Source organism: Cavia porcellus, unplaced genomic scaffold (genome assembly GCF_034190915.1).
Source record: "Cavia porcellus strain 051 isolate PalLab524CR breed Dunkin Hartley unplaced genomic scaffold, mCavPor4.1 scaffold_38, whole genome shotgun sequence".
Taxonomy (NCBI): domain Eukaryota; kingdom Metazoa; phylum Chordata; class Mammalia; order Rodentia; family Caviidae; genus Cavia; species Cavia porcellus.
The window spans coordinates 3185005-3257093 of NW_026947521.1; the positions used below are offsets into that span (position 1 = coordinate 3185005).

Here is a 72089-nt window from a genome sequence, read left to right on the forward strand (position 1 = left end):
AGGCATGCACTCATGCCCCTCCGTGTGATCCCCTCGGAGAGGCATCTAGATCTGGGCAGATTCTAGTAATCCAGCGGCTTTCGTGCAGTATGGGGTAGGGCCTGGCTTAGGTCGAGTCGTGCTGGGGAGGCACGCTCTTACCTGTCATTGACTCACCTACCCTGCTGTGTGGTGTCAATAGGGAAGGAATGCGGAAGACCCGCCACACCTAGACCCGGTCGTAGGCCAGTCGAGCGAGCCATGCGTAAGCCTGGGGGTCATTGTGCCCATCACGGGCTGCTGCCAGGGCCGCATGGGCAACCAGGTGTACTTGACGCCGGGCCGCCGCAAGGCGCCCATTAATAAATGATGTGACCCATCGGAGCAAGCATGGTCCTATAAGCAGGAGCAAGAACAAGGAGCATAGAGGGCCTAACAAGGGTAGCACATAGGGGAGCAAGCCGTTCCAGGCCCCCAAAAAGGGATTGTCCTGCAGTTCTTTTAGGGCTCATCTTGTTGTTGGGTCTGCGGTTGGCCTCTGGTGGAACAGGCCTGATCTTCAGTCGAGGGACTTGTCGCGTCAACCTCTCTGGGACCCACAGTGGTTTTCGTCCCGGTTCCTGGGGAAAAACACAAACCGCGCCTCGGTTCCAGCTGATTACCGGATCCGGGCCCATCCATTGTCCCGTCAGGACATCTTTCCATCTAACCCATCCTTTATTTTTGGGGGATGGGGTACAATGTGCCATAGCTGGGGAGCAATTTTCACTGTTTAAGTTTAAAAAATTGTATGTGAATAATGCCATAGATAACCGCGCCTTTGGAGGCAGGCCTTGGCTTACTCCCCCTTTTTGTTTTTTATTTTATTTTATTTTATTTTTTTTTATTTATTATTTTTTTTTTATCGGTACCAGGGATCGAACTCGCGATTGCCTGCTTACAAGGCAGGCACTTATGCCGCTGAGCTAAATCCCCAGCCCCTGTTTCCTCGACCGGCGTTTTTCTCAGCCTGACCGGCGTTTTTCTCAGCCTGCTCGGCAGAGTAGCCGCCCATGAAAATACCGTCCGCCCCGCGGCGCGACGTCATAGGATGGCGGCCGCGACAGAGTGGAACGGGGCGTCACTTCCTGTGCCGGCTGAGAGAAGGGAGGGTCCCCTGTAGCGGCCTCTCGGCGGGGAACCGCTTCTGGAAAAGAACTCCAGGGCGGAGCGGATGGCTCTCTATCTCCTCCCCGCCAGAGAGCGCTCGGGGGTCCTTTCTCCTCTCTCTGCTTTTCTCGAGCGGCGCACGCACACAATTCGCGGCGCAACTCGGCATAGGGGTTTTGGGCCTCTTGGCTTCCTGCCCCACCTTCTGGTTCCTCCTCGCTATCTGAGTCGGAGGACTCCAGAGCTTGAGTGTCCTCTATCTTTCCCTGGATCTTCTCCCCCTGGACAGATCCCTCCCGAGAGCATTCCGACTTTGCCTGCTCAAAAGCCTTGCGTGCATCCATGATTTCCGTGTCTCTAACTGCCGACGGGAACCCCTTCCCCTCCCCTTCAAGGCACGCATGTATCATTTCCCACAGGGGGTGAATAGCCGGCGAAATATCGCCTCCCAATTCCGCCGAGGCGAGGTCCCCGCCTAACTTCTCCCATGACGGCAGGTTTAAATGCCCTGTGGGTAAAAACCAGGGAGCCACCCTATCTACCTCCGCTATGAATAGTTCCAGTGTTTTTTGACCTACCCTGAGGTCTCTAGCTTTTAAAAGCTTTCTAAGGGCCTTTACCAAGGGCCGCGCCTCCGTGCTCGGTAAATTACCCATCCTCAACCTCTGAGGGCTGTTACTCACCGCGTGTGACTTAGAGAACCCGTCACCTACGCGTGAGCCTGAGGGGAGTCTAAAAGCCCTGTAGGTGCGCGCCACCCAGAGCCCAGGTTTATCCCCCACTCACCTGTCCGGCAGCACCACGCTGGAGCGTTGCACACCACCGAGGGGAGTGATCAGGTCCCCGTACGGGCCACCAGATGACCGGAGCCGCGGGAGACAGGAGACCAAACTCGAGCAGGATCAGCTCTCAAACTTTATTGCGTACAGCGAACCGGACCTAACAAGGTCCACCACCCTCAACGTTGGTTCCTCTTCCGCCCGTTGGGGGCAGGAACAGCCTCTTATAAGGGGAAGCAGTATCCAATCACAGAGAAGCACGTCTAACAAGCTGATAGGCTAGCGTCACGGGTAACTGGGCAGACATGACAATTTGGCGGGCTTGTTCAGGCCGGGAAGAACCCGGAAGCAGGAAATGGGCACCATCATAGGCGGCTTCCCACATCTCCCCCTTTTTTATTTATTAAAATAGGATGGTCTGTGGGTCCCTCCAAGGTGTCTATGACCTTGTTGCTGTTAGACACCTAGGAGTGGGCCTACCTTGTAGGCCGAGGCATGAGAGAATGTAGAGGTCTATACCCTGCTGTGCATCACCCTGTTTTGTGCATATCCTTGCGCCAGGACCATGCTCAAGGTGAGTGGTTCATTTTTTCGCAGGGCCAGGCTTTTGTGAACCGAACCTGGATGCATATAGACATTCATTCCTGCCTTCCCCCCAACCTTTGGGGCGGATGGCACTGCAGTACCCTTGGTCTCGCATCTCAATGCCAATAATTTGACTCCGGGAGGGATCCCTGGCCTTATAGGCCATGTATATCTGAGTGGAGCCTGTCTTAGGTTGACCGGGAGGGCTTTTCCCGTCTTACCCGTCATTGGCTTGCCCACTCAGCTCTTATAGCTGATGTTCTGCAATGTGAAGGAGATATGCGGCGGCCTGCTGGCCTGATGGGCCACCTGCTGCCATTTGCATGGCTGCCATGGCTGTGATCTTAACCTGCTGCTGAGTTTGTATGAGGCGATCTAACAAGCATTTAATAACCACAAGCCCCACTAGGATGGCCACGGCAATCAGGATCCAAGTAGTCAGGTTGGGCCAGGAGAACCAGGAGGTGACGCGTTCCCACAAACTGGCTATAACACTGCCTAAAGTTGATAAATCGAACCTGACTGGACCTAGTTGGATACCGTCCATATTGTCAAGTTCCTGACTGACTATGAGGGACAAATTGTGAAACTTAGGTAGGTAGGTGTCTTGCAGCCAAGCTGTCATATTTTTAACAGTGTTGGTCAAATTTGTGCGAACAGGGGTGATTAATAGGAACCTACAGAATAGAAAAAGCTCCAAACCAGACATTTTAGTTTGTAGATGGTCTCGGGCGCTGAGCGTCGGTCCCAGAAGGGTCGAGTTGACTTGTGTCCGCGGGCTTATCCTCCTGTGCTTTATCAGGAACTGGTGGGGAGTGGGGGCCACCAGATGTCGGTGTCGCTCCCGGCCGGCAGGAAAAACACACGACAGATTCTGACGGTGTGCAACCTTGTCTTTATTTGTCTCCGCGTGGGCCCCGCGAGGCCTCTGCTCTGCCACCAGTCCTTTCTTACCGGTGGACTTTCTCTATCTCTCTATCTCCTCCCGCAGGGAGGGTCACATACATATATATATGGACTCATCATCCAATAGGGCAACAGCAAGCAATGCAAGCTGATTGGTCATCGTCATTGGTTGCTAGGTAGACCAATCTATTGCGCGGGCTGTTTAAGTCGCCAGGGCAATCAGGGGGCAGGAAGCAGGCGCCAACTTGGCTCACTCGATGGGAGGGGTAATCTAGCTCGGGCTTTGCTCTTTTCTACAGGCCTCACGTCCGCCAAGTAAGGCGACCGGGCTCGGCTGCGGCTCCCAACATTACTCTGCATCCAAATGGGTTTTTGTCCTTTCCTTACAAAATTAGCTTTATGCTAATGTATTGTTTGGCCATCTACAATTGTATGTACCAATTAATCCTGGGCACTTTTATGTCATGAGATACTCTTCCATTGTGTTCTCTACATCAGATTGATTTAAATGATCTCCCACAGGTAGGTATTGAGTTGTTTCCATTTTTGACATGGTTACTAAAATGATGAAAAGGACTTGCTTTGAACTATTAATATTCATGATGTGAATGAAGAAGTTAAGTCCAGAGCGAGCAAGGAATAGAGCAAGGGATGTTGGAGGGGCAGAGCGAGAGCCCAGGTCTTCCTGCAGGAGTCCCACAACTTGCCCATCACCCTCTGCCAAGAGCTGAACACAGAAGAAATGCATTCTGATGGAGCTCCATGTTAGGACGTACTGAGACTCTTCACCATGGCACATAAAGTGAGGCTTTTGGAAGAGGACTGGACAGCAGAAGTGTCAGAGCTCACTTGCTGTGAGGAAGTGGTAGCTGGTTGGAAGACGTCATACCTAGGGTGAGACCTGGAAGGGTTTTCATCTCCGGCCCTGGCACCTTCTATTGCTGTCTGCTTCCTGGCCACCGTGACCCGAGCAGCTCTCTTTCACCAGACCCTTGTGCCAGGTCTTCCTGCTTTGGAACAGTTGAATGTGCTAGGACTGAGACTTCACAACCTGCGCTACAGAAAGTCTTTAAATTGGCGGTGTTGAGTATTTCTTCCAGCAACTGGGAAAGTGACTAAGACAGCCAGCTTCAAGCAGCCCGGGTCCCTGGAAGATCCATTGTGCAAGACCAGGAAAAATCATCAGTAGTCACTGAGGAGGGCACACTGCTTTCCTGCTCACCTCTGTCCACCTGCTGCTGTTTCTCTCTGGTGGACTGGAAAGGAATATGCACAGCTTAGCTCTGTGGTAAGAGGAATGACAAAGACAAGGAGGTGAATCTTTTCTGTTTACTGGATTTTTGGGTCACTCTCTGGATTTGCATCATGACTCAGTTAGGTCCTGTTTTACCTTTCAGAGGAGGCACAAACTATTAGGGTTTTTTTTCCCAAGGATCCTACATTAAACATACATATCGTGGGCTCCATGCTATTGACTCCTGAGGCTATAACGTCTTTCCCATTTTTGAGTGAGTAAGATTGGCTGGGATGTTCTTAAGCTTGTTGAACTTTATCCACTGATCATATTTGATTCATTAATTCAAATAAGGTTCATTTTCCAACTATTATTGGGGAAAAACCCACAAAATAAAATTTTATCAGACAACTAGATTCACAGAGCTTACGTGTTAAAGGTGAGAGACTAGCACATAGAAAGATAGACAACCATGTCAGATTATGCCAAGGGTGACTGAAAAGTACATTATGTTTGAATAAAACAGACTTATTATAGGAAAAGACATCTTACTGTGAAAGACAGGTTATAGTGTTGGAAGTGAGAGGAAATATTTTGAGCATGTTGAGGGGTATAAGTGGAAATGTATCTTTTGCTGTAATAAAGCTTCCCATTTCAGCATTCACTGTGCTTTCTGATCATTTCTTATTTATCAAAATTTATGGCAGTTTCTGTCAAATAAGAGCACAATGCCATGTTCTCATCCATCTCACCCACTGGACCTGAGGTTCTTAGCCAAAGTCACAATGACCATTCAAGGGAAACATTTTGAATCCATTCAGGACATCAGGGCAGGCAGGAAGCACAGCTAAAGATTCTCAGCAAAGGAAACTCCAGAGCTGCTGCAGGATGTGACAAGCACGATGAGATGAGTATGTTCTAAACAAGTAGTACTATTTTGAGGTGATTCACAGCTGCATGTCTTTCACTGTAATAAAAAAAATTGAATGTAAACAGTCCTATAACTTTTAGTAACACCATATGACACAATTAATGGAAAATTAAAGCAGTTTAAGGAAGAAAAAAGGTGAGAATATTTTTGTTGAGACAGAATATGGAAGAGGAAATCTGTTAGAATATAGGCCTGGGAGGTAGGGATGAGAGAGCTCTCACACCAGGAGAAGAGCAAGAGAGACAGGAGGTGTGGATCACAGCATCTGTGGTGTGAAGGATGATCATAATCCTCCTGCCTCTGTGAACTATGTGTACAACAAATGGTGAATGGCAGGCTTGTCACGCACATCAGCCTGATCCCTGAAAACCATCAGTCTTCTGTTTTCATATTTGTAGAAGTAGATTGGTGGAGATGGAAAGGAATCTGAGGATGGGGGAGACACAAGGGCATGGAAAAGGAAGGAAAAAAAAATGATTAATATGTAATATGGATGCACACCCATTACCCAGTATGAAAAGTATTCAGTATCTATTGCAAACATGTATGAATAAAAAAGATTAAAAATGGAATTACCCTGAAGCAAATCTCTGCTAGACCCAAGGCTGGGAAGAATAGTGAACAAAGCACTTATCTTTGCCTCAGTCTATAGTACAACCAAGAGGTAAATAATCTGTCGAGGAGGGTGGATAGTTTGAGCGCAGTAAAATGGGTGTCTTCAGGGAAATGAGATCAGGCAGGACACAGGGTCAGCTGCCACGGCGGAAAGTGTGATGCCCCAGATCGTAAACTCTGAGAGGTGCTTAATGGTGCAGCTATGTGGGCACAGTGCTGATGGTGTGCCAAGCAGTGTCTCCAGTTCATCTGGCACTAGGAGCTGGTTTTATAAAAAGCAGTGTCCCACCAGGGCAGCCAAGATTCCTCACATGCATGGTTTGTAGGAGGGCTCACACCCCTGAGATCTAGCTCCCCAGAGCTGCTGCGGCTCTCTCTGGGTGACTGAAGCCAGGGCAGTGACTGCAGGCACCTGGGCACTCCTGAGGGGCTGCTAATTTCCTAACAGGTCACAGAGATGGAGAACCTGGCACTGCATACAAAGAGATGCCACAAGAAACTGTAAACTGCGGGCTTAGCATACTTTCATCCAAAAGTATGCTATCCCTAAGTGGAAAAAGAAGGTTGTCACAGGATTCATCATTGTAACATGAAAGAACAACTCGTAAGTCACAAAGCATTGGTGAAAAGTCAAACTGAGCCCGTCTATGACCACCCTTACAAACTCTTGCAAACAACTCATATACTCATTTCTTTAATTTATGACCCAAAATGTCTTTGATGAATTTATGTATGATGCTAGATTGACAGTGAGATATAAAGACCAAAGAGCCAATTTCAGAGAGAGGGAAACTGAGTCATAAAAAAGCAAAGGACATTCCATGCCACTAAGGTTTAGAGGTCTTGGTCTCCTGAGTCTGCTGGAATCTGATTTAGGGCGGCTCCCTGGCTTCTTAACAAGGTAACTTATTTTCCTCTCTTTAATGTTCTGGAAGTTTTACGTGATATTTCTGCACTTTCCTTGGATATCTTTAAAATTTTATTTCAAAAATTTACATAATAATAAACTGAAAAATAAAAAAGATGAATGCTGATTTTGTCTCATCTTTGAACCCCCTGAGTACAATTTCCATGAAAACTACGAGTAAATTTATTGTCTGAATATTATTAAAATTTTAACGTCATGTATCAATCATCACTTGTACTGAAAATGAACTCAAATAATGAGTAGCCTGTGAATACACTGTTTGTTTTATTCTAAATCTTCCATTTTCTCACCTGCTTCCCCCTACTTTGTGTGTGGAGCATCCTCAAGGAGGTCTTTCATAAGTAGTGTTCCTTAAATGGAACATTTTCTGTGTTGTTGATTGTCCAATAACGTCCTTTCTCTGCACAATTGTTTTATAATTTGATAAAGATGAAATTCTAGGTCAAAATCACATTTTTATGTGATTGAAATTATTACACATCCATTATTTAGTGCTAATAAGTCTGCATTGATGGTATTCATTTTTAAAGGATGTTCCACCAAGGATTAGGGATTTCTAAATATCATTTGTGTCCTTAAATAACAGGTGCATGTTGCAAAAACTTTTAGTACTCATCCTTTTGAATGGGTGTGTTGTTTCCTTCTGAAAATTAATGACCTTTGACTCTTTTGGGAATTTCTTTTTGACATAGTAATACCCTCGCAATTCCTTTTTATGCTCCCTGACTTCTCTCTCTCTGCCTTTCTCTCTCTGTTTCTGTCTCTCTCTCTCTCCCTGTCTCTCTCTCTTTCTTTCTTTTCTTCATCTCTGTCTGTCATCTTACTGTACAGTCTGGAATAGGTTGAAGTTTCAGGATCTGTGTTGCTTTCATAACTCTCCTTGTAATTTCTTTTAGTCCTGCTACACTATGTTTCAGGAGAATCTTATTTTTCTTCTTGATTGATAATACAGTCCCAAGATTTGAGACCTTTTTATTCAGCATTGGGTCCAATTATCTACACATTTATTTATTTTACATATACAATATTGATTTCTAAAGACTTCAATCGATTATTTTTCTTACCCACATCTTTTTATAATGAAAATCTCTCCTTATGCTTATAGGAATAATGCTTTATTAAAATCACATTACCATTTACTTTTTCTCTAAAATATCAGTTGCTCAGAGTTTCATATTTTTTGTTATTGAATTCATATATCTTCCTCTGCCTCTCCCCTCCCCAACTCACCCTCTTCCCTTCTCCCCTTCCCTCTTTTTCTTCTATTTTAGAGTGCTGACAATGGAACCAAGTGTCTCATGAGTGCTAGGCAAACACTATTGTTGAGTCACATCTTCAGCCTAGAATTTCACAACATTCTGTCCCTTAAGTGTTTAGAGATTGTTTTTGTTTGCTTGTTTGTTTACTCTCTTAAGTGTTTAGAGATTGTTTTTGTTTGCTCTACTCCCTGGTCACCATTTGATCTGGTTAGACTCCTAGCCTTTGTGGGCTTCTTGCTTTGATTACTTTATTAAACTTCTGGAGACTGTGGGTTTTAGTGCAGAAGATGCCTCTGCTGTAGTTTGGATCCCAAATATTCTGCAAATGTACAGATGCTAAAATCTCAGATTTCAGCCCACTGTGCAACTTGGAGGTAGTGAGTTTGTAAATGGTGGGCAGCTGGGAGCAAATTGGGCATCAGAAGTGGTAGCTTGAAGGGCTGCTGAGACCCTACCCTGTGCTATCTCTCTCCTGCCAGATGGCTGTGCATTTCCCAGCCACACACTCCCTCCATGACCATCATCTAGATCCAGGCCCCAGATGACAACACCAAGTGACCACAGGTTAAAGCCTCCCCTGGCATTTTTTACTTGTTTCTAGTCAATAAACATGTTATCGGTGAGGGGGATGTCACTCCTCTGATTGCATTATATAAACCCAGGAAGAGACAATCAGTAAGTCAGAAAGATTCCCAGCACACTGACCATATTGTGATAAGACTCGTGCCAGAGCCAGGTGGCGTGGGACTGTGGGGTCCTTTAGTACAGGATACGGCCTCATCAAGAAGCAACGAGAAATGAGGGGCCTGGGTCTTCCAGCTTCAAGGAGCAATGCCTATAACCACAAGGAACCCGGAAGCTTCAAAGAGGGCAGAGTCCAGCTGACACCTCTCATGAAACCTTACAAACCCCTGAGCAGGGTCCCAGGCTCAGGTGAGCCTGGACATCTGGCTCCAGCATGACTCAGATGGGATAAAACACACATAAACCCCACTATATTGGTGGCAGTCTGTTACTTTGTGTATAAAAATGAATATTTTTAAAATTTATACTCATTTTTACAGAAGTGGTAGCATTCTTCATATACCATTTTGCAAAAACACATGTTGGGAATCTGCCGTCCAGTAATTTATGAGACTTTCCTTATTCTGAAAATCACATAAGATTCCATTTTTATTTGTACTGATTTTTAACATTTGTGCAAATAGTTAATGTCTATTTTGCAATTGTAAATATAGTGTAACTTTTTAGGGGGATATGAAATTACTTTCTTTGTAGCTAAAGCAAGGTCATTCTGTCTTACCAATGTTGTTGGAATGCATTTTACTTTGCAATCTATTTAGTTTTTCTTTGTGTACAATGTCTGTTCTCTGTGTCTCTGTCTCTCCCCTCTTTCTGTATTTTTGTTTTAGAGGTCACCTTAATATTTATGCTTTATATTTATGCTTTGTGTATAAAAATGAATATTTTTGTTTTATATTTATGCTTTATATTTATTGCCTTTATTCTTCTTTTACCTTTCACAATCTGCTTTGTCAGTTTTAAATGGTATTCTTTTATTGTACTTTCAATTCATATATAATCAGTGTTGTGGTTTTTTCTGTCTCCTGTTCTCTTTTTCTTGCTCATTTTTCAAAATTGCAACCTTTCTACTCTTTCAATGCATGCTTCTATAGGTATGACCTTAACAATCTTATGTCTTCTATTAAACATGTACTATCTCGGCCAGGTATGGTGGTATACACCTGTGATCCCAGAACTCTGGGAGGCTGAGGCACAAGGATCACAAATTCAAGACCAGCCTGGGCAACTTAGTGTCTTAGTAAGACCCTGTCAAAAAAAAATCCAGTAAATTTTAAAAAGAGGAGGAAGGTATAGTTCTGCACAAAGGTACAGGATTCAATCTCCAGCACTGAAGGAAGAACTGTCACTCTGCTCTGCTCTGTCTCCTAGTTGTGAAGGTTTGCCACATGTAACTTAATTTGTGCTTAGATTTAATCCCACATGGCATGTGTTTAGATGGGAAAGGAAATGTGTAAAGGTTTTGATTCAGGTGTTCACCAGATATTCTTACCATCAAGCTTGCTTTCCTGACATTTTTCTTCTGTGTCATTTCCATATCTGAAGCTGGAGAAGGCCAAATGCCTGTCCTTAAGCTGCTGATCCAGCACCACTGCCATAGTTTTTGGTGGCTCACTTTGCACCCGGTTGCTGGATGAACTTCAATTTCCTGGTTTGTCTGTTCTGTCAAACAGGACATGCATCCTATGTTAGTTCCTTAATCCACCAGTCAGTGCCCCTGGGGTCCTGCAATTGCAGCCTCAATGGAATTTCAGAAGGGCTTTGGAAAAAATAATCTTGACATAGTTTGAAGAGCTGAAAGTCACGCCCCACCCCATATCTGTTGTGTGCACACCCAGCTCTTAGGGTTATGGAGCAACCTCATCTAGAGTAGGGATGGGCACATCAGGAGCTGGGTAAGAAGAGGCTGACTGTGCTACAGAGGATGGTGGAAAGGCTCAGTGCACAACATTGTGGCAGGGAGAATGATTATGTGTCAAGTTAAAGGCTCAATGGATTATGTAAGAGCTGGAGAAGAAAGTGAGAGAGAGGAGAGATGAGGACCAGGAGGACAGAGCTCTGCTTATGCTCAGAGTTTGCTCATGAGTGCTGCAACTGATCAGGAAATTCATTTTTAAAATAAATAACCAGAACAGTACATGAGGAGCTGGACATTACTGTAGAGATCTCCTTTGGTTCCCTGGTGCTCATAGCCATTTTTCATCTTGACATCTTCTAGAGATCTTTAACTTTTGTGCATTGAAAAGGGAATTCTCCCCACACAAGATTATTTTCTATCCCTGTGTCTTCGCATGATTCCTGGCTTTCCTTTCCCTTGCACAGTGACTTAGTCACTTTCTCCTCACTAAGACAATACTGCACACCCTCACCTTAAGGAAGGAGACATTTACTTTGGCTCAGTTTCAGTCCATCATTGGTGGACTCCAAGATAGGACAGCACTGATGGTAGGCATAGAGGAGGGCTGTGCATGACATAGTATCCAGGGAGCAGAGAGATTAGGGGAGGTATCAGAAGGGAGGAAAACTCTTCTGCATCCTGCACCCAGGTCACCCACATCCTCCCATCAGACCCCACCTCCAACAGTGAGTCATCTCTGGGCTCCCACTATCCAGTCCCCTACCCAGTGTTCCTCTTATGAAAGCAGGGGACTCTGAGGGACATTCACATATAAACATTAACGTGTGCTCATCCGTGTAAGTATTCTGTGCTGATATCATCTGCAGCCTTCACACTAGGACACTCAGGTCTTAAGTAGCCTTCTATCTACAGTTGTATTGGGATCTCTGAGGTAGTTCTTTAGCAATAAGAACAGAAGGATGCAAATGCATTCAGGGACCCAGGAGCTTTCTGAGGTAAGCTTTCTTGATTAAGAATATGGAGGAATTTCCTTATATATCATCCCTTATTTTTATAAGCTTTTTACAGATGAGACGAATGTGGAGAGGAAGGGTCAGTAGAAGACAGATAAACTGGCAGAGAGAAGAGTGGGATCATGGGGCAAATGAAGAGAATATTTCTTAATATATATACAGTGTTAATATGCAGTCATACTTAACATCCTCTTTATAAGTTGTCTTGGTTTTCATCACTGAGATAAAATACCTAACAGCCACAAGTTAAAAAAGGAGTGGTTTATTTTGGCTCATGGTTTTTAAAGGATTTAGACCATAGTCAACTAACTTCAGAGTAGAAGGATGGGGTGGAAGGGCCTGGAGGAGAATAGAGCTACTTACATCATTGCAATAAGGAAACAGGAAGAGGAAGGAGCTGGGGAGGGAAACGATTACTTTCAGGTCATGCCCCCAATGACCCATCTCTTCTGATCAGCCCATCAGCATATTTAACTGTGAACTCAAGATGGAAGAATCCACTGATGAACATAACAACCTAGGATCCAACCATTTTCTAAGAGCCCCACCTCTGAATATATGAAACTTATAGGGGAGATTCTAGATCTAAACCATCAGAGATGTTATGACACTCCTAAGCTGTTGGAAAGAACTTGCCTCCCATGGTAGAACATGAAAATTCCATAGGGGTACCTTCCAGCTTTTTAGTAGTTTTGCTTGTAATCCTGATATATGAGCCAAATTATGATAATTTCAGCCCATTAGGATTTTGCATGCCCTGCTAAGGATGCAAAAAATCAGACACCAGAGAAAACCATTTCAGTTAGGATGAGTACATTTGCCATCTACAGCTTTTCTAGGCTGGCAGTGGTAGTGATCCCAGTAGCAACTGCCTAGCGTCCAGTGACTGAGTTTAGAATGTGAGTATACACACATGCTCCCTCTGGGAGAGGGCAGGATTGCTAAGCACACCAGTTCTGTGTTGTGATTTTGGCTATGGTTCCTGACTATTTACCAAAATCTGGCCTCCCACTATTTCAGAGAGCTGTTTAATAACCATTTGCATAAATTTGCCCTATTTAGCTCTGTGACTAGGAACTCTAATTAACACACTAAATAAATCATAATGTGCCTTTGGGACTGTTTACTTCTTTCTGAAATTACTGTCTGGCCTGATATTTCAGTAAGTCAATTTAACATCATATATAAATTCATCAAATACTTTTTTGATAGAAATTAAAGAAACGAGAGTAGGAGTTCTTTGAAGTGGAAGTCATAGGCCATAGCGTCGGCCCATTCTGATTTTTCAGATAGTGTTTCACACTCATTTATTATTTTCTAATAGTAAATTGATTAATGATATGACAATGAACTTTTTCTTCCCTTTTGAAAAATCCCTGTCTTTGATAGAAGCTTGTTAATCTCAGAAAGGAAGCAATTAATTTTTTAGAAGTGTTAAAGTAAAATGCAAATGAGAAGTGATCTTTTCAAGGGGTGTGCAATTTGGCATTGTGGGCAAAATAACACTTTCTATGGGAATTGCAGTGTTCAAGCTGAAGAGATAATAAAGGCAGTTTGAAATGTTGTCTGGAAAGGGAAAGAGCTCCAGGGAGAAAGGCCTGAGACTCAGAACATATAAACTGAACATTCAACTATTTTCCAGGGAAGGGAAAATGAAAACTTTTTTGAGAACAAAATAAAGACTTCAGACTCTCTATTTCCTTCCGGAAGATATTGCAAAGCATTTGACATTCACAGACCTTTACGGGTAATGTGAAATATTTTTTTTCAGGTTACCAGCACATAAATATATTTCACACATTTACCAACGGAAATAGTTCAGCCTTCTTGAGCTGGGACACATTTACTTGACAATATGTTAAATTTGTTTTAAAACATGTAAATTGAAAAAGCAGATTTACTTGTGCAGGTTTCACCAATAAAAAACAAAACCTAAAAACATGGAATGAATTGAATATTTTTATAACAACAAGAAATTTAAGAGGTTAATTCTCTTCAAGTAGTTTCAGAGTGTTACATTCTACATCAAGATGTTCCTAAGCAGGGGAAAAACAATAGTGTACTTTTCCAATCACCTTAAAAATCACTCTGACACTCTTGTGATGAAGAGGCTTAATGTGAAAATGTCCAATACTCTCTAACTAGCCTGAAAACATCGGTAAGAATTGAGTGCTTTCCCCTATTTCTGCATTTGAAACTTTTGCTGCACAGATGAATTTTCTGGTACTGTGACTGACAGGTGCTTCCTCAGATGCATGGTTGGTCTGGATGGTGTTTGTCTCAGCGCCACAGAGGACACTTTTTTTACATCTTTTTAGTATTGGCTGTGCGCATCACAATTCTTCATCACTTATATGATGATATCCTTGGTGTGTACATTGATCAGTATTTGCCTTTAAAAGCTTGTGAGCCATCATCTACAAGAACTGGAAAATGAGCTAACCAAATTTTGATATCCAGAATGATGTTGTTGTTTCTTAATTTATCCATATTGTCTTTGACTGAAATTTATTATCTTTTGGGTACTGGACATTGCATTAGGTGAGAAGAAATGATGACGGTGAATAAACAGATTGGACTTTTGAACTGATAGCTAGTGAGACATACAATATTAAAAATCATACAAAAATTAACATAGGAATTGTAATAAATCTTGGGAAATTATATAAGGTAGGGAGAGACAACTGAACCCATATTCTGTGTTGCTGTTGCTTGCACAGAGGTACTTTGGTTCATGAAGTTAATTCTTTCCACTGTTCTCGTTCCAGAATTCGTTCCATGATTCTGTTTGCGTATGCTTGAAATTCATTTGGGACCAGAATCATGGAACAATTTCTGTGACTAAAATTGTGGAAAGAACTAAGTCTGTGAACTGAGGTGCCATTGCATTCCAGTCATCCAAATGACTGTCAAATATCCCTTTACTAAGAGATGGTTTAACCATTTTCATCTCTCAACAAACCCTACTATTAGCGCCCATAATATGGAGGCTAATTTGGTGCAAGTGATGAAGATGAGTTCTCTGAGGTGTAACTTCTGAGCTGAGAACAGAAGCATGAATTATCTGTGTTCAATAAATAGGAGAAAGAAGACTACTTCAGGTAGAGGCAAGGTTTTGTGTTAATGACACCAAGTTGTGGCACTACTTGCTGGTGTAGCTGGCTCTAATTTGCCACTGGAGATACATGGTTGGCTCATACTATACAGTGACTGTGCACCTGAGCAAAACTGTCAAAATACAGCCCTTCAGTATAAATTTAAAGAGGAGACCTGGAAGATAGCACAAGCAAATAGAGAGCAGTGTTAAGAAAACAACATTCACTATGTATTGGAGGCAACTTACTATGTAAAGGAAGGCACCTTATCCTGAGGATCAGGATGATTACATAAGATAACAAATGTGCTTATAGAGAACAGAAAAATATAACACAGAAACCAGTTTTTTCTGCCATAGAGAAAGATACAAATCTTTAAGTGGGCACAAAGTTCACCTTAGTTTGAGACACAAGCTTGACAAGTAGGTTTTCAAGACATGATTTTAGACAAGTTAGTGAGCAGGTATTCCTGTGGGATCCCTGGGCTTTGGAGGTGCGGTGTACACCCCATCTGAGTACTTAGTGCAAACAGCAGGCAGTGACAGGCTAGCTCTGATTCTCATTCACAGCCCATGAGGGCTGAGTCCGTGGGCATCAGGTCACCCACATGCAGTAGCTATGGGCAGACGCATCCTCTTTTGGCACTGATGATGCCTTGGGGAAGAGAATAGGAAAAACTACTAAAGTATCCTCAAAGAAATCCAGGTTAAGACAAGGAACTGTAGGCAAAGCAGTGTTTGGCTTTTTAAAACAATAATTTACAGTAGTCAAAATTGAAACTAAATTTAGTACAGCTATGGAAATTCAAGGAAGATGAAAATTTACATGAACATGTTGATGAAATGCTGAAATAAAACCTTTGGAAGAGGGTTGTAGGAAAATAAATATGTGCAGGCCATAGAATGGAAGACCCAGAACTCAGGGAAAATAGTAATTATTCCCTACTGATGTGGAATCCATGGCAATAAAACATTAGCAGGACACTAGATCCACAAAGAATCCTGTGCTTCACATAGGAGGCAACTAATAAACACTAAGAGAATGGAGGAACACATGAGAGACGTTTTAAATGTGAAGTGGCATCAGTAATCATATGCAACCAATGATTCTTGTTGTTCAAGAAATACCTTAAATGTGCAAGAATAGTATAACCACCAATGAAACAAATGATTCCATAAAGTAGAAGTGACAGAAAGAAAGCAAAATTTCCTCCATGTGACTCCACAGATGTAATCATTCAGTACTAAATCACAATAGTGCTTGACTTGTGTTCATATACATAATAAGTTACACAAATATGCATAAGTGCACATATAAGAAATTGGATGGTAAAATGTATTTAATACTATAAATTACAGATCAAATATAAGCAAACCAGGGATGCAGATAAAGAAAAGTTTATTCCAATATAGACATAATAGATATTCCAAAAGAAAGTTAAATTAGCAAAAATGTATAAACTGTAGAATATTGAATACTGAAATGATCATAATAAACATTAATATCAAAAATGCAAAAGTATTACAGATCAGTATATAGATAATAATAGTTATAAAACACTCCAATAACTATTCTGCAGATCTGAAATTGATTCGGAGCACAATGTATAACTTAAAAATTTAATGTCATGACAAGTAATAATAAAAATAATCATCCAACAAGAATTTTAAAATAGTGTGAAAAGGTCTACATACAGAAACACAATGTGAAAGTCAAAGCACTAATAAAAATAGAAACAAGTATTAAAAAGTGAAAATACACACAATTAAGAATTCAATGAGAAATTAACCATAGACATGAAGAATTTCATGCAAAATTTTCTATTTCAAATGCAAAATTTTCTTTAAAACAGAATAGCATGTTTGATTTTAGATTATAGTCTTTGAAATAACAAAGAAGCAAACATGCACATAAATAGTCCCACATATTATCACATGTGATTTATTTTAAGCACTCATGCTTTTAATGGTATTTAAGCCATTCTGGAAAACTTGATATAAATATGCAATTGTGTGTTTGTAATCAAGTTCATTGCAGAATTATTTTCAATAGGAAAATTGGAAACACTATAGTGGATGACCTTTGAAAAAGCATCAATGAAACAAAGTAAGATTTATCTACATCCTGGGTGCAGTGAGTGACAGGAAGTTGAGGCATCATTCCATGTGTGGCATAAAGCAAAGTTCCCCAGAGAAAGTGATACAGTGGTGCATGCATGAATTGGGTGTGGATAGATGGTAGAAGTTACCCCCATAGAGAAAGAATTAGGATAGGCATCTAAGTAACTGTAGCATGCGTAAGGTCGCATAGGCATAATCAACGTAAGGCTGATTAAAAGCCTTGTATATGGGTAGTTAGCCACATATGGGCAAAAGAATGGAAGGAGAAACTAGAAGATTTGGTTGGTAAAGGTAATATCTCATATCAACATTCATTTAGTCATGTATCACTTAACAAATAATTACTGTACAATTAGTAAAGCCTGGAGTGTGATATAGTTAAATTTACTTTTAAAATTACCTAGAGAAAGTATAGTTTCAGAACTTAACAACCATAGACCAAATATCATATATCCAATGCCAAGAATTATACTGTGTTGTAGGATGTTATATCAATTTATATAAACACTAAAATATGTATGTATGCATACATGTATTGCTAATTTTCATTTTCAATTCCTAGAAAAAACTAGTTAAATTATTAGCCAAGTGAGGCTCTTGGGAAATCATTCTTTGTTTCATTTTCTTGGTTATTTGATGTTTCTACTTGTCTTAGTTACTTTCTTGTTAATGAGATAAGATATTCAGTGCCCATAAATTAAAGGAGAGATTTATTTTAGCACACAGTTTGTGGAGGTTTCAGTCCACAGTTGGCTGCCTCCAAGGCAGGGTGGTATGGTGGAGGAGAAACAGTCAATGGCAGGGTAGGCAGAAAGCAAGGACCCAGACAGGTTACAGGCCTGTTAGTTGGTGCCACCCACACCAAGGATGGAGCTTCTCTCTTCAGTAATGCCTTTGCCCACAAATTTGCTAGATCAGTCAGTGAATTAAACCAGTATCACACCCATGATCCAGTATCACACACCAATGACCCAGTCACCCCCAAAAAGTCACCCCTCTGACCTCTTGAGGCTTTGGGGGGGATGTTGATAGAGAAAAAATAACACTACTTCAACCTTAGGAATGATTCTTATCCATGTCCCCTGTTAATGTTATGGAATTTATCTTTTTCATTGAAAATTTAAAAATTGTTGTAAATAATCTACTGTTTCTGTGAGTTTCTAAACAGTCTCATTTCTGAGTCAGCCTTCATTATTTTTTCTGTAATTACTCACAGAGTACTTTGTAAAAGTTGAAGTCACGAAGGTCACACTGAAATGAGCTTCCTCCATAGAGATGGTAGGAAACAGAGGCAGATTTTAAGGTAAGGTATGCAGGGGAAAGGGGTATATACATCTGCAAAATGAGTGTAACGTATTAAAAAAGTACATTTCTCAAAATGCTCCACTGTGATAACATTGGCAGCAGCTTTACAAACTCCTCTACAGTTTTTCCAAATTTCCCTTGGTTAACACCTCCTGAAGATTTACCATACTGCCTAGAATCAATCAACACATGTTTGTCTGCCAAAGAAAAATCCTCCACAATGCTCTACTCACTTGCATTTGCCAGTCCACATCTTCCTGTTACCCCCTGATGACTTGTTTTAAACTCAGGATCCAGGCAGCAGTAGGGAATAGAAATCAGAGCCACCCCAGAGACTTGCCAGGGAACCTCTTGTGAGAAAAGTTCTGTCTGTACTCATTGGTCACCCCTCATTCTCCAATAAAGAAAGTAGATTCTATTTGCTCGTTCATTAATCTGTAACAACTATTTAATAAAGCTTGGTTATTTATCTGGTAATGAAACACAGACATGAATAAATGCAGGTGTTGCTGTAGGTGTCTTAAATAATTAAGCTAGTTAAGCAGATAGTGGCAATAACATATGATTTGTGGAATGAGTGGCCAGGTGGGAGGATCCTGCAATCCCAGCAATTCAATGAATCCTGTCTCAGGATTTAAAAAAAAAATAAAATGATAATGAGGACTGGGGACATAGCCCAGGGTGAAGACCATATACAGTGTGGGAAGGAGAAGAGGAGAAGACTTTTTCTGGAGGATATCATGTAAATTTTATCATGAACTAGAGTGGGAATTATCTAGAGGAAATAGTGTATGCCACCGAATGATACAGGGAGGAAGAAGTGTTTTCTCACTGGCATATACAGGTATTAGATGAGTTCATTTAACTTTTTTTAACTTAAGCATCTGAGTTTCTTAAAATCAATTCCTACTTCTGGAGTAATTCAAGGTAATTTATACATGGTAACGTATAGTAGAAAAATGAGCATTTTGCCTTAGAAAGGTTTTCCTTTGGTTACATATTCAAAGAGCCATTCAAGTGATCATGTAATTTCCATCCTTAAGACAGTTTAGAAGTGACCTGTAGGCTCACAGAAAAGAAGATGAAAGTAAATATTTATTGACACAATTCATTTTCTCTTAAGATTTCAGTCGTGCTTTGGATCAAATAGAGCTAAAAGACTTCAAGGTTCCCAAGGCTAAATTATCGTGAAGCTCTCACATAAATTCCAATGCTATCTTTCATATTAGAATATATTAAAAGTGTCTTTGGTGACCCATAGGAAATGATTTTATTCTTACACATTCAATTTGAAATAAAATCTTCCTAGTACAACACAGACATTCATAATTCACTTAATGTTTGCTTTATGCATCTAAAAAGAAAATAAAAATTAATGCATGATAGTGAAAAGAGTATTTTCTTTTGAAGACCATTTATTTATTTATTTATTAAAAAATTTGTTGTGTGGCTATATTGTTGTAGTGCTAGATACTAAAAATGCAGGTGAATGAGACAGGTGTGATTCTTGTCTCTGTAGGATACATTCTTGTGAAGGAAATGAACAACAATAAATAAGCCATTAACAAATACAGGTTCTAATAAATGCTATGAAACAAGTAAATGGGATTATCTGATCGGGCATCACTTAGGGCTGCCATGTTAGGTAGGGAGTAAAGAAAATCTCCACACAACAAGTGATCTTTAATCGAAGGCTTGAATTTTGGCTGTGTGAGTCAGTTTACAGGTATGTAGATTGAAGATCATAACTACCATCTGATAGGGCTCTTGACAACATCAAATGATACCATCAATTACAGTGCCATGTACAGTGCTTTTGTTAAGTAAATAAATAATAAATGTTAGGATCAAAATAGTTGCTTATAGAATACACCCCACCCCCCTTGCCTCTTCTTTAGCAGAGGCTGAGCTTATGCAACTACCTCCGTACTCTGAAAAACAGTATGGAATTTCAAATTCTCCTTCTTCCTAGAATATTAAGATACTGAAATCCAATTAAGAAATGCCCCAGTGCTTCTTTAAAAATTGCAACTTAACTTGTAACAGCTCATTGGAGTGCAGGAAGAGGGGGTACATGGGGTGACAGGGCTGGGCACAGGAAGCCAGGGGCAGGCACCCTGTGGCTCTTCTTCTTCCTTTCCGTTTAGTCCACTGCATCTTACCCATGCTGACCAGAACTCTGGAGCTTACCTGCGGAAACAAATCTCCCAAAGGCAGGTGACAGCCACAGAGAGCACAGGAGCATATTTAACCCTGGGATTTCATGAAGTTTGGGCTTTCTTGAGTATGCTGAGGGTAAAAGTTGAATTAAATTTTTGAGAAAAACGATGACCAATAATATTTTTGGCCGTTATGCTCCTTTTGTGCAAGCCTCCATCCATGCTGTTGTATGCATGTGGCAAAAACTATAAAATCAGTTAAAATCCACATAACAGCTTACATATGATAAAGTATAGTCTAGTACATTATCCAAGAGGAATCTGGTAAGAATACATCAGAGTTTTATTGTTAGCCAGTATTTTCAAAATAAACAAAATGCTACTTTGAGGTATCAGGTGATTTTCTCAATAACACTCAGGTGTTATTGACTTGAGGGAGTTGAATTCCCATTTCTTTTTAAAATTTTATTGAGAGATAACATACGGGCTGTCATGTTATCCTCAGAAGAGAGGTGGAAACCAAGCTCGGTCCTGCTGATTGTCTGCTTCTGCAAAAGAGGTTGCAGCACGCGACAGGCAGCCTGCTAGATGGGTTATGGTTAATTCTCCATTCATCTCTCTTCTACATCAACTCTTTCCCTTTGTATCTTGGCTGCTAGGGAGTCCTGAATATATTTTAAATTTCTTCCTGACTGTGGTTATCACCTCGTTTCTTCATGCATTTTCTTTTTTCTTTTTTATTGATGTTTTAACTTTCCTGTGGGTATTTTGTCATTACATTGATATTTACACCTCCAACTGTTTCCAAAACTATATGCATACTTGCATCTTCGTGGGAAGCCTCCTTTAGTCTAGGAGGGAAGCTGGTAGGACATAAATCATAAGTCTACCCAGCTACTCAGAGCAATTGAGAGGCTTGCAATTCGAGAAAGACTTATTGGGCATTACAAAGCAAAGCCGAAGTTTTAAAGCACATTAACCTGCATAAAAACACAGATCTAAATGAGCTTGACTTTGTAGCCATAACTTTATTTAGAGCTCACTTATTTTACTCAGTTTTTTTATTTTCAGACCTAAATAAAATGACTCCTTTGTGGGGCCTCCGGTTACATCCAATAGGGCCACACTGAGACTGAGCTTCTGTTATACACAGAAAAAACATAAGAAAGTTCCACTTATAAAAATACTCAGATGATGCAAGAATAATTCACTTGACAAAGCCTAACTGAACTGTGTACAAATTGTCCATTGCTTTGGACTGATATATTTTTAGGTTTAGATGGGAAACATCTCACTGTGTTTTAAGATAACTATAGCTGTGCACATCAAGAATGACAGTAAAGATTTCTCTCTTCACACATAAATAGCAAAGATGCTGGGTTCCTTATAGTGAAGTGAAGGTTTAAAAGGATCCTTGAATTTTCCAACTCTAGAGGTATATGTATTTGCATGTGTGTGTGTGTGTTTGTGTGTGTGTGTGTGTGCACATGCACATGTATGCAGTTGTGTGTGTATCTGTGATAGTTTTCAAAACTGCACTTGTACTGACTCTTGCCAGTGGGATAATCACTAGATAAATCTGCTTCATGAAAAGATCTTACAGAGCAGGGATTCCCTAATATTCTGGTTCCCGGTAGAGGGGCTCTTTGTTTATTCATTTCCCTCTACTCTACTGCAGTACTACTGCAAATGAGGAGTTAAATGTCATCGTATGCTCATATTTCCTTAGTTTTTTATTAATTTAACACAAATTGTGGTTGAATGTTCATCTCTCGACAACATTCTTAAGGTTATACTATAATGTACCATCTACACTGTGACACTGTAACACTTCTGAAAGCAGTATTATTAACACTCAGTCCCTGTAAGTCTTGGCTACTTTTCTTTCATTGCTGAGATAAAATACCTGATCCCAAAAAGAAGGAAGGAAAGGTGTATTTAGCTTACAGTTTGTGGAGGTTTCAGTCCATAATTAGCTGGCTAGAAGGCAGAATGACATGGCATTGGGGCAACACTTCATGGCAGCAGCAAAGCAATGGAGGGGAAGGAAAGAGTAAGATACTTTTTCCCACCCGGCATATTGAACACAAGCCTCCCCAGAGCAGAGTGTAGCACTCATAAAATCTCTGTGCCCTCCTCTTGCACAGGATGAAGATATTTACAAAGTAAGTATCCTGGCTCCCTGCTGAGGCTCTCAGTTAAATGTCTAAACTTCTCAAGTTGACACAATATATCAATCATTACACTGTGTTTTGGGTAAGGTGGTTTAGTCACTCTCTTCAGGGTCACACTGACATAAAAGGGAAGAGACGAAGCCTGTTTACCTTGGATAAATGTCTCCACATTGTGAAGTTGAGTTCTTTGAGTTGCACCATGGGAATAAGATATTCAGCTATTTAGAATCTCAGAATCCACTTTTCCATGTAAGCATTTTCTCTTAAAAATTTGCTCACTAAAATGATTTTGGAATTTCATGGGATCATTGGGAAAGTTAGGCAACTAGCACCAATGACATTTCCCTGATCTAAGTGAACAAAACCAAAGCTGAGTCCCAGGTGTCACCTGGTGAAGAAACAACTCCTCCCTAACACGACTGTTTTCAGTGCTGTTCCCAGGAACTGGCAGTCTCAATAAGAAACTTCCTCTTTCATTGTTGCTCCAAACTGAATTACAGTTTATGTGGCTTTTGGTCACTGGGTCACCTGCTCATGTTTGAGTTGGAAAAGCAACAAGGAAGAGACTGGATGACTGTTTCTTTCACGAAAATGTCTCCCATTAATGCAAAGATGTTTATAATTGTTGTGGGGTGGACAGGAAATGAAGAAAATATTCATAAGATAGAATAAGAATGTGTGCGTGATCTGTGGCACAGAGTTACTCTCGTGATCCAGTTAAGCAATGGGAAAGTCCACCGTAAGTGTTAAAATGCGTGATTCATCGCTATTCTGTTTTGGCATAACCTCGGTTGTATGTAATCCTTTATAGGTCACCTACCATTATTGCATTATTAGTTCAGGGAAGACAAGAAACACAGCTAATAAAATATTCCCACTACTAATTTAATAGTGTGACACACAGAGAGCTTCAGAAAATGTTCATTAAATAGATACAGATGGCTAAATAAGAATGTTCTTCCAACTTCCCACGGGGAAGGAAAGGGGTCACCTTCATTGTGAGATGTGACTATTTTATGGATTAAGCATTAGATCAGATTCAGGAACGATGTTGCACACCCAGAAAACCAGTGCTCATAGAGGTTGCTCCTACCCCCATATATTTCCATGCTCATGTGGGCAGTTTAGTGCCCACTTCCAGAATGATTTGGGCCACTTCTTAAAATGTGCATGTTAAGAGTCGGAAGCATCATGCCACTCGATGAGTAAGGATTATGCCTGGTTGTTACAACCTCCACTTTCTTTGTGCACTTCTACTAATTCTGCATGCTCTGACTCTAAGGGAAAAGCACATAAATTATGACCCTGTCATTTGGGGTCCATGTGACATGGCCACCTGGTGTCCTCTCCTATGGCCCTCTTTGAAGATAAGGGCACAAAATGAAGATTAACGCACTCAGTCCTTGGATCCTGTAAGTGATCTGAATTTATATCCTTTGTGGGAAATTGAATTAACATTTTCAGCTCTTCTTTCCCTCTGAGAAAACAAAGAGTTTAGGTGACTTGTTCTGCTTTATCCTGCTGCTAAGAGCTAAGCCAGAGCACAGTGTGTGTCCTCCAAATGTCGTTAGAAGATGTGAACCAGGGTAGCATCTGTTCTGTTCATGCTATTGGGTAAATCCACATTTCTGAATGTGAGGTTAGAGACCCAGCAGTCAGATATTAGTTCAAGCAAGGACAGGTACCCAAATTGCTCATGAAACTGAAGTAATTTGTGGTCTGTGGTACATTGGCAGAGAAAGTCCCCAAGTTATTACAGTTCTCTTTAAGAATGTCGAGTATCATTTTCTTGTGACAACACCCTTAAACAAGATGAATGGAGGAAACTTGTCCTAATTATGGGTGTTGTGTTGCTAAGGTTCCCAGGATTGAGGTTTTAGGACCATCCATAAGTAATTTCTGGTAGAGAAAATCACTTTTAGACTAAGAAAATACCTTGAAAGCCTTTCTACTAAAAGTCTCACCTTTGAATTTGTCTCTAGGTGCCTATGTGGTTAGGAAAGGGGCCAAAGAATGAGAGGCAAGCGTGAAGCAAGTGAGGCGAGTGTGCACCCACAAGCAAAGAACCTCCAGGGTCCATGCGAAAATGTCCTTTAAACTAAGGGAAGGTGAGTGTTAAGCAGTCCTAGAGAGAAGACGCAAAGACTGGTCCTTGGACTAGTGGCAGAATTAGGTAGTTACCCAAGATGCACAGTGCACCCGCCTCTGATCCACAAGTGATCCACCATTTCTTTCTCCCCAAGAAGAGACTTTTCAAGCAGAAAAAAGTTCTGATATCCTTTTCCATTTCAATTAAGTAGGGCCCATCCTGAAACTGAGATTCAACAAATCTTATTTTCTTTCAGCTCACACTGGCTCTGAGTTTGTGTGCCTGTGCTTACAAGTGTATATATCAGCAGCTGCATTTGGAATGAAGACAGGAAACACAAAAAAGAAAGCCCTGGAGACAAAAGTACTTGCAATCGAGGTTCAAGATAGATGTAAGATGTGGTTACTTTGGTACCATTAAAGTGTTATCTTTGCTACGTTACAAACAGTCACACGGGAATTCAGCCACTTATTGCTTATTTTCCTAATTAGTGATCTCAATTAGTGGAGTTCCATTTCCCCAGTTTAAGTGCTGTGCTGTGTTGGAGGTTTCCCTGAGCCTGGCCATCCTGTAGCATAAGGAGCCCCACTAGCAGTTGGCATGGAGAGGCATAAAGGGAGTTGGAGACACCAACTGTGTTCTACTTGGGAAGCTAATGGGCTCCCAGGCTCACTGCAAAACCAACAAAGCTGTTCTACCTTGGTCTGTTTCTTAGGATCCCTAGCTAAGGGGAAGGTGAGGAAAGAGAAACACCAGAACTGGAGAGTGCACTAATGCCACAATTGACTAGGTAATATTTAAAGCAATATTTAGGACAACAGGCTAGCGATGGACCCATACTGGTCCTCTACTTTGTAACTAACACTTTATTAGAACTATAGCCAGGAGAACAGTTTGAAGCCAGTCTGGACCACATAGAGAGTTCAGGGCCAGCCGGAACTAAAATACAACACCCTGTATCAAAAAGACAAGCACACAACAATCAAAACAAAATAAAATGTTGCTTTAATACCCTTTGGATTAATACTCTGAGTTCTTTAGAGGGCTCCGTTTGTTCTACACTAATCATGATTTCAGATATTTGGGTCCTAGATTAAATTCTGAACAGAATATATGCTCAAAAGCTGAGATCACATCTCTAGAATGTGCATATTGACAAAGCACTTAGAAACCAAGGCATGGCTAGAGGGAAGAGGTAGGAAAGGGTTCAACAGGGAAGGGAGAGAGCATTTTTTTCAAATGCTGTCAGAATTTCACCTTTCTCACAAGTCATTTATGATGTTTTTGTTCTGGCTAAGGGTATGGCTAAATATTTAACCTGGTCTTCGCCACTTAATAGACTTTTAGAGTTGTACTCTTAATTATTATACTTTTAGGATCTCGATGTGTTAAGTGAGCACAATAAAATACCCATTTCATAGGTTCATATTGTGGCTATCAAATGACATTAGATGCATATAAAGTTGTGAAGCTCAGTTTCTGGTATACACAAGGGGCTATATAAATACTCGCAGTTAATTTCCTTGTATTTGATGCTATCATTGCATTATTTACTAAGTGACTTCTCTATTACATTACATAGTGTACTATTAATGTATTATGTGAATAGTAATAGGTATTCAATGTCAAATTATGTTACCCATGTTACAAGTTACATACAACATGTTGTATATGTAAATCATATATTTTATTGTCTGCATTTCCTGAAAAACTATTTTGTCCTTTGGAAAAAGAGTTTACACAGTATGCCACTCTCATAGCTTGGGTTTTGCTTGCATTCATTTAATTTGTCTTTTATATTGTTTTGATATACTTAATGCTACAGTATACGAAGTTGTACTCAAGGATTTCAAGGAAAGAGACAATACGGTAACTACTTTTAGGTCAGGATTATCTGGTGGTGAAACACTATTCTGCTTAAATGGTTATGTTTTGATCTGCACTGTTTCGTTGTTATGCCCTCTTTTATCTCAATCTCCACTCCATTATTTACTTTTTTATTTTTATCCTTTTAATTAAAGGAAAAAAAATAGCAGGATATATTATAGTAACCCACTTTGACTTTCCATTACCTCGACTTAAAGCCCTGTATTACTCTCACCATCTGGTTTTTAACTGATGTTCCCCTATTCTGTTTTGCTGGATAGTATGATAGGCATCAGCTGTGAAGATAATGAGATTCATTATAACTCCTATTCTCGTTGACTTTTATCTACTTTTGAAGACCTACAATATCTTCAATGTTTTGGTTTTGTCGGTTTTATTCTTTACTGTTTTGTTCAATTGTATTATAACTAACGATATAGGCAATTCTATTAGAGATAGCGGGAGGCATTATGGTAACCATTGTTGATCACCTTGTATTATGTTTTCACATTATCTATTATGTCCACCCTTTTGACTTGACCGATTCTGTTCTGCTATGTCACATTTGGTTTTACTCTCTTCCAAAAAAGTAATAAGAACCGTGGGAGCAATGAAACCCAAAATGTGTAATAGTCATTGTACAAAAGAGAGGAAAAGAAAGTGCTCTAAACTATATAACTGCATGTATATTTAAGTGTATAAGATAGAAAATGATATCATAGAGTTTTATTGGATCATTGAACAGATCTGTTTGCAGTATCATTGATGGAATGTCCACTTTACAAGCTTTAATTTTGTGACTTGAACAATTATTTCTAAGATGACAATATGTAATCCATTAACTAGTGATTTCCTACTGTTCATTTTTTTTCTGTAAATCTGTATAACTTGTACCCTTTCTCTGTTTTTTTTTTTTCTTTTCTCCTTAAATAAAATTTTAAAAAAATTTTGTCTTTTATTCAGTTGGTAACATGTTTTCAAAAGAAGTGGTAGTTGTCTTGCTTCCTCCATATTTGTCCCCCTTTTTTTATTTTCACAGTGATCTTGTGAGATATAACCTATTATCTACATTTGCCCCTTGAAGAAAGAGGCATTCAGAGAATGTATGTGATTATCCAAGAAAACTTTCATTTGGATGTAATCTCAATCTAGGCACCATTATTCAGGCTTGTAACCTCAGCAGTTGAGGCTGAGGTGGGTGAAGTCTCACCCAGACTCTCTCTCAAGCAATGAAACAAAAATCTTAAATGCAATCTAACATATCAATCCAGTTGCATTCAACAGTTTGTTTTGTTTTCATCTTTTGCTAGATCACACTGCCTTTCAGGAGTAAATATACTGAATATATCCATTATGGCTCAATAAGTGATCCTTTCACTGGCTTGAGACTGCTTATTGTTACTTTTTCTGAGAAGTCGTTTACTTGTATCTCAGAACCATAGTGGATGTTGCTGTACCATCAGCTACTCTTTTGGGACTTCAGCACTTACTGGACACTGTGAAGTCACTCACACAGGTGGTAACTACACATTGACCTTCCCGAGATTACACAGTGTGCTTTATCTACCTCTGTGCCTTGGAGATGCTCACTTAACATACACTGAATGAAAGAGTTTGCCTGTGTGTACACTCATTTGATAAGAGTGGCAATCCAATCTTCCGGACACAGCCTGAGAATTTACACTGCTTTTCCCATAACGACTTCATCTCTTGATTATTAATGACATTCTTTTCAATTTACTCTATGGTTTATCTTGCAAGGCAAAAAATCACCTAAAAAGCATGAAAGAGCATATTAAACATAGTATGCTTCTTCCAAATTTTATAAATAACTGCTTTTGGGATAGTAATAAAATGTCTGATATCATATTACTCTGAATTTGACATTGCTTGGGAAGTTCAACTTGACTTCTAGAAAATCTTGCATTCTGTAGATATTTAATAGCTCTTTCTAGATAGATGGCAAGACCAATGGAAGGCTTTTGGGCTACATAGATGAATACAACACAGCCCCTTCTGAAGGTCACACACTAGGCAAGAGAGGCAGGAGAGGGACCAGTGACTTCTCAGTATAGTTCCTTGGACACATTTTTGGGAAAACTCAACGAGTGAGGTAAGGTCAGTTCCATCACTATTTTTTGCCATAGTATTCTTCATTGTAATTATGATTGGTGTTATTGGACAAAACTATGAAAAAGTCAGTTTACAAAATGTACTGTATAAGAAAGCACGATTCTTGTGGAAGAAATAAGTTTAGTACAGTGAAACAGAACTCCTTGATACTCTAAGCACAATGCAGTTGGAAATGAACTCAGAAGGCAGCTCAGAGGTGCATGGGGCTGTGAAAGTTCTATATTGGGCATGCACTTGCATCCTGAGTGAAGTCATTCTCCATTGAACAAAAGCACTTTTTGAAAAATGAACTTGCGTTGATGAGCTTGTTTGTGGCTTTTCCCTGGGAGAAATCTGATTTAAACAAATTAAATTTCTTCTACTTTTTAAATTGAACAAGCCAGATCCTCAGACCTATCTCCCTCACTCCCATGCTGGAGTGAGTCTAAGACCAAGCTATAATTGGTAATTAATAACTTCAGATTCTATTATGGAAGTCTCATTACAAATTCCACCTGCACAGGAGCTTCACAAGAAAAGTACGTGCTTGGGTTTTGTGGTGAGCAAAATCCCTCTCCGTGCAACTAAGAAGGTCAGAATGACATTGAGACAGGAGACTTTGCCCCCTGGTGACCTGCCTTGGGGCCATCACTGGACATCTGTGCCCCTGCTTGTGCCCACCGTGGCAGAGGCAGGTGAGAAGTCAGGTCCTTCTGCAACCACGTAAACTAACAAGGTGAGTCTCATACAGAAAACTCAGGTTTCTTCCGTTCAAAGTCTTCTAAAGAGTGCTTTTCTTGTACCTATGAAGTCCTCTTATTTCTATACATAAATCAGGGCTTTGAATTGCAACCTCTGAATCCTGCAGCTTCTGAACACTGCTTGACTTGGACAAGACCTAGGGAATCTCAGGAAAAGTGAAGCTGAATATGGTCACAGGTGACACAGAAGCAGTCATGGCACCAGGAATGGTGTCTTTCTGCACAAATTTCATTTCCCTTGGTTGTCATGTAGTTGGTGGTGGCACACTCATCACAAGGCAGAGGGTCTTCCATTGGTAGTCACACACAATGTGGTCCTGCTGGGCCCACTGTAATCCAGTGGTGAGGTTTCTTCCCATCTTTGCCTAGGGTGAAGGTGAAGTTGTCCATTGAGTCCTGCAGGCAGGATCAGAATAAAATGGGGCACTTGAGTCTAGTACCCAGGTTTTGAACTATCATTGCTTGGATTTCTAGTGCTTAACCACAGTGAGACATCTCTCTAAAACAAGGTTTAGTTTCCTGATCATAGACTAGAAGGATCATGGTCCATTCACTTTCTTATGACACTCATGGGAATGAGGGATTCCCAGTTTATTCCCTGTGGAGATTTATTCAAACCTCCTGTGCTCTGTATTCACAAGAGGTAAGTGGGAAACAGGGTGGCTCACCCTTGTTGGATATAGGAATGGCCTGCTATGCCACTATATGTGGAAGGTGTCTCATATGGATGCTCCCCTACGAAGCATGGAGTCAGGGCCAGAGACAGACAGTCATGCTGTGTACACCTCAGGCTACCCGAGAAGGAATTTGCACATCTGCCTCAGACACCACAATCAGATGCTTATTAGCCACCTGTCTCATTCATTGTTTCAGAAAGTGATCACCAGGAAGTGATCAAGCCTGTTTTGGTAGACACCTCCCACCTGCCTCATGAAATAGCACTGTGTATAAAAGTCTGGAAACTCTTGCTCCATATGTTTCCCTGTATCACATGGAATTGGAACAGGACAAACTATCTGACATTTAAGTAACAGCATTTGACAGTGACCCACAAGCATTTCTAGCACACACATGTAGTATGCTCGCAATGTAGTGTGTGATCCTAGAGCATCTGTACTAGCCACACAAGCGCTGTGCTTTCCATTATCTTGAATGGCTACTCTTGTATTAGGGAGTCCAGAAAGCAAATGATCTGGCCATGCACAATTTAGTGTCCCACAGGAACTTGGTACCACTGGAAGAGAGCTCCTTTTCTGTGAGGACACTGATCTCTAGCAACAACAACTACAGGAAGGAGTTTGAGTGCCTTCAGGCCATACACAGTTCCCTGACCCCATAGCTACTCCCTAATCTACCTGACATCTCATGCAACCCACTTTGACACCTGCTGGAAGCCAGGAAGCTAGGTGAGTACAGAGTTGAGTCAAAGTAGCTCAAGCTTAGATACAGTGGTCCTCCCTGACACAGCCTGCCAAAGGCAGGATAGTGAGGGTTAATAGGGAAAAAGATCCAGAGAGGGGTCCTGGAACTCCAACTGCAGAAGACATCAGAGGAGTATTTTGTCAGTACGCAGGAAGAACAAGCCAGAGAGTGTCAGCAGCACACGGAAGGCTGGAAACCACGAGTGATGTCCAGTAGCTGGCTTTCTCTTACAGCAGAGCATGGAGCAAAGATTCAGAAGCAAGGACAGTGTCACTGCCTGTGCAGGGAGTTTTCTCTTGGGTTTTCACAGTGCGTTAAGTAGAGGTGCTGTGTTTTACATACATGATACTGAACAGAAGCCAGGCACCCTGGCTATGTTCCATTGTAGCAGAGGTCTCTGAGTGACAATTCAAAAATCTTGATCCCAATTCTTCAAAGGCTTTAGGCAAGAAATGGAGATAAAGGAGAAGACAACTCTCATAGTCACCACAGAGGTGACTGTGAGGAATAGAGATGCAACTTGAGGTCCACATCCTGGGCAACTTTCCTTAAGTCCAGACGGACCATTTAGTGTGGTCGTTTAAGACTGCAAGATACTGTGACCACAGGCTCTGCATCCAGTGTCTGGACTGTTTTGGCCTCTGTAAGTACATGGGTTCATACAGTGGGAATTTGAGCGTGACCAGATGTTGAATGTATATAACACCCCTTGGGGGAATTGTTCCTCTCTAACTCAGTTCACAGTGGCATTTCTTAAACACGTTGAATGTACTGTCCTGCTCCATTGTGCCACATCAGTTATGGTTGTGTCACTTTCTACTGCCCCCATGTAGTTGTGAAGCTTCACAGGTTTTATTTGGGGCCCTGTGCAGCAGGGAGAGAGGACACAACCCTATGGGTGACTGGTATAGATCACACTATGTCCTTAGTGTGGGGAATTTATATTAGAAGCTTCTGAGACAAAGTAAGCAAAGAATATTTTGAGTAAATTTTTAATGGACAGAAATATCAGTTTGTGTCCTAGGCTAGTATCAAGGATTTTGAGGCAACTCATAGCAATCCCTGTGTTGAATTTGATATTTTCAAATGACGCAGGAAATTTCTCCAGAATGTCTCCAAGCTCTGATCCTGGGTGCTAATCAGACATTCACAAACTAAATCATGTAACAGCCTCTAAATATGTCTAAATGTACATTGAGCTAACTAATCACAAATCTGTAGCTGAGATTGTCAATAAGAGGTGCTGATGCTTTGCAAATCCCCTGCAAGTTACTCTTGACATGTTTCTGCCTTCTTTGAGGCCAAGATATTTTTCTCAAAACTCATGGTCATCCAGCACATATCCAGATCAATGTCTCTAAAGATGCTATTTCAATACATTGTCTGAAAAGATGAGCTTGAAAGTCCTTGGGGCTAGTGGAAATTTCATCCTAGCCAAGTTTATGGCCACATGTGTTACTGTAGCAATTCTCGTGAGTGAGAGGTCTACAACACTGGCCATACTAAGAAGCAAATTATTGTATGGTGACATTTTAAGACAAAATAAAAATGAGAATGACTCCTAGGTGCTGAAAGAATCCAGCATCTTGAGCTGACTTCATCAGGAACATAGTGATATGAGGAGCATCCTGCTGGAGCTGTGCTTGAAAGTGTGTGCTAAATGATATCCTGCTTGTGCTGGGAACGGTTTTGATTTCCACTACTGGTTCCCATTTCCCCATTCAGTGAGTTAAGATATTTTAACTGCACTATTGAAATCTAGGAGAAGTTCAGTGTGCCTGGTGTCCAGCTAGGAAAACATGTATATAAAATGTATCATGCTTGAGACATCCATAGTGCTACCCTAAGGCTTGGCAAGCACGAGTGTGAATAAAGTATGCTCAGAAATGCAAGGTATACTCAAGCTGTGTGTTAGTATAGCCTGACATGAAACTGGAAGTAAAGGCTGGATGATTTGAGATCTTGAAGGATATAGAGTGTTCTGTGCAGTCATCGGATGCACATGAAAGCTAATGGATTAAAGGGATTTGCAAATCCTCCAGTACTGAGGTGCCTCTGCCATTTTCTAAAAATCATCCCTCTGTGAATCTTAATGTAGCTTCCTGATGACATCAAAGATACTACTGGCCATGGTCAACCCAGAAACACACTGGAGGAAGTTATAGAGAAAAGAATAGCCACTGTCTGTAGTTCTGCCATTGATAGCTTTGAAGCTCATTGAATCTGTTCAATAATGAAAGGCATTGTTAGCCATCCTAGCGTCTTCCTCCAAATATCACTGCTCATTTGGTACCAATCCAAATTCCATGTGAGTCCTGGTCCAATATACGAACTGTGTTTCACTCAGTGCTTATATTTTCTGTACCGTACTGTGTTTAAGCAGTCTGCTTTCATGATGGTTCTTAAATTCATGGACTGGCAGAAAGCAATGCTGGTACTGCATTTAACTGAATTGATCAAGCACTGAAGAGCCATCAGCAGCATGGCTGTCTGTTGACCAGGCAGCTCCTAAGTCTAGATGTTCATGTACAATAAATCATTAGGAAGAAAGTGATTCTCCAGTGAGGCCAAATTATGAAACACTTAAAAGTCATGAAGACCTGGTCATCTCACCATCAGGATGGTTTCATGGTTTCACTACCACCCTTAGACCTTCTCAGAGGTTTGATATCCAAGCAGGAGGAGAGCAGAGTGCAATTCCACTTAGTTGTTCAGGACCAAATCCCTGTGGGACATAGTGGCTCTTTCCAACTGCTACTCCACTCACTAGGGCTACCTTGAGTCAGGTGAGTTGAAATGTGAGTCTGACAGCCCTCTGCCCTCTGAACAGCACTGATGGAAATGTTTCAGGGAATGAAGTTCTCCAAAACTGTACAAAAGTAAAAGCTACAACAAGATGAGGTCCTGATGATTCATCCAGGGAGGAGCTTTGGGGAAGAGCATAGTCCAGAATACTGGATAATAGAGATGGTGGCTTTAGCCTCCCTGTGATGCAGAGAAGCAGCCTGAATGCAAACAAAGCAAGCATAAATGAATAAATGTGGCAGACTGCTCCAACACTGCTAGCACTGATCAGGTCTTCAGGAAATTGTGCAGTGGGAATACATTGATATCTTTTTTATCTCCACTGAGACGCATATTTCTCCCCTCTCATAAAGGATAATATTAGCACTCATAATGTTTCACTTGGAGGTTGGCCTCAAGACCACTTTCCTTTACCAGATTAAGCACTGTTCAAAAGAAAATCAAACTGATAGGGAACAAGAAGGGAAAAAGAAACACCAGGGTTAATATAATTGTACAGCTAGCTCCTGTTAGTACATGGAATCTATTTCCATCCCAGATGTTTTCTATACAACCCAGTAGAGAAAAGCCAGGACTTACAAAGATTTGACTCAGCTCAATATTTGCTATTTGAAAACATTTATGCTAATATAGTCTGCAAAAGATATCATGCCTATATATTATACACTGAATAACTACTATAAAGACAACAATACACAATGTGTTATTGTAACTCTTCTACTAACCTGTTTTGATAGTGTCCTATTTTTGTCTTTAAATAAACAAAATCATTCTTGCATGCATGAATGTTCAGGAGTGCTACAGTATGAGTGTCTGCCACCTTGACTCAGAACTTCTCCATAAAATAACTCCTCAGATACCATTTTTGTCTTTAAATAAACAAAATCATTCTTGCATGCATGAATGTTCAGGAGTGCTACAGTATGAGTGTCTGCCACCTTGACTCAGAACTTCTCCATAAAATAACTCCTCAGATACCAGGAGTTAACTACACATTGTCATGATGCTCTGAAGTTTCTGCTGCATCCGTACAGTCAGTGAAATCACCTTGTTGCAGCTTATACCAGCTTGTTGGTTCTTGGTGCTTTTACCAAGCTTCCTGTAGGTATGGAGCAGAAGCAACATTCAGTATACTAAATAGGTTCAGCCCAACTCAGTAAATTGATGGGTCTCAGAAAAAGAACCTCTGGAGCTGCAGTCTGTGTCAATGGTGCAATGAATTTAAAGTCTAAATTGATGACAAAACTATTGAGTTCCTATCCACTGTGTCCCTTTACCCAGTACTTGATGAAGCTGAGTAGATGATGTCATCAGGCTGCACATCTTGTACTCTTCAGGACAAACTTCCTCAGGCCCAAGTAAATCTTGGCTCCATGCTGGTACTGCTTCTTCCCACGGTGGGTTGCAATGGGATTTTGCTAGACAGGATGAATTTAGACTGACTCACCTTACTATTGCTGAGATGAAAAAACTGTACACATGTGTAGTTCACTTAATGGCATCCTGGAGCCACTGCCAAATCCATCCATTCACATTCTCATTATAAAGCCTGGGGAATCTTAGAAGTAATAACTCTTCCATTATGACCTGATGCATGAGGTGCTCTGGATTCATCTGAGATCCTTCTAAGTTGTTACTTCCATTGGAATATGCTAATATGGAAGAAGCCTGTGGACTGTAGCAGAATCGTAGCTCCAGTGTTAGTATCCAGACAAATATCACATTGCATACATGGAAGAATCGGGAGTGGCACATGGCTTCCTTAACCTCCACATTCTCTTCACTGTTTTTGACTCTTGACTGGCATGACCCATTACTTAAAGGACATCAAGAAGCTAGGAACCAGCATTCTGCATATTAAACTCTAACAGCAGAGACTGTGGATCTACTGCTTCAACCACTGCAGAAACCAGAGTGGTCAGCATTTAAAACAGTGGCATTGAGGTGTCTGACATGGCATAGCCAAAATGCTGAAATGAGTGTAGCTTAGAAAGAACCTCTGATCACTTTCCAGTGATGAATGCTCTCAGTCATTTTGGACTATTGTAGATACACAAATTTTCAAAACTGTATCTCAGGAGTATCACTGCAGAAGTCAATGTGTTAGAGAAGTTTAAAGTTTGAGCTCTTCATCTCTATTTGCAAGTGGTTCAGAGTTGACTAGAAGTGAGGGAAAATAGACAACTAAAAAAGTTGTGGGTCATTGAAAGATTTCCAATTCTCTCGTGTTCCACATTTTTATTTGATTTGTGACTCCAAGATAGAGACAAGAGAATGCAAAGAGAAGATGTTTCACAAAGGAACCAGTGCTGGGACATCAGCCAGGGTGCTGATTGTGTTAAAATCTGCCCTCTGCAGATGCCATTCTATGTCTTTGTGAGTCAGATTTTAATGTCCATCTGCTCCATAAGAGTTATTGTATTGAACTGAGTCAAATCTTAATAAAAAGGCCTGGATTTTCTGTACTGGGTTATACAGTAAACATTTGGGCTGGCAATAGACTCAGTTTCTTTAGCTTGACTTTCAAGAACATGCGGCCTGCTTAGTGACCTTTCCCTCATAGCATTCTAATCTGAATAGAGTCCTCTTTCATGAGGCAGTTGGATGGACACATCACAGTCCTATGGACACAGGTGCACTAGAACCTCCATGAGACAAACCACCTAATGCCCTCACTTTGTGAGACTCAACAATGAAGTCATCAGTAGATCATATGAGCTGCTCAACTATGCAGAAGAAATCCTTTCATCCTTCAAACAAATTTTACTAATGTTGAGGGAACCAAGCTCAGGAGAAGTGACAGCTCTGAGGCGTATATTGAGGCCACAGGGCACCATTTCCCAGTTCTTTTTGAGTATTCATGAATGTACTCATTAATCAGTGTGGAAACCCACATGATTTCTAAGGAAGTCAAATATGAGCCAATTTAGAACTGAGTATGCACATATATCTAAATATGCCTCAACCTTTGACAGCATGAAATCCTGTGGAGTAGGATTTACCCAAAGAAAGCAAAGCAGTTGTAGAAATAAATGTATTAAAATACTACTCTCCATAGAAGCTGGATAAAGGGAAATAACCCTGCAGAGTATTTCTTTTGATAGCTTTTAGGGTTTCTTGACAAAGGCATCTGTCTTCTAAACCTAAGACTATGTAGCTATGGCCAGTCAGAGTTGGGTTACCATTTTATGTGTGCCAGGTCCCATACCACATCAGGAAGGGACAGATTCCTCTTTGGTGGTGGCTCCTGAGAGGCTATTGGAAATGAGCCTGGGCCTCTGATCAGCACCCACATTCTGGGTCTCCATGACTTTTGTGTAGGACCTGCAGGAGCTAACAGTGAACTGCATACTTATTCTCTGCACAGGTGACAGTCAGGTAAACCTGTTGCAATGAGGGGCTTGCATAGGAAGCCTCTCCATGCTGCTGGAACACTTGCTCCTCTGTGAGATGCTCAATAACGAGGTCAAGCTTTGTGATAGGTGATAAGATCTTAAGTGTGTTAGGGATCAATGCCTGTGAAAATGAGAGGAGGCAGGTTGAGGAGACTGCGGTCTGACCAAGGTGTAGCCTTCTGGAGTCAGGCCTCCCTAGCAATGATTTCTCAGGCTTCAGTGTGTCCCATCAGGCTCACACATTGGGAGCGTGACGTATAGTGACTGTGACTTTGGAGCATAATACTACTTAGAACCCATGACTTTCCCTGTTGTTCCTCATAAGTTGTGCGTGGTCAGTGCCTATAAAAAGAAGAGATACTGTTTGGTGACTGACTAAATTGCAACCTCTGCATGATTTTTAGCTTCTGAACACACCTAGACTTGGTTGGGACCTAAGAAATCCTTGGGAAACATGAAGCTGAAGGTGGTAACAGGTGACACAGAAGAAGTCATAGCACCAGAGGCAGTCTGTCTGCAGAAAGCTCATTCTCCTTAGTTGTCATTTTGCTGGTGGTGGCACACTAGCTTTGGTGACAGACTCATTCTGATTAAGAGAACTTACTCATGGCTACCCCTAATGTTGCCCTTCTAGACCTGACACAACGCAGTGGTGTGGCTTTTACCTATCTTCCCCTGGACAAAGGTGAAGTCATCTATTCAGTCTTGCAGCATCAGGGTGAAATGGGGCATTTGTGTCCAGTCCCCAGGTTTTTAACCATCACTGCATGGATTTCTAGTGTGTAGGCACAGTGATACGGCTCTGTAAAATATGGCCTAGTTTCCTGTTCATACATTAGGAGGGCTATGGTCCATCTGCCTTCTGGTTACTCTCATGGGGATTCCCAATTTCTTTCCTGTGGAGTTTTACTCATGCCTCCTGTTATATTTTTAAGAAGTAGGAAAAAGGGGCTCACCTCTACTGGGTATAGGAATGGCCTGACATATGGTTATATGTGGAAGGTGACTCATAGAAATGCTCCACTATGAAGTCTGGAGCCAGGGCCAAGAGCTGGCACTCATGCTGTGTGTACCTCTGGCTACTCGAATAGGAATTTTCTCATTTATTTCAGGCTCCACACAGTGTCAGTCAGATACTGGTTAGCCGTCTGGCCAGTGGTTCTGGCTTGGCTACTCAAAGTTATTGATGTCTAAACTTGGTGAATGAGACAGTCTTGGCAAACACCTCCTACATGACTTATGGACCTGCACCCTGTGTAAGTCTGGAGATTCTTGCTCCGTATGTTTGTCTGAATCCCAGGAAGATGGGACAGGAGACCATGACTAATGTTTAAGTATGGCCTTTGGCACAGTTATCCAGGCATTTCTAGCATACGCCTGGAATGTGAGACCCAAGGACATCTGTGGTAGCCCCACCACTTTGTGTTTCAAATTGCCATGAATGGTTACTCTGGGGTCTAGGGAGTCTAGTAAGGCAAAAGACCTAATGACAGTTTAATGTGTTATATGAACCTAACACACTTGGAGGTGAGCTCCTTAATGTGGTTCCTGGGAGGGCAGAGATAGCTAGTGATACCCACTGCAGGAAGGGGTTTGGGGGCCTCCTGAGCCATGCATGGCTCCCTGAATCCTTAGCTAATCCCTGACCTGCTCAAACTTCTCCTGTCACCATTCTTGGACCTGCTGGAGGGAAAGAGGCCAGATCAGTGCATAGTAGAGAACACGGATCTCAAGCTCAATTATGATGGTCCTCTCTGACACAGCTTCCCAGAGTCAGGAGAGTAAGCTTGTTCAGCAGTAAGATCCAGACCAAAGTCCTGGGACAGCATCTCAGAGATGTCCCTGATCACCCTGTTTGGCAGAAAGCAGTAGGTACAGGTGAGGGAGTGACAGGAAAACACAGAAGGCTGGAAGCCAGGATAGAAGTCCAGTAATAAGAGTTCTCAGCGCAGAATGTGGAACACAGATCATAAGCAAGGAGACTCACTGCCAGTCCAGGGAGAATTTTAATGGCTTTTCACAGTGCTTTAGGTAGAGATGCTGCATTTGATGTGCATGCTGCTGAACAGAAGCCAGGGGCATTGGAAATGTTCCCTTTGTGACAGAGGTATCTGAGTCTCAATTCACCAGGCTGCAGGGGGAAATAGAGCATCTGCTTATCTGTTCAGTTCTCTCTCTTGTTTCCCCTATGGTTGGGGAGATGATCCTATCTCCTTGTAGCCGTCAGTATTTCCTAGAGAAAGAAATGTACTATGAGGTAAACAAATCTATAAAACTTACAAGGTTGACTTCCAATGCCTGCCCAGAGCCAAGTGTGGGAGAATATAAAAGGGCTGTCTGCATATTGGGGATCTGAAAGATCCAGCCAAACAGACACAGCTCAATGTACTGCCCCATGTGAGTCCATGTCAGGAGACTATCGGTCAATGCTGGAGGCTGAGGAGTGCACTGAATGCCAGGAGATATGATATCCAATATGAAAAAAGACTGGAACTCCCCAGATGGAAAACACACCAATCCTTAGCTTCATTTCCTTTTTTATAAAATCCTTGTGGTGCTCCTCCCTATGTTAAACCTTCCACACCCAGAATTATGCTGAGTCAATTTACATGGATGTTATTTACACAAACTGACAATAAGCATCACATTGCACTCTGTCCACTTAATAAGCAGGCACATTTCTTTAAACCATAGCATTCCAGTATAAAACCAAGTTCATGGTTACACCTGACATGTTGTAACCACCCTGTGAACAAGTGAAGATTCACTAATTCCCTCTCAAGCATTAACTTTTCATATCTTAAATATGATAATGTAGTTAAAATCCTCATTTCTTTAGCATGATTCTGAGGCTTTAGCTTACATTGACATTTCTGAAATTGCTTTGATCTGCCTTCTCTAACCCCCAGTATCTGGCTGAAAGAGGGTAGATCCAAGGTTAATGACAAAGCACAAGGGCAGACACAAGTACAAAAGGGAGGTGCTGATATTACTGTCTCATTGCTATGGATGAGACATAGGCACATGTATTGACATTGTTTTGCAATACACACGCAGACCTCTTTGGAGAAACTGGGCTTAGGAGCTGTTGGATAATCACCCCACAAAGCCAAGTCTGGCTAACCCTGTAACTTCTCCACTTCTGCAAAAGGGAACACATCATTCCCAGAACCAGAAAGTAACTACTTTAAATGTATAGCTGGTCTGGAAAAAATGGAGGAGAATGGGCTCCATTTTGGCAAACAGATGAGATGCTTTTCAAACTTGTCAGCTTTCAGTTTCTCAGATCCAGGTTTAATACAAGCTAAAATATTAACTTGGACTATAGATGAGGATAGGTACATGGTGAGTATAATTGATAATGTGGACTCTGAGAAGGATGGTTTAGATGGAAACGAAAAATCCTGTGGTTGGAGCCTTATGACTTGTGTCTAGAACTCAGTTTTGCATTCTCAAGTGTAGACAGTTGTTTCTGAGAGAAATTATGTGGGCAAGGACCGGGCTAGGATAAATACAGCAGGTCTCTTGAGCTGTATTTGCCTGAAACAGGACAGAAATAGCAGTTTGTGTACTAGATAATATCAAGTATTTTTGAGGCAACTCATGAATTCCTATCTTGCATTGAATTTGATATCCTTTAATAGGGCAGGAAGTTTCTCATGGTTGCTATTCACAATCTAAATCATGTAACAGCTTATGGGAAAGGAGATATGTGTATGCATGTAGAATCTGTGCCCCCATAAAATCAGTGTGATACACATGAGCCAATACCAGGGCAAAATAGGATGGGACTGTGAACTGTAAGGTGACAGTTGGCTCAATTTCTAAAGAAAAAGGCTATCCCCTTCTAGCTCCATTTCCCCCCTCCTAGTTGATAACAATCTAGACATAACTGAATCACAAAGAGTTAATGAAACATGCAGTGAATAGCATTCTGAGTTAGCAGATGCTCTGCCAAGATGGAGGAATGGGAGATAGGAAGGATGCTCTGGAAGGAAGATGAAAAGTTTGCATGGAGAAAAGGACAGCAATGGGCTCTGCTTTGTCAGCCTGACTTCCCTTCATGTCATAGAGTCAGCAAGACATGAACTGGCTAGTGTCCTATGGGAAGAAAAATATCTCCATAGGAGTAAAGACAAAGTAGTCCTACCACAACAACTGACACTTACAGGATCCAACAGGACTAGAAAGTGAAGCGGTAAGCCACAGCGTGACAGAAAATATCTGACAATCATGTATCTGATAAAGGATTTATGTTTTGGATATATAAAGGACTCACAATTAAAAAGCAGAAAAGATAACCCAAAGCTGAGCATGGTGGCATACACCTGGAATCCCTCCAAAGGCTGAGGCCAGATGTTTTTCAGGAGTTCAAGGAAAGCCTGAGCTACACAGTAAGACCCTGTCTCAAAAAAAAAAAAAAAGGAAAAGGAAAAAGGTAACTCAAACTGAAAATGCAGAACGAACTTAAGTATACATTTGTCCAATGAAGATACACAAATGTCAATCGGCTTGTGAAAACACATATGCCCAACACCACACCCTTACTCACCAATAGAGAAGTTGCATTATAAAAGTAAAATGCAAATGCAAGGGAAAGTCACAATCAGATTTCACTTCATTTGCATGGAACCTTTCAACCAAAAAGAATAAAAACTCTTGGCAAGGATACAGAGATGCTGTAACTCTCATACAATGCTGGAAGAAGGTGAAATGGTGCAATAAGTTTGGAAAATGGACCGGCACTGCTAGTTTCTCCAAAGGTTAAGCACAGAGAGTTACCACATGACTCCACACAGAAGCCAAGAGAAATGAAAGCAGGCACACACAAAATGCTGTACATGTATTTGCACAGCAGTATGAATAACTGTTGAAATGGAAACTACTGCAAGTCCATCAACTGCTTGATGAATTAAAAATACACACAAGAGGACATTACTTAGAAGAGGAAATAAAGTACAGAACTACAACATGAATGAATCTTGAGAACCTGCTAAGTGAAAGAAGGCAGTCCCAAAAGAAGCCAGGACACATATTGAGTATTTTGATACAAAATGTCCAGAAGAACACAATCTACAAAGTATATCACTGGTTCTTTAACAGTGAGCCAGGAAAGAGGTAGGCAATGGTTGAAAGTTCTGAATTTTCTTTAGAATGAAAGAATTTCCTGAAATTGGGGTGATGACTCTGAATATACTGAATGTAACCAAATTGCACATTTTAAATGACTGAATTTCTTTTTTTAATGACTAAATAATTTTTTTTGAAACAATAAGGGGGAGATTGAGATAAAACAGGACATAACAATATAACAATAGAGGTCACAGCATGACTGTTTCAATAACCTAGTACTTCACCACTATATAACCTGACTTAATAGTAGTTACCATAGTGTCTTTTTCCTTGAAATATTTGGGTAAAACTTCATATACTCTAGCTTCAAATATTTTCATATCAAGAAGCCCAGAATAAAGCCTTTCTAATTAATGAGTGAAAACTTTATAAGGCTTCAAGGCCACCTAATGGGGAATCATGATTACCACATATTTCTATATATTTGAATCATTACTTACATTAGGGAAACTATTCGGTATTCACACATGCGAGATTGATTTATTTCACTTATGAGTATGGTCTCAAGCTGCGCCCATTTATTGATAAATATCTCAATGTGATCCTTCTTTATAGCTGAATAATACTCCATTGTGTAGAAATACCACAACTTTTTTATCCATTCCTCAGTTGATGGGCACTTGGGTTGTTTCCAAGATCTGGCGATTACAAATTGTGCTGCTATAAACATAGGTGCACATATATCCCTGTGGTATGATGCTTTCAGTTCTTCTGGGAATATGCCTAGAAGTGGAATAGCTGGAATAAGTGGGATTTCCAGTCCCAACTTTTTGAGAAATCTCCAGACAGATCTCCACAAAGGCTGTACCAGTCTACACTCCCACCAGCAGTGCAGGAGAGTTCCTTTTTCCCCACAGCCTCTCCAGCATTTGTTGTTGTTGGTTTTCTTGATCCTGGCCATTCTTTCAGGAGTGAGATGGTATCTCAGTGTGGTTTTAATTTGCATTTCTCTAATGACCAATGATGATGAGCATTTTTTCATGTATTTATTTGCCATTTGCATTTCTTCATCTGAGAATTGCATATTCATCTCAGATGCCCATTTTTGGATTGGATCTTTGAATTTCGGAGGTCTGAGTTTCTTTAATTCTTTATATGTTTTAGACAAGAGGCCCTTGTCTGAGAGAGAGTTCACTAAAATCTTTTCCCAGTTTGTGGGTTTTCTTTTCACTATGCTGGAGATTTCTTTTGATATGCAGAAACTTTTTAATAAGAAGTGGTCCCAGTTATTGATTCTGGGAAGTATTTCCCGTGCGGTTTGAGTCCTGTTCATGAATTCTTTACCTACTCCTATGTCTCCAAGGTTTCTACCTATTTTGTCTTCCAATAGATTTAGTGTTTCTGTTTTAATATTCAGATCCTTGACCCATTTAGATTTTAATTTAGTACATGGTGATAGACATGGGTCTAGCTTTAGTTTTCGGCAAATGGAGAGCCAGTTTTTCCAGCACCATTTATTAAAGAGACTGTCGTTCTTCCAGTGAACCTGCTTGGCTCTTTTATCAAAAATAAGGTGGTTGAGTGTGTTCGTAGTTGTGGTTGTATCCTCTAATCTATTCCACTGATCTTCAGCTCTGTTTTGATTCCAATACCATGTTGATTTTACTACTGTTGCTTTGTAGTATAACTTCAAGTCAGGGATTGTGATGCCTCCTGCTTTGTCTTTGCTGCTTAGAATTGCCTTTGCGATTCTAGGTTTCTTTTGGTTCCAGATGAAATTTAGGAGTGATTTCTCTAGATCTATAAGGTATGTTGATGGTATTTCTATTGGGATTGCATTGAATCTGTATAACAGTTTTGGGAGAATGGCCATTTTCACAATGTTTGTTCTTCCTATCCATGAGCAAGGGATGTCTTTCCATTTTCTGAGATCATCTTCAATTTCCTTTTTCAGTGTAATATAATTTTCACTGTATAAGTCTTTCACTTCTTTCGTAAGAGTAATTCCTAAATATTTCATTTTTTTGCTTGCTAATGTGAATAGTCCAGTTTCTCTTATTTCCCTCTCTGTAATTTTGTTGTTCGTGTATAGGAATGCTATTGATTTCTGAGTATTGATTTTGTATCCAGCCACATTACTGAATTTATTTATTGTATCTAAGAGTATTTCAATGGAGTTTAGGGGGTCTTCTATGTAGAGTATCATGTCATCTGCAAACAATGATAATTTAACTTCTTCTTTTCCTATCTTTACCCCTTTTATTTCTCTTTCTTGCCTAATTGCTCTGGCTAGTACTTCTAGTACTATATTAAATAGGAGTGGTGATAAAGGACATCCTTGTCTTGTACCCGATTTTAAAGTAAAGGCTTTCAATTTTTGGCCATTTAGTATGATGCTGGCTGTTGGTTTGTCATAAATGGCCTTTATTATATTGAGGTAAAGACCATTTATTCCAATTTTCTGTAAAGTTCTTATCATGAATAAGTGTTGGACCTTATCGAAGGCTTTTTCTGCATCTATAGAGATGATCATGTGATTCTTATTTTTGGCTTTATTGATATGGTGGATTACATTTATTGATTTGCGTATGTTGAACCATCCTTGCATTCCTGGGATGAATCCCACCTGGTCATGGTGTATAACCTTCTTGATGATTTGCTGGATCCTATTTGCCAATATTTTATTGAGGATTTTTGCATCTGTGTTCATTAGGGAGATCGGTCTATAGTTCTCTTTTATAGTTGGGTCTTTCTCAGGTTTTGGTACTAGAGTAATATTTGCTTCCAGGAATGACTTAGGAAGGATTGCTTCCCTTTCAATTTCATTGAATAGTTTGAGGAGTGTCGGCATTAGGTCTTCTTTATATTTCTTGTAGAATTCTGCAGTGAATCCATCTGGGCCTGGGCTCTTCTTGGTGGGCAAGGACCCAATTACATTCTCAATTTCATTAGCAGAGATTGGGTTATTCAACAGTTTTATATCCTCTTGATCTAGCTTTGGTACTTCATATGCTTCTAAGAATCTGTCTATTTCTTCTGTGTTATCAAACTTTTGAGAGTAGAGGTTTTCGAAATAGGTGTTGATGATCCTCTGTATTTCTATTGGGTCTGTAGTGATTTCTCCTTTTTCATTTCTTATTGCATGAATTTGAGCTTTTTCTTTCCTTTTTTAAATAAGGTTGGCTAGGGGCTTATCGATTTTATTTATTCTTTCAAAGAACCAACTCTTTGATTCGTTGATTCTTTGGATTGTTTTCTTAGTCTCTATTGCATTGATTTCTGCTCTGATTTTTATAATTTCCTCTCTTCTTTTGGCTTTGGGCTTGACTTGCTCTTCTTTTTCTAGCTGTTTGAGGTGTAGCATCAAGTTATTTATTTGTATTCGTTCTGTTTTCCTGATGTGGGAACTCAGTGCAATAAATTTTCCTCTCAGAACGGCTTTCATTGCATCCCACAGATTCCGGTAAGTTGTATCTGCATTTTCATTTTCTTTTAGGTATTGTTTAATTTCTTCTGTGACCCACTGATTACTCAAGAGTGTGTTATTTAGTTTCCATGTGTTTGCGGAATTTTTGCAGTATCCTTTGTCATTAATTTCTAATTTCAGAGCGCTATGATCCGATAATATGCAAGGGATGATTTCAACTCTTTTGCATTTGCTTAAATATGTTCTGTGAGCTAATATATGGTCTATTTTAGAAAATGATCCATGTACTGCTGAGAAGAATGTGTATTCTGATGTTGTTGGGTGGAACATTCTGTATATGTCTATCAAACCCATTTGTTCACAGGTGTGATTCAGTTCTGTTATTTCTTTGCTCATTTTCTGTCTGGTTGATCTGTCCCTTGGTGTCAGTGGTGTATTAAGGTCTCCTGTTACAATTGTGTTACTGATAATTTGAGTTTTCATTTCTGTTAATAATTGTTTTATATAACTGGGTGCTCTGGAGTTTGGTGCGTATATATTTAAGATAGTTATCTCTTCCTCTTGGAGTTTTCCCCTTACGAGTATGTAGTGACCTTCTTTGTCCTTTATGGTCATTGTTGGTTTAAAGTTCACGTTGTCTGCAAACAGAATGGCTACTCCTGCCTTTTTTTGGATTCCTGCTGCATGAAGAATTGTTTTCCATCCTTTGACTTTCAGTCTGTGAGTATCTTTCTGGGTTAGATGGGTTTCCTGTAAACAGCATATGGTTGGATTTTGTTTCTTGATCCATTCTGCTAGTCTGTTTCTTTTGATTGGTGCATTGAGACCATTTACATTAATGGTTATTACTGTTAAATGCTGGTTAATTGTAGGAATGTTATCTCTCTGCTGTTGCATCTTTATCTTTCTGTTCTGTTTAATTATTTGCTTTGCTTAGTGCTTTTTTCCTTTGTGTATCTAAACTGTCTTTCAATATTTTTTGCAGGGTTGGTTTGGTGTTCATGAAGTTCTTCAGCTGTTCTTTGTCATGGAAGTATCGTATTGCACCATCTATTTTGAACGATAGTTTTGCAGGATATATCAGTCTTGGTTGGAAATCATTTTGCTTTAGGATCTGGAATACTTCACTCCATGATCTTCTTGACTTTATCGTTTGTGCTGAGAAGTCTGCTGTGATTCTGATAGGTTTTCCTTTATAAGTGATTTGTCTTTTCTCTCTGACAGCTTTTAATAATCTATTCTTGTGTTGGATTTCTGGGATGGTGACTATTATATGTCTGGGTGTAGTTTTATTTTGGTTATGGCTGTTTGGAGTTCTATATGCTTCACTGATCCTGATGTCAGTTTCTGATCTCATGCTTGGGAAATTTTCAGCTATTACTTCTCTAAATATCCTCCTGACATCCTTCATGTTGTCTCCTTCTCTTTCATTAATCCCTATCATTCTTATGTTATTCTTCTTTGCATCGTCTTGCAGTTGTTGAATTGTTGTTTCCTGGTTCCTTGTTATTTTCAAAAGATCTTTCCTTTCCTGTTCACTAGCTGCAATCCTGTCTTCAAGGTCTGAAATTCTATCTTCACTTTCATTAAGGCGGTTTTTACAACTTTCAGTGGAGTTTTTTATTTCCTGTATATCTCTGTGCATCTGCATTATGTATTCTGTTTGTTTCTTATATTGCTCGTCTAGGGATTCTATCTTTTTGTTTAGTTCCTCCATTTTTTTATCTGTGTTTTCTTTAGATATATTTAGAATCTCTTTCATTTCTTTTATCATTTCTTCTTTTATCTGGGATATTATTTCGAGGTTGAATTTCTTTAAAGCTTCCTGGAGTTGCTTGTCAATTTCAGTGGCTATTGTGTCCGATATATGAGGTGGATGGGATATATTTTCTTCTATATACATCGCTCCTAGGGTTTCTTGAGATGGGCTGGAGGTTTGAGGTTGTAATTTGGTCTTTCGTTTTGTCATTTTCCTATATTTCTGTGTTTCAAGTGTTATTTGAAAGCTTCCTCAGGATCTGTTGAAAATCCCCTTCTATGTTTGGAGCTACTGGGACTCTGGCTACGCGCTACTCCAAGCCATTAGGCCTACAGAACCAGTGGCCCTCCTCTGCCAGCTCAGAACTCCGCAGTTCCAGACAAGCTGGGCCTCAGGGACACTGTGCGCCCACCTGCCCCTTGGAAGCTCCACAGTTCTTCAATCGCAGCCGGGTTAGGGTACTCACCACAGGCCGCAGTGCTTCAGGAACCTGTGGACCCTCCCTGGTTCCAGAGATATCCACAGTCCTCCAGACACGCAGAGAGGCCGGTGAGGGCACCCCAGATCTGCCCAGCTCCTCCTCTGCAGACCTATGGCCAGGCGCGGCAGCTAAACAGGCTGGGCTAGGCTGGTAGTGTGGGCCAGCCCACCTATCGGGAGCTCAGCAGGTCTCCAAATGAAGCCGGGAATGGGGAGGCTGATGTGGAAGCCTCAAACCCACCTCTCCCCTTCACTGCACCTGGAAGCCTGAGGGAACTCCAGCAGACTGGGCGCAGAAATCCAGAGTGAAAATGACTGAATTTCAACCTACGTAAACAGTATTTTAATAAAGATGCAAGCAACATCCCAAAATTCATTTCATACACGTGATTTGAGGTTATGTGATGGTCTATATGTTGGCTTTGTATCATTAGCCAGGGCTTAAAACAACAAGATACCCTTTGAATTGAAAAGGAGTGATTATATCAAATAAAAGTCAAAAATATCCTTCCCCTCACTGATTAAAATACAATGATGTATAGTTCCCCAAACTAAGTAGTTATTGTTCCCAAAACTATTAAGAAATTAGCTTGTAGATTAGCCTGGTATTTGGAATATTCAAGTGCACTGGAATTTGTATCTCCATGGAAACAAAAGTCTCCACTTCTGTGCTCATCTAACTTTGTTTCTTTTATTTTAACAAGTTTCTTACATCTGCAAGAATGTACAGAGTGAAATTTGAAGTTTTACCTCTTGAAACAGATATTATATTCTAACATGAAAACAATTCTTTCATTTGTTTCAACCTAACAGTATTTGAAAGCATTGACAGAAATATAATCTTAGATAAATAATATGCAGTAAAAGTTTATGCTGTATATGTGACAGTAAAGAGCTAATACTGTAACCATGCACTAGATTCATATAATTACTATCCTCTTTGGTATGTTAACATAATACACTAACTTATTCATCTTAGCTAAAGCCCAGAGATCAGAAACCAAAATGAAGAAAAATATATTTACATGTATTTGAATGTTAAAGATTTTAAAAACATAATTAGGTATCTGTTAACCATGGTGAACAAGAAAAGAAAGAGCACACAAAACTCTGAAGGTGGGCTGGAGGTGCAGCTCAATGGTAGAGTATGTGTCCAGCATGTGCAAATATATAGGTTCAGTCTCAAACAAAGAACAAAAGGAAAGCAAAGCAAAGAGAAGAAAAGAAAATATTGAGATTATTGGAAACAGAAAAAGACAAGAAACATCATCTTTGAAATCTGAGTTGAAGAGGAAAAGAAGCAGTTTAGGAGAAAGGAAATCAACAGAGGAATAATAGGTAGTCTGAAAGTGTGTTTTAGGAACAAATTTCAGTCTTTGGTACTACCATGCTGACAAAATGCAGGAGGTACAAAATTGGAAAGACAAACAGTTAAGGAGATGCAAATATTGGCTTGAATCATAACAACCTCAAGCTCTCCATTAACCTATGGTAACCAGCCATAATGGGGGCTTCAAGACACTGGAAAACACTTTTCATTTTTAAACCATTTTATTCTTTTTCCTCGTAGAATCATTTGCATCCGCAAGGCATACATATTTTTGTGTGCAGGAGACTTTACAATCACCCCTTTCTATCCTGCAGGTTCTGTTTTCAGGGATTCAGTCAACAGTAGACAGAAAATACTCAGGAAAAGAACTGCATCTGTACTCAACACATACTAATTTTTTTGTCATTACTCCTTGAATGACACAGCAAGGACTCACATAACATTTACCTTCTATTGAGTGTTAATAATCTATCAATGACTTAAAACATAGGAGGATTCAGTAGAGTATATGCAAATGCTATGCAATTATGTAAAAGAGACATGAGTATCCAAGGAGTTTGATATCTAAAGAGGTCCTGGGACCAATACTGTGAATACATCAAGGGGTGATTGTATAGTATTTACACACACACACACACACACACACACATTTATTTGTATAATATATAATCTTGAATGAAGGCACACACACGATAAGCGGACAAAAGCTTAGTAACACATATACTGCATGCACACATGGGATTACTCATGGATGACAAATGTAGTTGTTGACAGATTTTATAGCTAACAGAGAAAGAGGTACACAGAAAATATGAGACAAATCAAGATTAATATTAGTGTTATTAAAGAATGACATAGGCTGTTAAACACAAAAATATATTTTAATGCTAGCTGGAAGGATATTACCAAAAGAAGGTAAGAGAGAGAAAAAAACCCTCAAATAAAAATTCAAGTAGATAAAAAGAGGGAACTTCATATTATTTCCAAGCACTGCCATGTGTTTGAAACCACTAGAGTAAATAACATATAGCATTCACAAAACAGATTATGCTGTGGGTCACTAAGGTAAATTTTAAAATATAATAATTTGTGTATTAATTAAAATGCAAATAATAGATTCACAATTAGTTTAGTAAAGTCAGTGAAACCATTCATGACTGGTTGGTAAGGTTTGACATTATGAAAATCTTACCCTGCTAGTTCTGATTCCAGTTCACGATTTTTCTTCTTTATTTCATCCAAAGCACATTCCAGCTCATGAATTTTCTTCTTGTCTTGACCCGAAGCACATTCCAGCTCATGATTTTTCTTCTTTTCTTGGTCCAATGCATACATCGCATTTTGAAAAAGCTCAGTGAATTTCATGAACTGTTCTTTCTCATCTTCAGACTTTGAAAAAGAATTTATAATTAATTTCTAAAACTCTAAAGATTCATTCCTTAACAATATTACTTCACATGTGCTCATGAATGTGCAAATGCAAAGTATAAAACTGACGCCAGTAAGAACAGACTTGAAAACAGCAGCTTCTCTGAACACAGCTCAAGTTAACTTGTGCTTTCATCATTTTGTTTTCATCATGACGGTTTCTGAAGTGTGTGCTGCCAAACTTTGTTAAAAAAGAAAGTTTTACACATAAGCATTGATGAAAAATATATGAAAAGGATTGTATTTCCATTTCACTTTCTAAAGATATTCTAGAGGTCTTTCCCTCAATAGCTCAACATATTCCAGGGTTATTTAAAACATATTTTATCAAGACAAATTCTGGAAACCTCGATTTCATCCCAGTTTTGAACCTCACTCGGCTTTGAAATGAGATAGATATTTATTCTCTCTAAGCATCCTCTCAGGAATTTTGTTTTGTACCCAGGAACCAAAACCTGAATCCCTTGCTGGCTAGACAGGCGCTGTGCCACTGAGCTATGTGCCCAGCCCAGAATTATTTTTTCTGCTATTAAACAATTTTCTTTTCAGTTTCTCTTTTTTGTAATGTGCAGAAGCCTCACTTCTACATGGTTCTTATGGCTTTTCTATCATCTTGTTTCTTGCCCTCCAAAGGACTCTTACATTTCTGATACATAGTCTCATGTACAAATCTAATTTTTCATCACTAGAGGACATTAAAATCTGATTTTCATCCTGTATTTCCAATAAAGTAATGTGAAAGTCACCGAAGACACTTGTTTCCGGAGTTCTAATCCTGCCCACTGCTCAGAGCTTCTGCTCACAGTGACTTCTCTCCACTTCTCTCCACTCCGAGCTCCACTGTGCTCCTAAAGGCAGCTGCTTAAGTCTTATGTCCACTACAGTTCAGATTCCCTCAGATCCTAAATCCGAGCCTTTGACTCTGATAACCTAATCCCCATTTCCAGATGCAGCCTCTAGACAGGGGTCATTTACACTTTCCCTTCTTCTTTTCAGTTTACTTCTCCCAGGACAAAACTTCATCAGCCATTATTTAGTATGCATTCCTTCTGCACTGAGTACTACACATTGCATAGTGAGTCACATGGGTTTCAATCTGAATTTTGTGATCTTCTAACATGGGGCTGATGGCCTCACTGTTAGAATGCCACCCAGCATAAGTCACCCTGTATTTCTTTTATACTGTTGCTTTCCTATGGGTTCACATTGCTTTTTAAAATATTTTCCAGTTATATATAGTACCACTACAAATTTTTCAACATCTCAATACCTTTGTATATGACACTTAAAGTAAGATGATGGCCCCTGGCATTTCAATTCACAAATGACACCTTATCAACATGTCAGCATGTTATGTGTATGAAAAGTATAGTACAACAACAGGACTAATTTATTTGAATTCTAGAAAAAATTATTTCTCCACATTTAATCACAGAAAACACTAGCCAGAATTCTGTAGCTCACTTATAACAAGTCTTTTCTTGTTGTTGAGACAAAATAAACAGACTCACAAGTTAAGAGAGGAAAGGTTCAGAACTCACAGTTTATAGAGGTTTCAGTTCATAGTAGGCTGGCTCCAGAACGGGGAGGCATTGCAGAGGGGCATCATGGACAAGAAGACAAGCAGGAGCAGCAGCAGCAGCAGCAGCAGCAGCAGCAGCAGCAGCAGCAGCAGCAGAAGCAGCATCAAGCTTCTTTCTGTCCCTACATGTTATCCAGGTACTCACCTTTAGGGCAGGTAGCACTCATACCCTTAATCTTAACATCACACACTTGATCCCAGAACTATGCCAAACCAACCGGTGGACCAACATGGTAATCACATACCCTGAATCCCAACATCATATTCTAGAGATCTAGCTACCTATGAAAAAACCTCATCTATACTCCATGAGGGTTTGGGGGACAGGTAGGCAGGAGACATAGCAACAAGCATCTGTGTAATGGAGCTTGATGGATTAAATTGCTGTGACTTTAAGAAATCAATCAGTGGAAGGAGCCACCTCACATCTCCACTTCCATGCACACAATGTGTCCTTGTGGTCCTAATTCCCACACAGGAGAACACGGGCCACAGGAGAATCTGCTCTGCCTGGTCAAGAGGTACATGGTTTTCATTACACATCAACAAACTGTCACCCAGTCTTATGCGTTACTCTTAGACTGGACAAGTTTAAATGGCTGATAAACACTAATCAATGGGGAAAAATCATGAAATTGCAATGCTAGGACCACTAGTTCTTCAGTAAGACAAATATCCATTTCTACTTTGTTACTGGCATCTTTTTCCTTGCTTACAGTCAAAGAGAAATACAGTGTCTCTGGGGAAAATGTGTAGCGCCCTACTATCCATTCTTGGTGACAATATAAATTACAAAATATCATGGAAAAGCTTTCATTGCAAAAAGATATTCAAAATCTTAGATTCAGCAATTGAATTTCCTGGAATTTTAAAAGTTATTGCATCATATTAGCTGAGACTCATGACACAAAGTAATATATCAATGTCCAGATCAGCATTATTCCCAAAGAAGTGTGGGAATAACTCTCAAATCCTTTAATGGATAATGGATAAACAAATGTGGTATGTGTAAAATAGGGATTTTAGGCTATAAAAATCTTTTGTATTAAAATATCACTGCCAAAGTCATGAATTGCATGAAACCATTTATCTTCCATAAAGTTAAGAGGACTTCACTACTGCTAGTAAGGAGGTATCAATACGATTACAACAAGTGTTTTTATCAGTAAGATTTTCATAGTGCCTAAAATATTCCTACATACTAGCAGAGGAAGAACTGCTTTCTAGAACAATAGAAATTAAAAAGGATTGCACTTACCAATCTCCTGCTCAACAAGTGTTTCTGAGCTCGTTTAAGTTTACGCCTTAACTTTTGAATTTCCTTTTTCAGGCTCAAATTCTCCAATCTGAGTGTTTGCACAGATCTGTTTAAAAAGTCACATAATCTTTGAAAGACTACTCACAATTTTAAAACTTAGAAAAAGTAGATGACTTGGCAAGTAAGATTTTTCTCATTGTGCTTTTTGACAATTTTTCTTTTGCATTATTGGGAGTGAACACAGGGCTCAATGTGGAAAGCACATGCTCTCTCCTCACTGTACTATTTCTGCTCCCCTAAATTACTCCTTTCAGGTACATTTATCAAAGCTAGAATTTTCCCCTGGCCTAATGAAGATTTAGTACTTATATAACGGCAATATGTCTCATATTATGTGGCTGATTTCCTTTATAGATGCTCAAGTCATTTGGTTAAGCCATACCTGTCTAAGGGTTCTTCCATTTTTTCATCATGTTGCACAGAGCTTGTACCTTGATCTTGGGCTTCTGTCAACTGAAAATTAACAAAAAGTTGATTAATAACCTGCCCATCCCTGGTGTTTGTTTCATAACTGTAGTGGACACAGCTATAATGCTCCACCTCCGTATGGTTTATAGTTACCCCTGTGCTGTGTCTACACCGTTAGCTGAACTGCTGAAGCAGGGATCCAATGGCCCACACCTTACAAAGTAACACCCTCTCCCCACTACTTAAGTTACCGACACCAGCTCTAGGTCTGAAACATATTATATTCCTGATTTTAGACCTCTTAGCAGGTCCTCAAACTGACAAAACTAGAAGGTTAGCACAGTGCTATGGACCTGCATTCCTGGCTGCTTGGTAAGCTGATGCTTGAGACCAGCCTGGGCAACTGGGGGAGACAACTCTTTTGCAGGAAACTATAAAAGTGAAAGTTTTGGTAAAATGGAGAGAAAGAGGAAGTCCCTTTACTTGTGCTGTCCTTTTAGTTGTATTTTTACCTTCCACGCATTACATCCTACTTTATGGATTCCAAGTACTATTTATCAACTATGATATGAATAATGCTTATATGACTAAGAGCAATGCCAATGATAATAATACAGAAATGACACTGCAGTAACATCTAGATGTCTCCAGGAACTGTTGGAGAAACAGTATCTAGACAGACACCAGCATGCCTGGGCCAGAGTTCCAACTCCACCAGTCACCAGCAGTGGGAGCTCTATAAAATCTTTCCTATTAGGTATTATTGTGTTTTCTGTTTTGATAAAGTTTAATATTGCAGGAAAGCTGAGGTAAAAGTTTCCTCAGGTCAAGTGCAGTCTTGATAATTTAGTCAGAAGATCTCTCAAAATTTAAATCAGAAGCTGGGCTTCGTGTCACACAGCTGTGATTCTGTCACTCAGGAGGCTGAGTCAACAGGGTTACTGTAACCATGAGACCACCTTGGAGAGGCACAGTAAATTCAAGGCCAGCCTGGGGTACACAAAATGTCTCGGCACAGGGGTCATTTACACTTTCCCTTCTTCCTTTTAGTTTACTTCTCCCAGAACAAAACCTCATCAGCCATTATTTGGTATGGATTCCTTCTGCACTGAGTCCTACACATGGCAAAGTGACTCACATGGGTTTCAATCTGAATTTTGCAATCTTCTAATCTAGGGCTGGAGGCCTCACTGCTAGAATGCCACCCATCATAATTCACCTTGTTTTTCTTTTTTAATGTTGCTTTCCAATGGACCACATTGTCTTTTTTGAATATTTTCCAGTTGTATATGGTACCACTACCAATGTTTCAACATCTCAATACCTTTGTATATGACACTTAAAGTAAGATGATGGCCCCTGGCATTTTAATTCACAAATGACACCTTATCAACATGTCAGCATGTTATGTGTATGAAAAGTATAGTACAACAACAGGACTAATTTATTTGAATTCTAGAAAAATTGTTTCTCCACATTTCATCATAGAAAACATTAGGCAGAATTCTGTAGCTCCATTATAACAAGTCTTTTCTTGTTGTTGAGACAAAATAACCAGACTCACAAGTTAAGAGAGGAAAGGTTCAGAACTCACAGTTTATAGAGGTTTCAGTTCATAGTAGGCTGGCTCCAGAACAGGGAGGCATTGTAGAGGGACATCACGGACCAGAAGACAAACAGGAGCAGCAGCAGCAGCAGCAGGATCAAGCTTTTTTCTGTCTCTAAATCTTATCCAGGTACTCACCTTTAGGGCAGGTAGCACTCATACCCTTAATCTTAACATCACATCCTTGATCCCAGAACTATGCCAAACCAATCGGTGGACCAACTTGGTAATCACATATCCTGAATCCCAACATCATATTCTACAGATCTAGTCTCCTATGGAAAACACCCATCTATAGCTCCATGAGAGTTTGGGGGACAGGTAGGCAGGAGACATAGCAACAAGCATCTGTGTAATGGAGCTCGATGGACCAAATTGCTGTGACTTTAAGAAATCAGTCAGTGGAAGGAGCCACCTCACATCTCCACTTCCATGCACACAATGTGTCCTTGTGGTCCTAATTCCCACACAGGAGAACATGGGCCACAGGAGAATCTGCTCTGCCTGGTCAAGAGGTACATGGTTTTCATTACACATCAACAAACTGTCACCCAGTCTTATGTGTTCCTCTTAGACTGGACAAGTTTAAATGGCTGATAAACACTAATCAATGGGGAAAAATCATGAAACTGCAATGCTAGGACCACTAGTTCCTCAGTAAGACAAACATCCATTTCTACTTTGTTACTGTCATCTTTTTCCTTGCTTACAGTCAAAGAGAAATACAGTGTCTCTGGGGAAAATGCTTGTGTAGTGCCCTACTATCCATTCTTGGTGACCATATAAATTACAAAATATCATGGAAAAGCTTTCATTGCAACAGATATTCAAAGTCTTAGATTCAGCAATTCAATTTCCTGGAATTTTAAAAGTTATTGTATCATATTAGCTGAGACTCATGACACACAGTAATATATCAATGTCCAGATCAGCATTATTCCCAAAGAAGTGTGGGAATAACTCTCAAATCCTTCAATGGAAAATGGATAAACAAATGTGGTATGTGTAAAATAGGGATTTTAGGCTATAAAAATCTTTTGTATTAAAATATCAGTGCCAAAGTCATGAATTGCATGAAACCATTTATCTTCCATAAAGTTAAGAGGACGTCACTATTGCTAGTAAGGAGGTATCAATACGATTACAACAAGTGTTTTTATCAGTGAAACTTTTCATAGTGCCTAAAATATTCCTACATACTAGCAGAGAAATAAGAATTCCTTTCAAGTACAATAGAAATTAAAAACAAATGGACTCACCAAACTGTCATTTGACAAGTTTTTCCGAGCATGTTCAAGTTTTCCTGCTGGTTTCTTCCTTTTCTTATTCTGGCTCAAAATCTCCATTTCGAGACTTTTCACATTTTCTTTTATGTGTAAACACTGCGATTTAATCCTAAAATATTGATTTCAAAATAATTATTTGCACAGATCTGTTTAAAAAGTCACATAACCTTTGAAAGACTACTCACAATTTTAAAAGTTAGAAAAAGTAGATGATTTGGTAGGTAAGATTTTTCTCATTGTGCTTGTTGACACTTTTTCTTTTGCATTATTGGGTGTGAACACAGGGCTCCACGTGGAAAGCACATGCTCTCTCCTCACTGTACTATTTCTGCTCCCCTAAATTACTCCTTTCAGGTACATTTATCAAAGCTAGAATTTTCCCCTGGCCTAATGAAGATTTAGTACTTATATAACTGCAATATGTCTCATATTATGCTGCTGATTTCCTTTATAGTTGCTCAAGTCATTTGGTTAAGCCATACCTGTCTAAGGGTTCTTCCATTTTTTCATCATGTTGCACAGAGCTTGTACCTTGATCTTGTGCTTCTGTCAACTGAAAATTAACAAAAATGTTTATTAATAACCTGCCCATCCCTGGCGTTTGTTTCATAACTGTAGTGGACACAGCTATAATGCTCCACCTCCGTATGGTTTATAGTTACCTCTGTGCAGTGTCTACACGGTTATCTGAACTGCTGACGCAGGGATCCAATGGCCCACACCTTACAAAGTAACACCCTCTCCCCACTACTTAAGTTACCGACCCCAGCTCTAGGTCTGAAACATATTATATTCCTGATTTTAGACCTGTTAGCAGGTCCTCAAACTGACAAAACTAGAAGGTTAGCACAGTGCTATGGACCTGCATTCCTGGCTGCTTGGTAAGCTGATGCTTGAGACCAGCCTGGGCAACTGGGGGAGACAACTCTTTTGCAGGAAACTATAAAAGTGAAAGTTTTGGTAAAATGGAGAGAAAGAGGAAGTCCCTTTACTTGTGCTGTCCTTTTAGTTGTATTTTTACATTCCACGCATTACATCCTACTTTATGGATTCCACGTACTATTTATCAACTATGATATGAATAATGCTTATATGTCTAAGAGCAATGCCAATGATAATAATACAGAAATGACACTGCAGTAACATCTAGATGTCTCCAGGAACTGTTGGAGAAACAGTATCTAGACAGACACCAGCATGCCTGGGCCAGAGTTCCAACTCCACCAGTCACCAGCAGTGGGAGCTCTATAAAATCTTTCCTATTAGGTATTATTGTGTTTTCTGTTTTGATAAAGTTTAATATTGCAGGAAAGCTGAGGTAAAAGTTTCCTCAGGTCAAGTGCAGTCTTGATAATTTAGTCAGAAGATCTCTCAAAATTTAAATCAGAAGCTGGGCTTCGTGTCACACAGCTGTGATTCTGTCACTCAGGAGGCTGAGTCAACAGGGTTACTGGAACCATGAGACCACCTTGGAGAGGCACAGTAAATTCAAGGCCAGCCTGGGGTACACAAAATGTCTCGGCACAGGGGTCATTTACACTTTCCCTTCTTCCTTTTAGTTTACTTCTCCCAGAACAAAACCTCATCAGCCATTATTTGGTATGGATTCCTTCTGGACTGAGTCCTACACATGGCATAGTGACTCACATGGGTTTCAATCTGAATTTTGCGATCTTGTAATCTAGGCCTGAGGCCTCACTGTTAGAATGCCACCCATCATAATTCACCTTGTTTTTCTTTTTTAATGTTGCTTTCCAATGGACCACATTGTCTTTTTTGAATATTTTCCAGTTGTATATGCTACCACTACCAATTTTTCAACATCTCAATACCTTTGTATATGACACTTAAAGTAAGATGATGGCCCCTGGCATTTTAATTCACAAATGACACCTTATCAACATGTCAGCATGTTATGTGTATGAAAAGTATAGTGCAACAACAGGACTAATGTATTTGAATTCTAGAAAAAATTGTTTCTCCACATTTCATCATAGAAAACACTAGGCAGAATTCTGTAGCTCCCTTATAACAAGTCTTTTCTTGTTGTTGAGACAAAATAACCAGACTCACAAGTTAAGAGAGGAAAGGTTCAGAACTCACAGTTTATAGAGGTTTCAGTTCATAGTAGGCTGGCTCCAGAACAGGGAGGCATTGCAGAGGGGCATCACGGACCAGAAGACAAGCAGGAGCAGCAGCAGCAGCAGCAGCAGCAGCAGGATCAAGCTTTTTTCTGTCCCTACATCTTATCCAGGTACTCACCTTTAGGGCAGGTAGCACTCATACCCTTAATCTTAACATCACATCCTTGATCCCAGAACTATGCCAAACCAATCGGTGGACCAACTTGGTAATCACATATCCTGAATCCCAACATCATATTCTACAGATCTAGTCTCCTATGGAAAACACCCATCTATAGCTCCATGAGAGTTTGGGGGACAGGTAGGCAGGAGACATAGCAACAAGCATCTGTGTAATGGAGCTCGATGGATCAAATTGCTATGACTTTAAGAAATCAGTCAGTGGAAGGAGCCACCTCACATCTCCACTTCCATGCACACAATGTGTCCTTGTGGTCCTAATTCCCACACAGGAGAACACGGGCCACAGGAGAATCTGCTCTGCCTGGTCAAGAGGTACATGGTTTTCATTACACATCAACAAACTGTCACCCAGTCTTATGCGTTCCTCTTAGACTGGACAAGTTTAAATGGCTGATAAACACTAATCAATGGGGAAAAATCATGAAACTGCAATGCTAGGACCACTAGTTCCTCAGTAAGACAAATATCCATTTCTACTTTGTTACTGGCATCTTTTTCCTTGCTTACAGTCAAAGAGAAATACAGTGACTCTGGGGAAAATGCTTGTGTAGTGCCCTACTATCCATTCTTGGTGACCATATAAATTACAAAATATCATGGAAAAGCTTTCATTGCAACAGATATTCAAAGTCTTAGATTCAGCAATTCAATTTCCTGGAATTTTAAAAGTTATTGTATCATATTAGCTGAGACTCATGACACACAGTAATATATCAATGACCAGATCAGCATTATTCCCAAAGAAGTGTGGGAATAACCCTCAAATCCTTCAATGGATAATGGATAAAGAAATGTGGTATGTGTAAAATAGGGATTTTAGGCTATAAGAATCTTTTGTATTAAAATATCACTGCCAAAGTCATGAATTGCATGAAACCATTTATCTTCCATAAAGTTAAGAGGACGTCACTATTGCTAGTAAGGAGGTATCAATACGATTACAACAAGTGTTTTTATCAGTGAAACTTTTCATAGTGCCTAAAATATTCCTACGTACTAGCAGAGAAACAAGAACTCCTTTCAAGTACGATAGAAATTAAAAACAAATGGACTCACCAAACTGTCATTTGACAAGTTTTTCTGAGCATGTTCAAGTTTTCCTGCTGGTTTCTTCCTTTTCTTATTCTGGCTCAAAATCTCCATTTCGAGACTTTTCACATTTTCTTTTATGTGTAAACACTCTGATTTAATCCTAAAATATTGATTTCAAAATAATTATTGGCACAGATCTGTTTAAAAAGTCACATAACCTTTGAAAGACTACTCACAATTTTAAAAGTTAGAAAAAGTAGATGATTTGGTAGGTAAGATTTTTCTCATTGTGCTTGTTGACACTTTTTCTTTTGCATTATTGGGTGTTAACACAGAGCTCCACGTGGAAAGCACATGCTCTCTCCTCACTGTACTATTTCTGCTCCCCTAAATTACTCCTTTCAGGTACATTTATCAAAGCTAGAATTTTCCCCTGGCCTAATGAAGATTTAGTACTTATATAACTGCAATATGTCTCATATTATGCTGCTAATTTCCTTTATAGATTCTCAAGTCATTTGGTTAAGCCATACCTGTCTAAGGGTTCTTCCATTTTTTCATCATGTTGCACAGAGCTTGTACCTTGATCTTGTGCTTCTGTCAACTGAAAATTAACAAAAATGTTTATTAATAACCTGCCCATCCCTGGTGTTTGTTTCATAACTGTAGTGGACACAGCTATAATGCTCCACCTCCGTATGGTTTATAGTTACCTCTGTGCTGTGTCTACACGGTTATCTGAACTGCTGACGCAGGGATCCAATGGCCCACACCTTACAAAGTAACACCCTCTCCCCACTACTTAAGTTACCGACCCCAGCTCTCGGTCTGAAACATATTATATTCCTGATTTTAGACCTGTTAGCAGGTCCTCAAACTGACAAAACTAGAAGGTTAGCACAGTGCTATGGACCTGCATTCCTGGCTGCTTGGTAAGCTGATGCTTGAGACCAGCCTGGGCAACTGGGGGAGACAACTCTTTTGCAGGAAACTATAAAAGTGAAAGTTTTGGTAAAATGGAGAGAAAGAGGAAGTCCCTTTACTTGTGCTGTCCTTTTAGTTGTATTTTTACCTTCCACGCATTACATCCTACTTTATGGATTCCAAGTACTATTTATCAACTATGATATGAATAATGCTTATATGACTAAGAGCAATGCCAATGATAATAATACAGAAATGACACTGCAGTAACATCTAGATGTCTCCAGGAACTGTTGGAGAAACAGTATCTAGACAGACACCAGCATGCCTGGGCCAGAGTTCCAACTCCACCAGTCACCAGCAGTGGGAGCTCTATAAAATCTTTCCTATTAGGTATTATTGTGTTTTCTGTTTTGATAAAGTTTAATATTGCAGGAAAGCTGAGGTAAAAGTTTCCTCAGGTCAAGTGCAGTCTTGATAATTTAGTCAGAAGATCTCTCAAAATTTAAATCAGAAGCTGGGCTTCGTGTCACACAGCTGTGATTCTGTCACTCAGGAGGCTGAGTCAACAGGGTTACTGTAACCATGAGACCACCTTGGAGAGGCACAGTAAATTCAAGGCCAGCCTGGGGTACACAAAATGTCTCGGCACAGGGGTCATTTACACTTTCCCTTCTTCCTTTTAGTTTACTTCTCCCAGAACAAAACCTCATCAGCCATTATTTGGTATGGATTCCTTCTGCACTGAGTCCTACACATGGCAAAGTGACTCACATGGGTTTCAATCTGAATTTTGCGATCTTCTAATCTAGGGCTGGAGGCCTCACTGCTAGAATGCCACCCATCATAATTCACCTTGTTTTTCTTTTTTAATGTTGCTTTCCAATGGACCACATTGTCTTTTTTGAATATTTTCCAGTTGTACATGGTACCACTACTAAATTTGCAACATCTCAATACCTTTGTATATGACACTTAAAGTAAGATGATGGCCCCTGGCATTTTAATTCACAAATGACACCTTATCAACATGTCAGCATGTTATGTGTATGAAAAGTATAGTACAACAACAGGACTAATTTATTTGAATTCTAGAAAAAACTGTTTCTCCACATTTCATCATAGAAAACACTAGGCAGACTTCTGTAGCTCCCTTATAACAAGTCTTTTCTTGTTGTTGAGACAAAATAACCAGACTCACAAGTTAAGAGAGGAAAGGTTCAGAACTCACAGTTTGTAGAGGTTTCAGTTCATACTAGGCTGGCTCCAGAACAGGGAGGCATTGCAGAGGGGCATCACGGACCAGAAGACAAACAGGAGCAGCAGCAGCACCAGCAGGATCAATCTTTTTTCTGTCCCTACATCTTATCCAGGTACTCACCTTTAGGGCAGGTAGCTCTCATACCCTTAATCTTAACATCACATCCTTGATCCCAGAACTATGCCAAACCAATCGGTGGACCAACTTGGTAATCACATATCCTGAATCCCAACATCATATTCTACAGATATAGTCACCTATGAAAAACACCCATCTATAGCTCCATGAGAGTTTGGGGGACAGGTAGGCAGGAGACATAGCAACAAGCATCTGTGTAATGGAGCTCGATGGACCAAATTGCTGTGACTTTAAGAAATCAGTCAGTGGAAGGAGCCACCTCACATCTCCACTTCCATGCACACAATGTGTCCTTGTGGTCCTAATTCCCACACAGGCGAACACGGGCCACAGGAGAATCTGCTCTGCCTGGTCAAGAGGTACATGGTTTTCATTACACATCAACAAACTGTCACCCAGTCTTATGCGTTCCTCTTAGACTGGACAAGTTTAAATGGCTGATAAACACTAATCAATGGGGAAAAATCATGAAACTGCAATGCTAGGACCACTAGTTCCTCATTAAGACAAATATCCATTTATATTTTGTAACTGACATCTTTTTCCTTGCTTACAGTCAAAGAGAAATACAGTGTCTCTGGGGAAAATGCTTGTGTAGTTCCCTACTATCCATTCTTGGTGACCATATAAATTACAAAATATCATGGAAAAGCTTTCATTGCAACAGATATTCAAAGTCTTAGATTCAGCAATTCAATTTCCTGGAATTTTAAAAGTTATTGTATCATATAAGCTGAGACTCATGACACACAGTAATATATCAATGTCCAGATCAGCATTATTCCCAAAGAAGTGTGGGAATAACTCTCAAATCCTTCAATGGATAATGGATAAACAAATGTGGTATGTGTAAAATAGGGATTTTAGGCTATAAAAATCTTTTGTATTAAAATATCACTGCCAAAGTCATGAATTGCATGAAACCATTTATCTTCCATAAAGTTAAGAGGACGTCACTATTGCTAGTAAGGAGGTATCAATACGATTACAACAAGTGTTTTTATCAGTGAAACTTTTCATAGTGCCTAAAATATTCCTACGTACTAGCAGAGAAATAAGAACTCCTTTCAAGTACGATAGAAATTAAAAACAAATGGACTCACCAAACTGTCAGTTGACAAGATTTTCTGAGCATGTTCAAGTTTTCCTGCTGGTTTCTTCCTTTTCTTATTCTGGCTCAAAATCTCCATTTCGAGACTTTTCACATTTTCTTTTATGCGTAAACACTCCGATTTAATCCTAAAATATTGATTTCAAAATAATTATTTGCACAGATCTGTTTAAAAAGTCACATAACCTTTGAAAGACTACTCACAATTTTAAAAGTTAGAAAAATTAGATGATTTGGTAGGTAAGATTTTTCTCATTGTGCTTGTTGACACTTTTTCTTTTGCATTATTGGGTGTTAACACAGAGCTCCACGTGGAAAGCACATGCTCTCTCCTCACTGTACTATTTCTGCTCCCCTAAATTACTCCTTTCAGGTACATTTATCAAAGCTAGAATTTTCCCCTGGCCTAATGAAGATTTAGTACTTATATAACTGCAATATGTCTCATATTATGCTGCTGATTTCCTTTATAGATGCTCAAGTCATTTGGTTAAGCCATACCTGACTAAGGGTTCTTCCATTTTTTCATCATGTTGCACAGAGCTTGTACCTTGACCTTGTGCTTCTGTCAACTGAAAATTAACAAAAATGTTTATTAATAACCTGCCCATCCCTGGCGTTTGTTTCATAACTGTAGTGGACACAGCTATAATGCTCCACCTCCGTATGGTTTATAGTTACCTCTGTGCAGTGTCTACACGGTTATCTGAACTGCTGACGCAGGGATCCAATGGCCCACACCTTACAAAGTAACACCCTCTCCCCACTACTTAAGTTACCGACCCCAGCTCTAGGTCTGAAACATATTATATTCCTGATTTTAGACCTGTTAGCAGGTCCTCAAACTGACAAAACTAGAAGGTTAGCACAGTGCTATGGACCTGCATTCCTGGCTGCTTGGTAAGCTGATGCTTGAGACCAGCCTGGGCAACTGGGGGAGACAACTCTTTTGCAGGAAACTATAAAAGTGAAAGTTTTGGTAAAATGGAGAGAAAAGAGGAAGTCCCTTTACTTGTGCTGTCCTTTTAGTTGTATTTTTACCTTCCACGCATTACATCCTACTTTATGGATTCCAAGTACTATTTATCAACTATGATATGAATAATGCTCATATGACTAAGAGCAATGCCAATGATAATAATACAGAAATGACACTGCAGTAACATCTAGATGTCTCCAGGAACTGTTGGAGAAACAGTATCTAGACAGACACCAGCATGCCTGGGCCAGAGTTCCAACTCCACCAGTCACCAGCAGTGGGAGCTCTATAAAATCTTTCCTATTAGGTATTATTGTGTTTTCTGTTTTGATAAAGTTTAATATTGCAGGAAAGCTGAGGTAAAAGTTTCCTCAGGTCAAGTGCAGTCTTGATAATTTAGTCAGAAGATCTCAAAATTTAAATCAGAAGCTGGGCTTCGTGTCACACAGCTGTGATTCTGTCACTCAGGAGGCTGAGTCAACAGGGTTACTGTAACCATGAGACCACCTTGGAGAGGCACAGTAAATTCAAGGCCAGCCTGGGGTACACAAAATGTCTCGGCACAGGGGTCATTTACACTTTCCCTTCTTCCTTTTAGTTTACTTCTCCCAGAACAAAACCTCATCAGCCATTATTTGGTATGGATTCCTTCTGCACTGAGTCCTACACATGGCAAAGTGACTCACATGGGTTTCAATCTGAATTTTGCGATCTTCTAATCTAGGGCTGGAGGCCTCACTGCTAGAATGCCACCCATCATAATTCACCTTGTTTTTCTTTTTTAATGTTGCTTTCCAATGGACCACATTGTCTTTTTTGAATATTTTCCAGTTGTACATGGTACCACTACTAAATTTGCAACATCTCAATACCTTTGTATATGACACTTAAAGTAAGATGATGGCCCCTGGCATTTTAATTCACAAATGACACCTTATCAACATGTCAGCATGTTATGTGTATGAAAAGTATAGTACAACAACAGGACTAATTTATTTGAATTCTAGAAAAAACTGTTTCTCCACATTTCATCATAGAAAACACTAGGCAGACTTCTGTAGCTCCCTTATAACAAGTCTTTTCTTGTTGTTGAGACAAAATAACCAGACTCACAAGTTAAGAGAGGAAAGGTTCAGAACTCACAGTTTGTAGAGGTTTCAGTTCATACTAGGCTGGCTCCAGAACAGGGAGGCATTGCAGAGGGGCATCACGGACCAGAAGACAAACAGGAGCAGCAGCAGCACCAGCAGGATCAATCTTTTTTCTGTCCCTACATCTTATCCAGGTACTCACCTTTAGGGCAGGTAGCTCTCATACCCTTAATCTTAACATCACATCCTTGATCCCAGAACTATGCCAAACCAATCGGTGGACCAACTTGGTAATCACATATCCTGAATCCCAACATCATATTCTACAGATATAGTCACCTATGAAAAACACCCATCTATAGCTCCATGAGAGTTTGGGGGACAGGTAGGCAGGAGACATAGCAACAAGCATCTGTGTAATGGAGCTCGATGGACCAAATTGCTGTGACTTTAAGAAATCAGTCAGTGGAAGGAGCCACCTCACATCTCCACTTCCATGCACACAATGTGTCCTTGTGGTCCTAATTCCCACACAGGCGAACACGGGCCACAGGAGAATCTGCTCTGCCTGGTCAAGAGGTACATGGTTTTCATTACACATCAACAAACTGTCACCCAGTCTTATGCGTTCCTCTTAGACTGGACAAGTTTAAATGGCTGATAAACACTAATCAATGGGGAAAAATCATGAAACTGCAATGCTAGGACCACTAGTTCCTCATTAAGACAAATATCCATTTCTATTTTGTAACTGACATCTTTTTCCTTGCTTACAGTCAAAGAGAAATACAGTGTCTCTGGGGAAAATGCTTGTGTAGTTCCCTACTATCCATTCTTGGTGACCATATAAATTACAAAATATCATGGAAAAGCTTTCATTGCAACAGATATTCAAAGTCTTAGATTCAGCAATTCAATTTCCTGGAATTTTAAAAGTTATTGTATCATATAAGCTGAGACTCATGACACACAGTAATATATCAATGTCCAGATCAGCATTATTCCCAAAGAAGTGTGGGAATAACTCTCAAATCCTTCAATGGATAATGGATAAACAAATGTGGTATGTGTAAAATAGGGATTTTAGGCTATAAAAATCTTTTGTATTAAAATATCACTGCCAAAGTCATGAATTGCATGAAACCATTTATCTTCCATAAAGTTAAGAGGACGTCACTATTGCTAGTAAGGAGGTATCAATACGATTACAACAAGTGTTTTTATCAGTGAAACTTTTCATAGTGCCTAAAATATTCCTACGTACTAGCAGAGAAATAAGAACTCCTTTCAAGTACGATAGAAATTAAAAACAAATGGACTCACCAAACTGTCAGTTGACAAGATTTTCTGAGCATGTTCAAGTTTTCCTGCTGGTTTCTTCCTTTTCTTATTCTGGCTCAAAATCTCCATTTCGAGACTTTTCACATTTTCTTTTATGCGTAAACACTCCGATTTAATCCTAAAATATTGATTTCAAAATAATTATTTGCACAGATCTGTTTAAAAAGTCACATAACCTTTGAAAGACTACTCACAATTTTAAAAGTTAGAAAAATTAGATGATTTGGTAGGTAAGATTTTTCTCATTGTGCTTGTTGACACTTTTTCTTTTGCATTATTGGGTGTTAACACAGAGCTCCACGTGGAAAGCACATGCTCTCTCCTCACTGTACTATTTCTGCTCCCCTAAATTACTCCTTTCAGGTACATTTATCAAAGCTAGAATTTTCCCCTGGCCTAATGAAGATTTAGTACTTATATAACTGCAATATGTCTCATATTATGCTGCTGATTTCCTTTATAGATGCTCAAGTCATTTGGTTAAGCCATACCTGTCTAAGGGTTCTTCCATTTTTTCATCATGTTGCACAGAGCTTGTACCTTGACCTTGTGCTTCTGTCAACTGAAAATTAACAAAAATGTTTATTAATAACCTGCCCATCCCTGGCGTTTGTTTCATAACTGTAGTGGACACAGCTATAATGCTCCACCTCCGTATGGTTTATAGTTACCTCTGTGCAGTGTCTACACGGTTATCTGAACTGCTGACGCAGGGATCCAATGGCCCACACCTTACAAAGTAACACCCTCTCCCCACTACTTAAGTTACCGACCCCAGCTCTAGGTCTGAAACATATTATATTCCTGATTTTAGACCTGTTAGCAGGTCCTCAAACTGACAAAACTAGAAGGTTAGCACAGTGCTATGGACCTGCATTCCTGGCTGCTTGGTAAGCTGATGCTTGAGACCAGCCTGGGCAACTGGGGGAGACAACTCTTTTGCAGGAAACTATAAAAGTGAAAGTTTTGGTAAAATGGAGAGAAAGAGGAAGTCCCTTTACTTGTGCTGTCCTTTTAGTTGTATTTTTACCTTCCACGCATTACATCCTACTTTATGGATTCCAAGTACTATTTATCAACTATGATATGAATAATGCTCATATGACTAAGAGCAATGCCAATGATAATAATACAGAAATGATACTGCAGTAACATCTAGATGTCTCCAGGAACTGTTGGAGAAACAGTATCTAGACAGACACCAGCATGCCTGGGCCAGAGTTCCAACTCCACCAGTCACCAGCAGTGGGAGCTCTATAAAATCTTTCCTATTAGGTATTATTGTGTTTTCTGTTTTGATAAAGTTTAATATTGCAGGAAAGCTGAGGTAAAAGTTTCCTCAGGTCAAGTGCAGTCTTGATAATTTAGTCAGAAGATCTCTCAAAATTTAAATCAGAAGCTGGGCTTCGTGTCACACAGCTGTGATTCTGTCACTCAGGAGGCTGAGTCAACAGGGTTACTGTAACCATGAGACCACCTTGGAGAGGCACAGTAAATTCAAGGCCAGCCTGGGGTACACAAAATGTCTCGGCACAGGGGTCATTTACACTTTCCCTTCTTCCTTTTAGTTTACTTCTCCCAGAACAAAACCTCATCAGCCATTATTTGGTATGGATTCCTTCTGGACTGAGTCCTACACATGGCAAAGTGACTCACATGGGTTTCAATCTGAATTTTGCGATCTTCTAATCTAGGGCTGGAGGCCTCACTGCTAGAATGCCACCCATCATAATTCACCTTGTTTTTCTTTTTTAATGTTGCTTTCCAATGGACCACATTGTCTTTTTTGAATATTTTCCAGTTGTATATGGTACCACTACCAATTTTGCAACCTCTCAATACCTTTGTATATGACACTTAAAGTAAGATGATGGCCCCTGGCATTTTAATTCACAAATGACACCTTATCAACATGTCAGCATGTTATGTGTATGAAAAGTATAGTGCAACAACAGGACTAATGTATTTGAATTCTAGAAAAAATTGTTTCTCCACATTTCATCATAGAAAACACTAGGCAGAATTCTGTAGCTCCCTTATAACAAGTCTTTTCTTGTTGTTGAGACAAAATAACCAGACTCACAAGTTAAGAGAGGAAAGGTTCAGAACTCACAGTTTATAGAGGTTTCAGTTCATAGTAGGCTGGCTCCAGAACAGGGAGGCATTGCAGAGGGGCATCACGGACCAGAAGACAAGCAGGAGCAGCAGCAGCAGCAGCAGCATGATCAAGCTTTTTTCTGTCCCTACATCTTATCCAGGTACTCACCTTTAGGGCAGGTAGCACTCATACCCTTAATCTTAACATCACATCCTTGATCCCAGAACTATGCCAAACCAATCGGTGGACCAACTTGGTAATCACATATCCTGAATCCCAACATCATATTCTACAGATCTAGTCACCTATGAAAAACACCCATCTATAGCTCCATGAGAGTTTGGGGGACAGGTAGGCAGGAGACACAGCAACAAGCATCTGTGTAATGGAGCTCGATGGATCAAATTGCTGTGACTTTAAGAAATCAGTCAGTGGAAGGAGCCACCTCACATCTCCACTTCCATGCACACAATGTGTCCTTGTGGTCCTAATTCCCACACAGGAGAACACGGGCCACAGGAGAATCTGCTCTGCCTGGTCAAGAGGTACATGGTTTTCATTACACATCAACAAACTGTCACCCAGTCTTATGCGTTCCTCTTAGACTGGACAAGTTTAAATGGCTGATAAACACTAATCAATGGGGAAAAATCATGAAACTGCAATGCTAGGACCACTAGTTCCTCAGTAAGACAAATATCCATTTCTACTTTGTTACTGGCATCTTTTTCCTTGCTTACAGTCAAAGAGAAATACAGTGTCTCTGGGGAAAATGCTTGTGTAGTTCCCTACTATCCATTCTTGGTGACCATATAAATTACAAAATATCATGGAAAAGCTTTCATTGCAACAGATATTCAAAGTCTTAGATTCAGCAATTCAATTTCCTGAAATTTTAAAAGTTATTGTATCATATAAGCTGAGACTCATGACACACAGTAATATATCAATGTCCAGATCAGCATTATTCCCAAAGAAGTGTGGGAATAACTCTCAAATCCTTCAATGGATAATGGATAAACAAATGTGGTATGTGTAAAATAGGGATTTTAGGCTATAAAAATCTTTTGTATTAAAATATCACTGCCAAAGTCATGAATTGCATGAAACCATTTATCTTCCATAAAGTTAAGAGGACGTCACTATTGCTAGTAAGGAGGTATCAATACGATTACAACAAGTGTTTTTATCAGTGAAACTTTTCATAGTGCCTAAAATATTCCTACGTACTAGCAGAGAAATAAGAACTCCTTTCAAGTACGATAGAAATTAAAAACAAATGGACTCACCAAACTGTCATTTGACAAGTTTTTCTGAGCATGTTCAAGTTTTCCTGCTGGTTTCTTCCTTTTCATATTCTGGCTCAAAATCTCCATTTCGAGACTTTTCACATTTTCTTTTATGCGTAAACACTCTGATTTAATCCTAAAATATTGATTTCAAAATAATTATTTGCACAGATCTGTTTAAAAAGTCACATAACCTTTGAAAGACTACTCACAATTTTAAAAGTTAGAAAAAGTAGATGATTTGGTAGGTAAGATTTTTCTCATTGTGCTTGTTGACACTTTTTCTTTTGCATTATTGGGTGTGAACACAGGGCTCCACGTGGAAAGCACATGCTCTCTCCTCACTGTACTATTTCTGCTCCCCTAAATTACTCCTTTCAGGTACATTTATCAAAGCTAGAATTTTCCCCTGGCCTAATGAAGATTTAGTACTTATATAACTGCAATATGTCTCATATTATGCTGCTGATTTCCTTTATAGATGCTCAAGTCATTTGGTTAAGCCATACCTGTCTAAGGGTTCTTCCATTTTTTCATCATGTTGCACAGAGCTTGTACCTTGACCTTGTGCTTCTGTCAACTGAAAATTAACAAAAATGTTTATTAATAACCTGCCCATCCCTGGTGTTTGTTTCATAACTGTAGTGGACACAGCTATAATGCTCCACCTCCGTATGGTTTATAGTTACCTCTGTGCAGTGTCTACACGGTTATCTGAACTGCTGACGCAGGGATCCAATGGCCCACACCTTACAAAGTAACACCCTCTCCCCACTACTTAAGTTACCGACCCCAGCTCTAGGTCTGAAACATATTATATTCCTGATTTTAGACCTGTTAGCAGGTCCTCAAACTGACAAAACTAGAAGGTTAGCACAGTGCTATGGACCTGCATTCCTGGCTGCTTGGTAAGCTGATGCTTGAGACCAGCCTGGGCAACTGGGGGAGACAACTCTTTTGCAGGAAACTATAAAAGTGAAAGTTTTGGTAAAATGGAGAGAAAGAGGAAGTCCCTTTACTTGTGCTGTCCTTTTAGTTGTATTTTTACCTTCCACGCATTACATCCTACTTTATGGATTCCAAGTACTATTTATCAACTATGATATGAATAATGCTTATATGACTAAGAGCAATGCCAATGATAATAATACAGAAATGATACTGCAGTAACATCTAGATGTCTCCAGGAACTGTTGGAGAAACAGTATCTAGACATACACCAGCATGCCTGGGCCAGAGTTCCAACTCCACCAGTCACCAGCAGTGGGAGCTCTATAAAATCTTTCCTATTAGGTATTATTGTGTTTTCTGTTTTGATAAAGTTTAATATTGCAGGAAAGCTGAGGTAAAAGTTTCCTCAGGTCAAGTGCAGTCTTGATAATTTAGTCAGAAGATCTCTCAAAATTTAAATCAGAAGCTGGGCTTCGTGTCACACAGCTGTGATTCTGTCACTCAGGAGGCTGAGTCAACAGGGTTACTGTAACCATGAGACCACCTTGGAGAGGCACAGTAAATTCAAGGCCAGCCTGGGGTACACAAAATGTCTCGGCACAGGGGTCATTTACACTTTCCCTTCTTCCTTTTAGTTTACTTCTCCCAGAACAAAACCTCATCAGCCATTATTTGGTATGGATTCCTTCTGCACTGAGTCCTACACATGGCAAAGTGACTCACATGGGT

General features: G+C 40.0%; 1 protein-coding gene and 1 long non-coding RNA gene across 2 annotated transcripts in view; one reads left to right on the forward strand and one right to left on the reverse strand.

Moving 5' to 3' along the window:
* Window positions 1-18320: 18320 nt before the first annotated feature.
* On the forward strand, window positions 18321-25123 carry LOC134474805 (uncharacterized). Its single transcript, XR_010045654.1, has 3 exons — window positions 18321-18336; window positions 24654-24779; window positions 25017-25123. It is a non-coding gene; the product is annotated as an uncharacterized LOC134474805 (long non-coding RNA).
* A 38333-nt stretch (window positions 25124-63456) lies between these two features.
* LOC111753933 (uncharacterized) overlaps window positions 63457-72089 on the reverse strand; it is a 13895-nt gene continuing 5262 nt past the window's right edge. The window contains exons 4-9 of the mRNA XM_063243415.1: window positions 70919-70989; window positions 70410-70545; window positions 67514-67584; window positions 67005-67140; window positions 64118-64183; window positions 63457-63462 (exon numbers count right to left, since the gene is read on the reverse strand). Coding sequence (XP_063099485.1) covers window positions 63457-63462; window positions 64118-64183; window positions 67005-67140; window positions 67514-67584; window positions 70410-70545; window positions 70919-70989 — 486 coding nt within the window. The remainder of the gene's footprint in view (window positions 63463-64117; window positions 64184-67004; window positions 67141-67513; window positions 67585-70409; window positions 70546-70918; window positions 70990-72089) is intronic.